This window comes from Canis aureus, chromosome 38, assembly GCF_053574225.1.
Source record: "Canis aureus isolate CA01 chromosome 38, VMU_Caureus_v.1.0, whole genome shotgun sequence".
In the NCBI taxonomy this organism is placed as follows: Eukaryota; Metazoa; Chordata; class Mammalia; order Carnivora; family Canidae; genus Canis; species Canis aureus.
The window spans coordinates 17,734,624-17,806,712 of NC_135648.1; the positions used below are offsets into that span (position 1 = coordinate 17,734,624).

At 38.7% G+C, this 72,089-nt stretch overlaps 1 protein-coding gene, 1 long non-coding RNA gene and 1 pseudogene across 3 annotated transcripts; 1 reads left to right on the forward strand and 2 right to left on the reverse strand.

Annotated features, from left to right (window-relative positions):
- Positions 1–39,160: 39,160 nt before the first annotated feature.
- On the reverse strand, positions 39,161–40,653 carry LOC144307394 (uncharacterized). The gene is made up of 2 exons (XR_013374276.1): positions 40,422–40,653; positions 39,161–39,855 (listed from the first exon to the last, which is right to left on the reverse strand). It is a non-coding gene; the product is annotated as an uncharacterized LOC144307394 (long non-coding RNA).
- Positions 40,654–40,825: 172 nt separating this feature from the next.
- On the forward strand, positions 40,826–44,168 carry RGS2 (regulator of G protein signaling 2). 2 transcript variants are annotated; one of them, XM_077887204.1, is made up of 5 exons: positions 40,826–40,984; positions 42,023–42,124; positions 42,228–42,289; positions 42,868–43,034; positions 43,309–44,168. In XM_077887204.1, the coding sequence occupies exons 1-5, from the start codon at positions 40,875–40,877 to the stop codon at positions 43,501–43,503; spliced, it is 636 nt and encodes a 211-aa protein (XP_077743330.1). In that variant the 5' UTR covers positions 40,826–40,874; the 3' UTR covers positions 43,504–44,168. The 2 variants fall into 2 exon arrangements, with proteins under 2 accessions (XP_077743330.1, XP_077743331.1); XM_077887205.1 differs by lacking the exon at positions 40,826–40,984 and adding an exon at positions 40,997–41,131.
- An 11,943-nt stretch (positions 44,169–56,111) lies between these two features.
- LOC144307311 (large ribosomal subunit protein eL43 pseudogene) lies at positions 56,112–56,369 on the reverse strand (annotated as a pseudogene).
- Between the last annotated feature and the right edge of the window lie 15,720 nt (positions 56,370–72,089).

Sequence of the window (72,089 nt, forward strand, 5' to 3'; positions counted from 1 at the left end):
CAAATATAGAAAATTTATTCATACCAAAGCTAAAATGTACCCACCATCACAGCCCTTTAACAGGCATAACTTCCTCTGAATTACCCTGGGATGGAATTTCATAGACAGGAGAATGCAAATTTCAACCGTGGTAAATATATTTAGCAAAAACACTTGGAATGATTGTCTAAAACAAAAATAACTACAGAAAATTATGGATTGGATTCTTATGTGGGTCAACTCAAGTCCAAAGAATTGAAAAATGTATCAATAATCTAAAAAGTCATTCTTCTACAAGAATTAAGAAACAGCTAATCATAAAAACATACAATTTCTATTCCCAGAGGGCATGTCCAGTGGAAAGAAAAGCAGAATTCATAAACATCTATGGATCTTCCTTTTTTAAAAAACAGCTTTGAATAGCTATCTAAGGGAATATTTTAAAATATCATTTTAAAAAGGAGACCATGAACATATATCAGATTTCATTTTATTTATGAATTCTGAATTTTTGCTTTATCATAATGTCTTCCAAAAGGGAAATCAGTGGCATTTGTCATCATAGAGTAAGGATTTCCTCTAGTGTCCTCAATGAGGAAGTGTCTAGTTAACCCAGCAGGATTAATGATTAAGATTTTCTATCTGGTGGTAAAATGGAGAGGGTAGAGATGAAGTTATGAGCTTAATCAACCTCATATAAATACAAATGGGTACTGAATATAAATATAAATGGGTACTTAGAGTGTACGATTTTCTCCACTACCACGGGTTTATCCATTTAACTCATAGTCAGATGATCTGCTACTTTTTGCTTATTTAATTATTTACAAAGATGCATATGACCTAGAAGTAATCCAACAAGAATCTCTGGCATTTTAGTAGAGTCCCATGTATGAATTAATGGTACATCCACAAATAATGGATTTTCAATACAAACTGAAAGCATTTTCAATACAAATTATTATGTGAGAGTCTTTAGAAGTCTTTAATGCTTTAACTCAAGAGCTGAAATTAAGAAATTAAGCATGTTTGTGTATGTATGAATAATCTTGTCACAGTAGTTTTTATAAATTGATTCTCTCCTTCCCCTCCCCATCCCCACACCCCACCTCCTAAGTAGGCTAATGTATTCATTTAATTTGGAACTGTATTTTGGCAAAAAGTTCTCCGCACGCACCCAATTCATAACCAAGTTTCAAGGTAAATCGGTTTAGAAATTAGACCTATGAGGGAAAATTATTTTATTTGCCAGGGCAATACTCTGTGCTATTGTTTATACCTTTTTGTTGATAGTTACCCTGGAACACAAGAGACCACACCAGCCTCTGGGGAAATAAGATAAATCATGCATGATGAGACGTTGACATGGAATTATAGAATATTTCGTTGATACTGTAGATAACATCCTTAACTTTCAGATAAATAGGGCAGCGGAGGTAGCTCAGCGGTTTAGCGCCGCCTTCAGCCCAGGGCCTGATCCTGGAGACCTGGGATAGAGGCCCACGTTGGGCTCCCTGCATGGGGCCTGCTTCTCCCTCTGCCTATGTCTCTGCCTCTCTCTGTGTGTGTCTCTCATGAAAAAATAAATAAAATCAAAAAAAGAAAGAAAGAAAGAAAGAAAGAAAGAAAGAAAGAAAGAAAGAAAGAAAGAAGAAAGAAAAAGAAAGAAAGAAAGAAAGAAAGAAGAAAGAAAAAGAAAGAAAGAAAGAAAGAAAGAAAGAAAGAAAGAAAGAAAGAGAAAGAAAGAAAGAAAGAAAGAAAGAAAGAAAGAAGAAAGGAAGGAAGGAAGGAAGGAAGGAAGGAAGGAAGGAAGGAAGGAAGAAAGAAAGAAAGAAAGAAAGAAAGAAAGAAAGAAAGAAAGAAAGGAAGAAAGAAAAAAAAACTCCATGGACATTTTTTTTCCTTCTTGGTCAGGTTTCCTAATTCTCCATGGAAATAGTTTAATTTTTTGTCAACAAACATTCATTGACCCACGATAATGTAAACATGCTTTGCCTTAGATAGAATTTTGCCTAAAATTTTTGTGTACATTCAAAGTCTATCCTTTGACTACATCAATAAAATCCTCCAGAGTTGAGAATATCTCAACGATTCTGAGGTAAAACATTCGATATCTCATATCACTGAGGTGGTTTAACAAACCATAGCATATTACAGAGAACTGTATAAGTTCCAAAAAAATGAGGAAACAAGATATAAATCTTAGTTAAAGTACTCCAGTATATGTTTTTCTTCGATGAGCAAATATTTATTGAGATTCAATCAAATGCAAAGCATTATACTAGAAACCACATGCGGATGAAGGGCGGTGTCAGAAAGATTGAAAATATATATTATAACACTCTAAAATTCCAAAAGAATTTACAATGGGGGATTAAAATGGATGGATGTTTTATCACTGTAAGGCAATATTATTTAGTGAATAATAATAATACACATTTGAATCCAGGCTTCACCAATTTTAGCTGGTGACTTTCATTTAAATTCTCCGGATGTTTCCTCATCTACAAAATAAGGATAGTAACTTTCTTATGAGGTTTGAGGTTTAAATAAGAAAATGCGCTGCACTTAGTAAGCACTCAGCAAATGTTGTCTCTTGTTATTAGGTGCTGAATGAGTGATAACAGACAGGATCCTAAGAACTTGGAAATGGAGCAGATAAAAGAAAACGTGAAGCACGAGGGAAGACTGCATCTGGGACTGGAAAGCCAGTTAGGATATGAATGGGCAGAGAAGACCAGGGGCGTATTACAGTCTGGTGGAATGGACTAAAGGATGAAGGATAGTCCATCGTGTTTGCTGGATGAGTTTAACTAGAGTAGAAGGTAGAGGCCAAGGTTTACTGGGATGTAATATCAGAAAAGAAAATAGAGATTGAAGTATGAGGCATTTGGAAAGAGGCAAAATAATCTGCACTTCATTGGTAATGGAGTAATTAGAGGTTGTTGAACACCTATTTATCAAAAGTATTCACATAAATTTGTGGAATTTGGCTTTTAATGACAAATTTTCAAGAATAAAACTCAAGATGGTAATTGTAGTAACTGATTCATTTGGAAGCATATTTCGATTTTCTAAAATATGCATCATACCTATGCCTCTGCCCTGTTACATTTCACTTTCAGATAGATGAACCAGGCTTTTTGACTTTCAGTGCAAAATGGACTATGGAGATGCTTAATGTGTTTGGCCTACTGAGGTCTCTAAGAGGATAATACAATGGCAAACAGAAATTGCTTAATGAGTCAACTGTGTGTCTGGTCTTGAAAAAAAATGTCTTCAGTATTACATCACTCTGACAAGCCAGCTATTCAACAGATCTCATTATTAGATAAGCATTCCATATTAAGTTTCATAATACTTAACTCAAAGTGATTTTTAGGGCATACCAGAGATTCTTATATATTTTATGTCTTCAAACATTAAAAATAAAAATAAATTAATGAAATTTTTAGCTTTAAAATTCAGGCACTCTTAAAAATTTCAAATCCAAAACCTAATACAGGCTTCGAAATATTTCATTTCAGATGTAAGCTATATTCTTTCTGTCCATTATTTACTAAAAAATATTAAAGCATGGCATATATGTTCTTCTATAGATATCACACTTAGATAAATAAGTAATATTTGGTCTTAGTAGAAATTCCTCTATTATCCTAGAATAAAAGTTTAGTAGGACACGTGGAGAATTCTCATGGGGTCTCCCTGACTTGCATTCATTATTTTCTCTTCCTTCAGTATAGATACGGCTCAGAACCATGTTGAAAAACTGATATAAAAATGTATCTAAATATAGATATGTGAAAGCACTTATCATCTTTTACCAATGAAAATAGCTCCCAAATTCAGTGACCAGTGTCTTACAGCTGGGAAAATTATAATACCAGATATTAGAAATGGCCAGAGAAAAACCATAGAGAAAACACTTGGGGTTGGGTTTTTTTGTTTGTTGTTTTTGTTTTAATACCTCAAATCTCATGTGTTAGCTTCCTGAAAGAACAAGGCTGCCTTTTATGGTATATTAGGTCTTTAATGCAGTGGCCTTTGCATTCAGAAAACATGTTTCTATGCCTCTCTTTCAATCAGTCCTAGTTACTCAAGTCTCTATAAATTAACTGAAGTCCACCTGATGAATTAAATAATGCCCATAAGATTCAAATTTATGATAACAACAAAAGTTACATCTCGGAAGGGCACAGATACTGAAGGATCTATATTTTAACAGGTATGTTTTCAGACAAACTGCTTTAATTATTAGAAGAATTTAACTGCTGATTCTAAAAACCAGAAGGATCTTTGGGCAAAGATACTTTCTAGCAGAATCTTTTCAAACTCAATCATTCATATGGCATATTTATTCTATCAGTAAGTAGAATAAAGGAACCCTATCCTTAGAAACCAATCAAGCTCTATGTAAAGGGTCAACATCACCAATTCTTCTATTCTGGGACCTCTAAACATAGTTTTGTAGTCTGAATAGGAACGACCTCTGTTCCTATTCTGTGATTCCACAACTATTTACTCAGCAGTCAAGAGCTGTAAATAAATCACTGTGTGAGCTAACGTGGGGCAGCAGTTCTCAGCCTGGCTGCCTAGTGACACAATGACCTGCTGCAGTGAACAGTGGGAAAGGGGCAGAGTTGCGATTAATGCAGAAAGAATTGTTCATCCCTGGAAATTTACTTTAGTTCTTTGTCTTGATGGCCCAAAACTCCGCAGATCCCTGGCATGTCTTATGTGTAAATAAGTGCTGCTGTGCCCACTGACTGCCAAGGTAAGTAGTCCATACTCTCCTGAGTGCACAGCAACCATTGTTCCCAAGTGTCTCTCCACCAGCCCACAAGCATGCTCTTGAACTTCAGTAGCACAAGAACTTGGGAAGAGGCTTCACAGAAAAGCTGTAAGCAGAGGTCATCCCAATAGCCCTAATTTTAAAACAACTGAAATCAATATAAAATAGTGCTAGATTAAAAACTTCCTGAGGGCAACAATTATGTTTTATAATCCATTGTAACATTCAGCACCACCTCTGATATCTAATGAGAAAATAAGTGAAAAAATTGAAGAGACTGGGAAAGGAGGACTCATTGCGAGCAGTTGGACTAACCAGATCATAAACTGTGGACTGGTCTAGCATCAGGAACACTGATGCAACTGAGATCTTCCAAGGCAGCCCAATGGATGAAACAGAGAAAAGGCAACTGATTGGAATTTGGAGAAAAGATGAGCCGGAAACTTTAGGCACTCCCACCCCCACCCCCACTCACTTCTACTGGTTGCCCTGAGGCATCCCCTGAACCCTATAGCATTTCTCAGAGCACAGGTGAAACAGCACACCAAACTCCAAATTCTGTAACTGCCAGGATAAAATTTACCTGGTCTATCATTGCAATTCTAGCACATGTCATCGATTCAAACACATAATAAGTGCTCGGTTTATACAATGAATAAACTAATGTAGAATTCTAACATTTAAATAAACTGCTCAAGGAAACAGGTTTAATTTTTAAAAGATTCAATACTGACCAACTTATTCATCCTAGGATTCATATAAAATTGCCTTTAAAAATTAAAAAAGTCTAAAAATTTTTTAAAGTCTAAACAAAAATTCTTCACATACATATTTGGAGAAATTTTATAGAAAATAGAACACAATATTCATTGTTTGTAGAACTTCAAGTACAAGAAATACACCCATACATATATAAAAATACATAAATTTAAAAAAACTACATTTCAGAAACAGCTATGCCATTGTGTTTGAGTAGAATAAGTATTTGGATTCATCTCCAAACTCATTTTTATTCATCATTACCTTGAGATTGAGCTGTGTATTAATTATATTTTCATTTGGAGAATTATCTTCCTCTGGTCACCAGCTACAGCTGTTGAAGTGAGGGATTCATTCCTGATCTAGCTTTGTTCCAATTTCATACTGCCTTTGTGCTACTCAAAATTAATCTTCAAGTAATAGGTTGTTTTTCCTAACCCAGAGTATTATACTCATGTATCACTTCCAAATATTGGTATATTTGTTAGAAGGTAGCTCAAATACAGAACCCTCCTGGAAGCTATTCAGTGGCATTTCTTAGAACAGCATACACTAAAGACAAGGAACTGTATAATGCTGCTTACTTATATTGTATTGAATCTATAAAGTAAAGGTAATCAAAGAAAACCCAGTTCCTCACTGAAGACAAGTATTTTCTACAGCAAGGTACATGATGAAAACGATTTGACATTTGGGATATTTTTACTTATTAGAAATATTGCAACAGTGATTCAATTTATCATTAGTCTTCTATGTCTAGGATTTTATTTTATTGAAAGTAAGTAGGGGCACCTGGGTGTCTCAGTGGTTGTCTCTGCCTTTCCCTCAGGTCGTGATCCCAGAGTCCTGGGATCAAGCCCCATGTCAAGATCCCCACAGGGAGTCTGCTTCTCCCTCTGCCTATTTCTCTCTCTCTCTCTCTCTTTTTCTCTGTGTCTCTCATGAATAAATAAATAAAATCTTTAAAAAGAAAAAAAATAAAAAGAAAGTAAATTAGGGGCATCTGGGTGATTCAGTCAGTTAAGCCTTGACTCTTGGTTTCCGCTCAGGTCATGATCCCAGAGTCCTGGGATTGAGCCCTGCATTGGGCTCCCTGCTCAGTGGGAAGTGTCTACTTCTCCTTCTGCCCCTTCATGCCTCAGTCATGCTTTCTCTCTCTCAAATAATAAATAAAATCTTTAAAAATAATAAAAAATTTTTTAAATTTGTGAGATACTTTCTAATAGAACCCACTTTTTTCTACCTCCCTAAACTGCCCCCAGGTTTCAAATATAGTTTAGTCTATTAATGTTTTTATTAAACTTGATCAGTATAAGCTGTGAACACTTTTGGTCTTACAACTGCGTGCTTGTATGCATAAGCTTAATTAAACTTTTAAAACCATTCTTGCAATATTTCTAATAAATAAGTATGAAAGCCATGTGGACTTATTTCTACCATTGGGTCTTATATTCCAAAAGCATAAAAGGATATTCTAAGACTGATATACTCATTTCAAAAATTTTAAATTCTAGGAATTCAAAGATTCACTTTCCCTCCTTTCTTGAAGGACAAGTACTCTGTAATTCAGACAAATTCTAAGGTTAGCTCAAGAAATATACCTGCAAACACTTGAAAATAATTGATACTTGAATCCCGTGACTCATGTCTAAAACTATGGCTTTGCTTCCACTGAAATGGTCTGAAATTCTCCAAAATCTATTGTTCATTGTTAGAACATTCCTGTGCTGGAAGAAAATGCAGCTTTCTAGTAGCATCTGGTCAATCCACAAGCCAATTTTTCCCTGAATACCTGCATTTCCTTGAACAAATCAGTACTATTAATTTTTCTCTATTGTTTTAATCACATGCTAGATTTTTGGTCATATCACACAAAGTTACAATTTAAGAACCACTCATATCCATCAAATTGGCTCTCTCAAAATATTTTGGCTGAAAAAATACTTGATTTGAATAAAGGTAGTTCAATAAATATCTTTCAATAACTTTCTATCCCCTGACCATCTAACACCACATTCTGCTTCAGCTTTTTCCAAATGTGCCATAAACTATGTAAGGGCTAAGGCGCTGAGAACAAAAAAGAATTTCAAATTCGATCACTTTCTCCATCTGTGCCATTAACCTGGCTTGCAAAGTTTATTGCACAAACTCTGTTACTGGAAGCTGTACACAAAAATAATTGTATTTAATATAAAATAAATTAACTTTTTTTCTTTTCATTGTATATGCGTTATCTGGCAAATGAACTCAGTTTTTAGTGCTTTTAAGGTGTTGGAAATTTTCTATGTCTTAATCTTGGTGATAGTTACAATGTTTAAAAGTTATATTTGTGAAAAGTTACAAGGCTTATAGACAAGATTTAAATTTTTACTGTATGTTACTGATACCTCCATTAGGATATGTTCAAATCCTAGAGTACCTAGATCTTTGCAAAATAACCTGGGTCTCAGTTTTCACATATATACAACAGTGAAAATAATGCTGCCTTCATCTCATGGTTGTATAATTTGTGCAACCATGGGAAGAGTTATTTTCTATACAATAGAAATTATGCTAACACCAGGTGCTATTGAACTTAAGAAACAAAGCCTAAGAGCGTTTGGATTATTTCCAATTGCTTGGAAATCTATGCATAGTTGTAATTTCCTACCTGCTTCCTATCTCCTGGCGTGATAATAGGTATTGCTCTAGCCCACTCCAATACCTATTCAGCCAAGAAGAGTGTGGCCTGGCACCTGTCATACCCTTGAGATTTGAGGCTGCTCTACTGCAGTGCCATTGCCAGACTCTGAATATTGTGCAGGGCACCAGGAACCTTTTTGTTTGCCTTTTCAGAAAGCAAGCATTGACTTCCAGAGCCTACTTTTAATTATAATATGGACCTGTAATCGAAAACCTCTATTATTCCAAAGTTTGTATCCTAAATGGTTCTCTGGATCTTTTTCTTGTGTTCTCATTCCTTTGTCCAAAAAAGAAAGGAAAGGAAACCTAAACTGGAAGGCTACCCTGGTGACAAAGCTTCTCCCCTTTATTTTGAAAATGGATATTACTGTGAAAGCAATTTTGTGCTGAATGCTAAAAGCTACTGTCTGTGTTTTAATATAGAAAGTTGCAGTCACATTCTGATGACTAATATTAATGACTTTTTTATTTTTTTAATGATTTATTTATTTGAGAGAGAGAGAGAGTGAGTGGAGGAAGGGGCAGAGGGAGAAAATGTTCAAGCAGACTCCCACTGAGTGGGGACCTAACAGGGGCTCGATTTCAGGAGCCATGAGATCAGGACCTGAACTGAATTCGACAGTCAGATGCTTACCTGACTGAGCCACCAAGGTGCCCCATGGCTTTTTTCCTTAAGAAAACAAGTTCTGTTTCCTTCAGCAAAACTTAAACAAAAATATATTATATAATGGAACAAAATATAAGGAGGATTATGCAGTAATTTCTTCATAGAGAGCAAACATTTAAAACCAAATCAGTTTATATAATAAGCTACTCTTCAGCATTTTCCTTTGAGCAAGATAAACATGTGTTCACACTGTAGCAAAAGTATAGAACGACTTCCACGCTGGATGTTTTAATAACATTTTCAGCATATTTTTCCTAATCATCAGTTTAAATTTATGAATTGACCATTTATGGCACACTGCCAGACACCATTACAATTTTCAATAAATTATATCGAATTACCCTTGAAGCTGAGGCCAGAGAGCCAATAATTTTTTTTGCATAAATATATTAGTCTCATTAAAGTGGAACTTTTAAGAGCACTTAAGTCAGCTTATTTCTTAACAGAAGGCATATTCAGAATATCTTTGAAAATTGTTTAAATCATTTTTATCTTTCTTCGGCTATGATTCTACAGATAGGAAATGATATGAGTTATACATTAATTTAAAAATAATATTAGGTAATAGTGAGCCCTTACTATACTAGACATTATGCTAAATTAACTCGTGCTATAGTAACCCTGGCACCTGAGTCAGATCCATGCAGTGCCTACAGCCAGCTCCTCATCTAAATTCTTCATCGAGAGTACTTCGGTGATGGGAGATGTTCTTATACTGTTAAACATCAAAATAAAAAGCAGTTGGAGTCTTAAACTCTGCAAATTTGACCTGACCTTTCTCCAGTGGACTTGGACTCCCACATTCTAAAGGATGTGGTGTTGAGGTGACTTTCATCAAGTTCTAAATTTATAGTTTATATTGCGGTATTAATTTAGACTTCCATTCATTCTACTTTCTAAATTACTTTTCTTTGGGTGTTCTCTTCATATTGCTACACTTCATTAAATGGAATCTCTGTTGTTATTTGACCACAGATTGGCCAAAACCTTCTTCCACTTTCTTCATGATCCTGAGATGTTTTACTTATCAATGACAGCCAATTCAAAACGTCAGGAGCAAAAGTATCCTGGTGTATAATGGACCAAAGTACAAAGATACACTCAAAAGAAGTTCTCAAGAATTATTTCAGAAATGTGACATAAAGAAAAATAGAAAAGAACTTGTGGGAGAGAGAAGCTGCCTTCTCTCTAATAGAATTGTCAAGTGTTTAAAAACACAAAACAAGGAAGATGAGGGGTAGCTAATAGGCTCTCTATGGCTTAGAGCTTCTAACCGGTTCACACAACAACGGCAGTAATGCTGGAGTGGTTCAGAAGAGGTTCTCTACCTGATTCCATGCTTCTGTATGAGCAGCAGGTGAAGGCAAGCCTAGGGGGAGGAATGAATGACAGAGATGCTTCCAGTAAGGACCTTGGTGAGGATGGAAGTAAGGACAATGGAAAAGTTATGAGACTTAAACCATGAAGCAACACTCCACAGTTTTGAATGTGCTCCTATGGAGGGATAAAGACAGTTGTCCAGGTGCTGTTTGGACAGTCACAGATTATTTAACAGTGCTGATTGCCTACATACCTAATGTTTGATAAATGTATTCTAAAATATTTGCACTCTTTCATCTTCTTAATCCAAGCTGTTGGTAGGATTTTAACCCATGCTTTAGATATTGTAAATAACCATGCCACTAGGTACTACTCAATATAACTATACTGATGGGAGAATTTAAGAAGAGAGTATACAAATAGAGCTTCTTCTGATTGATTGTCATTTATTAGTCGCTCTAAGGAATTGTTGGATTTGATTCCTTCCTCACATAGGAAAGTAAGGAATAGTAACCATCCACTGTTGCCTTAACAGAGAGAATATTTTTCCCAGAACAAGGAGTAAATTCAAAACATGGTAAGGAAGGAGCAGAGATGACAGTTTCTTTTAGTGGAAGAACAGAGAAATTGTTAGATTATTTAAAAAGCATAACATGAACGTTGCCAATCTTTGCAACACATCATATAAAAAGAATTCTGAGTCATGAAAGTGACTGTTCTTCAAATCTCCCAATATCCCACTGCCATCCCTAAAAGATATATATCACTATCTACCAATGGCTTAAAGGATCATGAAACTAAATTTTGGGATTTAAAACCAGAATGCTGCAAAAACTTTGCAGAGGCCATTAAATGATCTGGAAGTAGTCTCCATTAAAGGAACTGAACCATTATAATGCTTGTGAAGAATGTTTATGCTCAGCGAAGTAAGAGGCTTCTCCAAGCCCTTTTCTGAAAATGATAGGTCCTGACATCATGTAGACTATGTGTAACAAAAACATTGAGGGCAAAGAACCAAAACAATTTAGACAGATAACATCTTTGAGACAATCTGATAATGCTTGTGTTCAAGAATTCCAGAGGGAAGAAAGAATGGAATGGGGTCATTGGCGTCTTCTTGCGGTTTCATAAATCTGGTATGCCAAATTTGGAATACCACGTGAAAAAGCTGAGGTCGGAGTAAGGAAGATCATAGGATGTCATTTGCTGGTACTTCTGGTAAGAGCATTGGAAAATCTGCTCATCTGAATTCTAACAATGTGGTAATGAGAGTTTTGCACCTGGTGACTTTACCTAAAGACAGAGAAGAAAGAAGTCCCGGTAAATCTTTGATAAACTGTCCTTATGTCAGTGTGCTTAAAAACTTCAGAACGGATTTTTTTTACCAGCTGTGAAGTGTGATGTATTATGGACAATATAATGATTTAGAGTTAGAACTCAGTCACCTCAGAAAATCTTTGAAACGTTTACATACGAATCTATACATCTATATTACAGTGGTTTTATATATATAAATGTGTATATATATATATCTACAGATATATAAATGGGTGTATATATATATATATATAAGTATATAAATATATTCAAGCGGTTGGCTGGATGACTCATTTCCAAGCTAATATTCAAGCTAGACTGAAGATGAGTTATTCAATATTTGGCACAGGATTTAGTGCTGGAGAGAACTGAATTTTAGTCTCAGCAGTCACTTGCCAGCTGAGGAATCATGGGCAACTCACTTGGCTTCTCTAGGCCTCAGGTCCTCAGCCAACAGACGAAGATAACAATGGGATGGGTGTGGAATATAAGAGGGAAATAGGCTTCAATAATAATGCCATATTTTTGGCTTGAACAATTAGAAGGATAGAGTTGCCATCAATAGAGAGAAGGGTTTGCCTAAGAGGAGATAAGGGCTTGGAGGTGGTGCTTAGTGTTGGCTATATTAAATATAAGATGCCATTTAGACATCTCAATGAAGATGTTGGGTCAGAAGTTGGACATAAAATCTAGAGAGAGGTTTGGGAGGGAGATAAATATTGGGAGTGTTCAAAAGTATCACTAAGGGAGTGAGAATAAAGACACATTCTGAGGCTAAGAGGTTGGAAAGAAGAGGAGTGATACATAAACAAACCTGAGAAAGTAAGGCCATGAAGTATGAAGACATCAAGAAAGTTCATGTCTTAGAAGCCAGGGGAAATGAAATATTTCAAGGAGACTAGTCATTTGTATGCTGTAGTTAAGTGAAGTAACATGAAGACTGGAAATGACGAGATTCAACCACTGGATTATAGGTAATCTTGAGTAGGGCAGTTTTGGAGGAGTGGTGGGGATAAAAGATGAGTGGATTTAAGACAAAATGAAAGAGAAGAGAAGAAAAATTAGAGATGAAGACCACAGACAAGGTTTTTTTGGAGTTTGCTGTAAAAAGGAGCAAAGAAATAGGACTACCGCTGGCAGAAAAAGGAGGAGATCAAAGTACTTTCAATCTCAATAATCTCCCTCTTACTTCTTGTGATTGAAAAAGCTACCTCTTTCTACCAGATTAAAAATGCTTTTCTTTTTTAGGATGAAGTTTTCCGAATATGCTGATTAGTATTCTATGTTTTAGACACAGTGTCACAAATAGAGTGCCCCAGTGTAGGTGTACATAGCACTTCAAAAATATCAATTACCTAGATGCAAGACAACCAGAAATCACAAAGATATGAAGATTTCAGCAGATATGGGAACTCAGAAAAATTACAGGTCATAAAACAACAAGCACCTTTACCCAGTGGGCATTCACTGTACGCGTGACCACACATAGACCACACCATACTTTTTTTAAAAAAATCATATACTAAGAGAAAAGCAAAACCAACAGAATAAAACTAAGTTTTTGATTCCACAAATGTTTCATTACTTTATACTTTTATCTTAGCCATAATGATATAATGATGTGGCACAGACCTGTACTCCTCATCTAATCTCCAAGCACTTCTTCACAATTCCAATCCCAGTAGAGACAGGTGTGCTATGTTACTAGCTCTGACCAAAAACAATGAGAGCAGAAGTAATGTGTGTCACTTCGAGGCTGAGACAGTGAAGAAAACTGCATAGATTCTCATCCCCTGCTTCAATGAATGTGGACAACTACTATTGAGATTACAGAGTCAAGAGGGGACCTTGAATCACTGTCTCAGGTAAGCTGCCCTGGAGACCCACTAGGCGTACTGAAGGCTTTCATATATTAGCACATCGAGATTTCTGGGTTGGTCTGTTCCTGAGGCATAACCTAGCTTCCCTGACTAATACAGCACCTTCCAACTTTCTCTCTTCTTTGAATTCCACAGTAATTCAATCCACTTACTGCAAAGGTGCTTATCTCCATGTAAGCTTCGGGCATTGTTATTTAAACAGTCTTTGCTGAGTTAGACAAGTGTACTACTCTTAAGACCTCTCATTCATTGCATTATGGAGGCATGGTATAAATGATTTGGATCTGGGCACCTGGGTGGCCCAGTGGTTGAGCGTCTGCCTTTGGTCATGATCCTGGAATCCTGGGATCAAGTCTCGCATCAGGCTCCCGGAGAGGAGCCGACTTCTACCCTCTGCCTATGTCTCTGCCTCTCTCTGTGTGTCTCTTGTGAATAAATAAATAAAATCTTTTGAAAAAAAAAATAAATTATTTGGATCTTAAAAAATAACACATCACAAACTAGTATTTAAATTCATGAATGGGGATCCCCAGGTGACTCAGCGGTTTGGCGCCCGCCTTTGGGCCAGGGCATGATCCTGGAGTCCCGGGATCGATTCCCACATCCGGCTCCCTGGATGGAGCCTGCTTCTCCCTCCGCCTGTGTCCCTGCCTCTGTCTCTCTCTCTCTCTCTCTCTCTGTGTGTGTGTGTGTGTGTGCCTCTTGTGAATAAATAAATAAAATCATAAATAAATAAATAAATAAATAAATAAATAAATAAATAAAATTCATGAATGTAAAAAAGACACTAGCAATGTGCATTTATAGGAAACAAAACAAAACAGAGACAAGAGAATTGACTGATTGTATCTGCTTTTTTTCTATCAGACACATTGAAGAGGCCTAAACGCCGTTTACTCACTTAAGAACAATACATGCAAGAAGTACTAGAAATCAGTTCCTTACCATTAAAATGTGTATGTGTGTGTGTGATTCAAGTATCTCTGATTCGCATTTTAAAAGTAACAGAATTCAGTTTCAAGAAGAAATGTGGCTAACGCAGAATCTTATCAACTACAACCAATAGAACAAGAAAAAATGTTAGCATAAGTCCAGCTGGCATCTAAAACTACCGGGCTATCTGTAAATGCAAACATGTAGGTTAATTACTAATACGTCTCACTTAGCTGAATGAGTCACTATGTTCGGAATCCAAGTCATTCAGCTCTGCACTGCCTCAATGAAGCTGAAGTGGTTGCAATGGAAGCACACTTGGATCTCCCAGAACAACCACAAATATATGTTCTTGCCCATCATCTTCATGTATTCCTAAAGAAACATAAAGCCATTTAAAATAGTGCTAAGGCCCAGGGAAAACCTGTGGCACTTGCATTTAGATGTACATAAGACTACAACTTCCAGTTTGGCAGCTTCTCATGACATAAATTCCTTTTTTTTTTTTTTTTTTTTTGACATAAATTTCTAAGGATTTTAACTGCATACCTTTTTCAGCACAGGAAAATTGTGCTTAACTGTTTGCATTAGAACAGTGATTTTCAGGATGGAGAACAGAGTGGGATAGTAGAAGGTCAAAGAAGGCATATTAAAATCATCAAGAGAGGGAGCTCCTGAGTGGCTCAGTCGGTTAAGTGTGGGACTCTTGATTTCGGCCCAGGTCATGATCTCAGGGTTGTAAGATCAAGCCCTGCATCAGGCTCCACACTGTGCTCAGAGCATGCTTAAGATTCTCTTTCTCCCTCTCCCTCTGCCCTTCTGCATGCTGCCCCCATCTCTAAAAACAAACAAACAAACAAAAATCACCAAGGGAGAATCTTCAAACCAGCTCACATCCCCACCCACACCCCTCCAGAGCTGACGTGCCTTTAGGACCTTAGAGGGGTACAAGGAGGAGGGGTGCAGGGTGTAGGGTCCCTGGTGATCCTTCTCCATCCTCACACCATCCCCCATTTGGAACTCCTGAAATGAAGAGAAACACATTTCTTTCTGTAAGATTTTTTAAAGGTAGACTCCTGAGAGAACAAATACAAACAAAATAATCAGCAGAACAGTCTCAATGTTCCTGACGGATATTGAACCGAATGTTTCCTGATATTCTCCTTCACACTTGTGTTATCACAGAGCAGAACAACTTGTTCCGACTTTCTCACTTGACTCTCACATTCTGGGTAACAGAATGCCTCCAACACTGAAGAGCACTGGACAGATTATGCTGAAAATTTCTTGATGGGCTCCTTGAATTTTCATGCAAAGGTAGAATTTAATAGTAATGCCTAAGACAATGTTCTGTGTCTCCCCCCAGTTTTCTCCTCTTCACAAAATTTCATCCTTTCACTGAAGTGAATGGATACAGGTTTATCATATGCTTATAGTATCAATATTTGTCAGAAATATGTCATCAATTTTATTTGAGGCAGTTGTGTACTTCAACTCTTGGGCTTCAAACTCCAAGAGTTTGGAGTTTTTTATTCAATTCCAAAAACAGCTTAAATTACACTTTTCCTTGTCTCTACTCCTGGAGCAATAAATCTAGCTCATCACCTCTCATGAGAGCTTATTTTCAGACCACCTACCTATCCAGCTCTGCTCTCCAATCTAAATGTCATGGGGTCATACTGGATTCAAACCTGTTATTCTTTCTGCACAACCTTAAAGACAAAATCTAAACTTCCTCTGCTTTGCAAAAAAAAAAAAAAAAAAAAAACCTTTCACAAGCTTTAATCCAATTCATGCAGCTCCTCACTGTATATAGTGTTCTCTGGTCTCATCGAACCTATTAGTGTTTTGAAAATTATTCCTGAATACATAAGAACTTTTTTTGTGACTTCACATATGCTATCTATTATACTTAGAATGCCTTCCCCCAAATTCTTCATTAAAGAAATAAAAATAAATTTTCCTATTGGTTCTTCAAGAACCAACTCAAACTATGCGTCTTCTAAAAGTGTCTTGGGTATCTGTTACTGTGTAGTGAGTTGTTCTAAAACATAGCCACTTTTTTTTTTTTAGATTTTATTTTTATTTATTCATGAAAGACACAGAGAGAGTGGCAGAGACACAGGCAGAGGGAGAAGCAAGCTCTATGCAGGGATCCTGATGCAGGACTCGATCCCAGGACCCCAGGATCATGACCTAAGCCAAAGGCAGACGCTCAACCACTGAGCCACCCAGGTGCCCAAACATAGCCACTTTTAAAACAACTGATATTTATCATCTCACAGTTTCTGTGGTCAGGAATTTAGATGGAACTGAACTGGTGGTTCCAACAGAGAAGTCTCACACAGTCAAGATGTTGGCTGGGGCTGGAGTGATCTGAAGTCTTGACTGGGCTGCAGAATCCACTTCCAAGATGGCTCACTCACATGGCTCAAGTTCCTTGTTGACTGTTGGCAGGATGCCTCAGCTCCTCATAATGCAGACCTCTCTGTAGGGCGGCTACCTGAGTGTCCTAATGATATAGCAGCTGGCCTAGAGTGAGAAACTTGAGGGACAGAGAGAGCAAGGGGGAGACTACAGCGTCTTTTATGAGAAATACTATTCTGCTGCATTCTATTCATTGGAAGTATTTCATTAAGTTCTGATAGGACTCAAGACAAGTTTTGCATAGAGGACTATCAAAGTATCTATAGACATATTCTTAAACCGTCACAAAAGGTTTCCAGGATTTCCTTAGAAAGTCAATTATTCTTTCTTCTGTATTCCTATTATCATACCAATATTGCAAAGTTTAATATATTGTATAATGAATCAATTTAAAAAGACATCTTAGGTTTTAATATGTAAACAATAAATTTCTATTTTGTCATTTCCATATGTCTCAATCATAAGACCTCTAAAATGAGATTATCCAATAAATGAGATAGTCATTTGGCACAAGAAAGCTGTGACTATCTTGTTCCTTATATAAAAGTGAATTTCAAGTGGATTAAAGATTTAAATTTTTACATGAAGCTCTAAACATACCAGAGAAAAATATGACCAAATATTTCTATCATCTATGAATGAAAAGGCCTTTTGGAAAAGACATAAAAACCTAAAGTTGTAAGGAGGAAGAAACTAATAAATATGAGTATTTATATAGAGAAAAAAATGTAAACTATAAGAAATCATGCAAAAAAACCTGGTAATATTAGTAATGTGGTAAGCAAAAAACTAACTTTCTTAATATGTAAAGAGATCTTAAAATTAATAAGAAAAAGTATACCAGTGAGCAAAGAGTCTTCCATTTCAAGAAGGCAAAGCACATTCTACAATCTCCACATCCTGTAACCCAAAACATTATACATCTGAAATTATAGTATACTGTATGTGAACTATACTGGAAGTAAAATAAAATTTTAAAAGACATTATAAAATAATTTTTGAATGCTTATTTGCCCTTGAAACACAAAGGAAGCTCTCAATGTACTGTAAACTATGATAAGTCGTTATATACGAGTTACATTAGATACATTTATGAGTAACAGAGATCTAAAGTAACAACAGCTTAAGTGAGAGTTTAGATCTATATCTATATATATATAATATATATGAAAATTATATACACACATTTATATATATTTCTTCTTCACATAAAAGCTCACAGGTGGGGTCCAGGAACAGTGTCCTAGCTCTACCAAAGTCTTCATTAAATCAGACTTCCTTGAGTCTACCAGTGCCATCATTAGTGTGCGGCTATCATCATCCTTATGGTCCACGGTGTCAGGTAGATCTCCAGCCTCCATGTCTCCATTTCAGGAAATGCTCAAAAGGAGCCATTGATTGAAGAAAGTTCCTTAAAACCACCACATGCATTTCTGCTTACATCTGTTGACTAGAAATTAGAAATAAGGCCATATCTAGGCAAGAGAGGTTAGGGAATGTAGTCTTTATTTTGCATGTTCAGACATTCAGCTAAAAACCTATTTCTGTGAGAGAAGAAGAATATATATTTCAAAACATCAGCAGCTTCCATATTCACTTCAAATCAAAGCTAAGATAAAAACAGATTTAAGGAAAACCTTGGCCTAAAACATATCTGAAGTTTAGGACTGAAAGACACAAAGACTGAAGAGCATTGGCACCAAAGTCACACTAATAACCGCATTCTATAGAAAATATCCAGGGGTGCCTGGGTGGCTCAGTCGGTTAAGAGTCCAACTCCTGATTTCAGCTCAGGTCATGATCTCAGGGTTGTGGGATTGACCCCATGTGGGGCTCCATGCTCAGTATGGATTCTGCTTGTCCCTTACCCTCTCCCCGCCCCCCCCCCCAAGCACTGTCTCTCTCTCTCTCTCTCTCAAATAAATAGCTAAATAAAATCTTTTAAAAATTAAGTAAAATGTCCATTAGCTGTTCTTGTTAAGCCTTTGAGCTGCCCCAGTTCTTTACCTTTCCATAATCTAGTTGACCACTTACTCTAGGTTGTAAGTTATGCCTCAATATCAAACCAATGGATGATGATGATACTTTTCTCTTCCTTAAATTAGCCAGAGTCAGTTTCTGCTGTTTACAATAAAAATGATCTCAACCAATATATTTTAAGATATTTATTTCAAAATCTTCACATAGTCAAATACATGTGTGTGTATTAGCATTTATCTACCCCAACAGAAAAAGGCATACTTTTCTGCATCCTTCTGAATATCCATCTCTCTGAATATCACTTCAGGGGGTCAGTAGAGACTCTAAACTATCTAACAGTAATTCCTTTTCTAAAATATCTAAGGCTAACCCTTTTTGAATTTCATGTTTTATATTCAGGTATAATTATATAATTTCCCTACTTAAAACTCTGGGATGAATCTCCATCATTTTTCAGGACACAGTCGAAACTTCTTATCAGGCCATAGACATCTATCTTATGGCCTCTGCATCAATCTCTATCCTCATCTGTGTTGATCTGTGTCATCTCTTAATCAACATTATTTTTTACTGAGAGCCTACTGTGTTTCAGTCACTGCTCTAGAAGCTAGGTATGATATTTCTAGAAGTCAGAAATGATATTTAAAATATCTAGCAACTAGTATAACATTACATAGACTGATTGGAATGAACACTCGACCACCTAGAAAACAACTGATAAAGCTCTACCAGTTTGTATTATCAGAATATCAAACTGAATACAATAATATATATAACAGAGCCCCTATCCACAGGGTGTTACATTTTTCTTAATGAGAAGGGAGACAATCAACAAAATATTAGCGAATTATTAAGAAAATTTCAGGTACAAAGGTCTGAAGAAGATAAAATAGAGAAAATGTCATCTGAGGGCAGTTGATACCTGAATAAATAAAATGTGATAAGTTGAAGGGTGTCCCCTAAAAATGGCATGCGCAGGTCCCAATCATCAGAACCTGTCAGTACTGACTATTTGGAAAAAGAATTTTTTAAATAATAATATAATATATGATCCTTCCTACCTTCCTTTGTAAATATCTTACCTCTCTTGTAGTGGCCCTGAGAAGGGTTGGGATAAGAGTCATAAAACAGTAAGGGATGCACTGACTAGTGAGAATTTTAAAAAAATAATAAAGCTAACCAAAAAGTCAATCTGCTGTGTATTACCACCCTGTGTTGGCAATTCTAAAGAATGTCAATTCTAAGATACTCCTCCTCTGCTGTGGTCAACCACTCCCACTGCCCACCCCCTTGCAGTGTCACTGCCCTTTTACGCCTTCCTCCCTCCAGAGTACTTGGCAAAATTCTGACCCTCTTAGATATAGCAGTCAGCGGGCTCTGTGACGAACTCTGAAGCAGCTGTATGTGGCTAAAGAAAAACACAGAACCCAACTAACAATTCCATTTTTTGTATTCATGACCTCAAATCTCAAATGGGCGCCATACACTGGTATTTCACTAATACTTTCTTGGAATACTTATTTTCCCACTAACCCAAATTACTCTATCACACTTTTTTTTTTCCCCTTTAAATCTATGATACCCCTACCCACTCCACTCATTATCAGTGAGATAACCCGACTCCTGCTTCATGGAGCAAATAGGACTAAAATGGAAATTTCCTCATCTTTCTGCCACTTCCACCTGTAAAATCTAGCTTGGTGCCTCCTCTTTCAATAGATGAGGTGTTCCTATTCCTATATGCTTCTCCTCTTTTGCTTTGGATCACATCCCCTAACATCTTTCTGGAGGCATATAATAACCTCCTCTCAACTGATCATTATAAACAATAGATGGTGGATGGTGGGTCGATAGATGGATGGATGAGGAGAGGGAGGAAGAGAGACATGATTTCATTCCCATAATTACACTTGCTTGCAGCTTCAACCCTTCCTCCCCTTTCTTTGCTTCTTCTCCCAGTAATATTTCTCTAGATTGATGTTTAAAGTTATTCTCTTCATTTCTTTGCTTCCTAACTCCTCATCAATCTGATCCCCCATATGGGTTCTTCTACCATGTTCCCCTTATTAATAAGTGGTACTACAGCCTACCCAGTTCCTCAAGCCAGAAACCTAATAGTTGTTTTTTTCTTCTTTCCCCCTTCATACACCAAATTAAATCTATCAGAAATTTTGACTTTAAAAATACATCCTAGCCCTAACCATTTCTTTCCATTCTTTATCATAGTGGTCCAAGCCATCATCTTTCACTCATACTACTAAAATATTATCTTGCTTGCCCACCCATCATTCTTACACTAAAAATTCTACATTCTAAACAAAAACAAGAATGGGTTTTTAAAAATGCAAATCAGATCACGTTGCTTCCCTGAACGTGATAAATTCCTCCAATAAATTTCCATTACACCTAAAATAAAATTTAAAACTTCCAGCATGCCCTAGAGACCCTTGTACCATCTCATCTCTATCTATGTGATATCCCAACAACTCTCCCCCATTGCTCAATATATTTCAATAATACTGACCTTCTTTTTCTTTCCTAGTTGTGATCAAGACTTTTCTCAGAATAAGTTCACATCCCAGTTTGCCTGTCTGGTCCAGTTTTGTTTCTATTGTCCTGATGCTCTATTCACTTTAGTATTTGTCCCAGATTTATTTTTGCTTTAAAACCAAGGCTTACTAACAATTACATTAAAACACGCCAGATGGGGGGGCACCTGGGTGGCTCAGTGGTTCAGTGTCTGCCTTTGGCACAGCTCATGATCCCAGGGTCCTAGGATCGAGCTCTCTATCAGGCCTCCCACAGGGAGCCTGCTTCTCCCTCTGCCTATGTCTCTGCCTCTCTCTCGTCTCTCTCATGAATAAATAAATAAAATCTTAAAAAAAAAAAAAAAAAAGCCAGGATGGGCTTGGTAGAGCTTCACTTTGTACTTCTAGTTACTTCCTTGGTCTCATCGGATAGTATGTGAGACCCACATGCAGTGAAGTCAGCTCTTACCCTTACAAACTAGCTAAATTTGAAAGGCAACAGAGAGCATGTTTTCTTTTTTTCAGACCCTTTCCAAAGGAAAAATAACAAACAAGATGAGTTTTTCCTAGAACAAAGTGCACTGGGATGAAAAAAGCTAGAAAGTGCCAACTTTTCCAGGTCTTGGTTGATGGTAGGAGGTGTAGTAAATATCTCTGCCTCTAATGTAGGAACACCAGAGAAAGGCAAACAAAACTCACCCCAAAAGGCTATTTCTAGTGTCATAGCCAGTGGGGCAAGAACTTGAGTTCTTGAGTAGTCCTGTGGACTACTAAATTGGGTGCTGGAGTCTCACAACAGTGATTATTTAGGTAAGGTTGTCTTCCTTTTTTATGGGAAACTAATAAGAAAGTACAGATGCTGAGCACAGATTATGGCTGGTGACTTTTAGCCCTGATTCAGCCCCTGAAGAACAGCCGTGTGGGTTGGCATCCATGTAAGTGAAAGGGATCTGTTCCATCCGCCCAGACCATCAAGGTTTCAGAAGGGACACTCTGAGCAGCAACATCTGCAATAATGCTCAGAAAGATGTCATTCAGGATACTCCCGATTTTTAGGAGATAGAGACTTGGGACAACATCATCAGACGTATGTAACCCTGGGGTCCATGAGGATATCTGGAGATGAAAAAGAAAAAAAATGGGGAGCCACAGATTGCAAAACAGAGATTTGGAGTCATATTCATTTTATAGTAAATAATATGAGCATTTTTTGAACTCTACTCTGGGTCATTTCACTTATATGGTCTCCAAAACATGTAATAAATCTGAATGCACACTACTTACAAGAGAATTGCTACAAAACCCTTGATGCCTCGAGCATGCTGGGTAAACAGTAGGCAATATCGACTAATAATAATACCAGGAGTACACAGACCATATAAGGTACCTCCAAGCTTCCAAGAAGTTACAGGCTCTTGTTCACACCTTCAGATTGTACATGCTATTTGGGTTGTAACGAATACAAATAAATTTAAATGGCAGTAAAAGTCAAACTGAGAGTGCTCAAAAGTATTACAACAATAAATGCTGCAAGAGTTCAATTAAAAGGCATTATTTGGAGCTGGTTAACATCTCTTTATATAAAAATTATTGAGTTCAAAAAAATTATTGAGTTCATGATTACAGTGGTCTACACCAATCTCAATCAACAACAACAAAAAATAGCACTAACAACATCTCAATAAAGAGAGTTGTAAGCACCAAGAACGTTTAATGTTTTAATCAATTTTCTTTTCCCTTAAAAATAAATAATTTACTGTTATAAGTTCAATTAAAGTATGTATTGAGAAAGAGTAAGGACCTAGAAAAAATAAGATGGCCATCCATTCAGGGCCACAGTGTTACAGTAAATTGCTCTGACACTCACATAGGACCCAGAAACAAGCTCATCGATGTCCCAAAATGATAAAACTCAAGGATGCTAATTTATGTAAACCAGGCCTACAAGTGACTAATGTCAATGGACAACTTTACACAAGGAATGTAGTTGTCAGTTGGTCTAAACAATATACTTCCTTTGGATGCATGCTCCACAGAAACAAAATTTTCAGATGAGCCTCGTGAGGGGACACGGAAGTTAATTTTATGATTTGAATGTTTGATGACATTGGATCTAAGAGCCTTATGGGTCCATCTCCTTAATAAGAAAAGAATCACCAGATTGTTCCATAATTCATGTTGAACACCTAGAACATGATCTGGCTTGCTCTTGATACTTCATAATATTTGTTGAATGAATGAGCGCAAGTTCCTCTGAGCAGTGCGTGGATAATTATTGCCAAACTTTGTCTTTATATTTTTCTACAATTTTTTTCCTGAAATGTTCTAAATTGGGTTATTCTAATCAGCACATTTTTTTTTTAAATGATATATAAACACCTTCAATCCTTTTAGTCAAGATTCGCTACCTGGAAAGCCAGTTGTATTTAAAAACACAATTTCGCATCGTCAGCCCTGTTGAGACGTTTTAAACCAGACAGTTCTTTGTTGAAGCATTGTCCTGTACCCTGTAGGATGTTTAGCAGCATCACTGGCCTCTACCCACTACTGCCATAACACACACACACACACCCACACACCCTCCTGTGTTTCCTGCTAATATTTACCTTTGCAATGCATGACAAGATTTTGTTCCATGGTTTTGACATAGTTCACTGCAGTAAGACTTAAATGGGAAGAGGTTTGGTTGAGGGTAGGGCAGGGTAGGGTACTAGCAGGGCTTTGGGAAGGAAGAACAGCAAAGAACAGTTAAGAACAGTTAAGCCAATCAAAAATGTGCTCAGGCATTGCCAAATATCCCCTGGGCACAGAATCAACCTCAACTGAGAATCAGTTCTTTAAAGTGATACAGCTGTTCTTATCTCTTAAGTATGAATGAATTTTAGAATTTAACAATCAAAAAAAATGTCACTGTGAGTTTTTAGAGTCTTCCAGTGTCTCTCCTAAACTCTTCCTACCCCCCCCCGCCCCCCGGGTATTGCCAGCCCCACTAGACCATTACCTACATACAATATTACCATTAGTAATTTCAAGGAGAGGGAAAAGAAAATAATTTGGAAGGAAATCAAACCCCTTACGTCCTGTTTGGTGGAATGGAATTTTTTACTGCATGTGCTGTTCTCCACAAAATGGGAACGTAAGTCCCAAAGAAACTCTTCCCGTGCACTGATAAGGTCTTAGAAAGTCAGAGATATTTTTCTGTTTTAAAGCCAGAAATGGTATTTTGACATCTTTTTGCTATACCTTAGAATTAGATACAACTGCCTTCAGAGACATTTTCCCCCCTTCATCCTGAATCTTTTTTTTTATTTATCCAGTCAGGAAAATCAGAAAAATGTAATGTATTGGGAGTCACAAAAAATGCCATTCTGATAAGCACTCAGAGCAAGGACATGTGTCTAAAAAAAGCTTTAATTTATTTCAGGAACTTACTAAAAGAGGTTCATAAACTAAATTTTTCAGTCAATAAATTCAGTTTAAATGTGAACTGGGTAACAGGATAACATCAGTCCAAACTTTTCAGGACTTTTCCACACAAATAATTGCCGGCAACAGAACCAAATGTTACTTATAGTTATTACCAGTAACAAACCTGCAGAAACCACTCTTTTCTAAATACTTAAATGTAAATTCTAGTAACAGGCAACAGTCAGAAGTATAAAGACCCACAAAAATTGTATCCTTGTTCTTTCCCACACAAAAAAATCCTGGAGCCCAAAGTAGGACTACAAGTAAAATATATCACTGATTTTGAACATAAGAAGCAATGAGTACATGACCAGCTATTAATTCCCAAGATGAAGTCTCTCCTGGAAAGTGTTGTATTGTTTTGCTTTTAAGTTATTTTTTTAAATAAATGCTTAGAACTAAGTATTATTTTTCCCAAAGAGAAAAGTATAAAAACTAGACTGATCTATGTGATTTATCATAGTTAACTGATTTTTAAAAGAAAAAAATTACAATAAAAAGATTTCTGAAAATGATATGAAAATCGGGAAAAAAAAATTAAAAGCTTCCCTGGGTAAAGGGGGTAAATAGTCTGAGTAATTCTACTTTTGTTAATGATTCTAGTAATTGCCTGATTTTGGACACAGGACTATTCCATTTAATTTTCCAACTGATTTTCCCAGTGTGTCTACATTATTTGATTTTCTATAACTTCTTCATTCATAAAATAGAGATGGTATTGATCTTCCTCATACTGGGAATGATAAGATGAATTTAAAGAATCTATTCTGAGAATACATTATGCAAAATAATTGAAAATTGACTTTCTAACATAGATTAAGCCCATGGTTGGTATTTTGTGATTGTTAAGTATCGCTCTTCCTTCTTTTCTTCATCTGTTCCTTCGTCTCCCTTTTTGTTTTGAGGAGTTTCTACTGCACCAGGAGCCAGGAAAATTAGTCTAGTACTAAACTGTCAGTAACTACTTGACATCAGACTAATACCAGTATTCTCACCTTTAAAACAGAGTAATGCTATTTCCCTTTTCTACTTCACAAAGCTTTATAACCATGAAATGAGATAATGCGTGTGAAAAATACTCTCAAATTGAAAAAATCCTATTTAACACTAAAATGCTATTAGCAGGACTTTAAAGTGAAAACTAAAGAGATTATTGGGGCCTATTAAGAATTCATCACAGGGGTACCTGGGGGGTTCAGTCGGTTGAGTGTCCAACTCTTGATTTCGGCTCAGGTCATGATCTCAGGGTTCTGGGATCGAGCCCTGTATTGGGCTCCATGCTCAGCCAGGAATCTGCTTATGTTCCTCTCTCCCTCTCCCTCCGCCCCTCCCCCTGTTTGCTCATGCACACTTTCTCCCTCTCTCTCCCTCTCAATAAATAAATCTTTCAAAAAAAATTCATCACAGCCTCTATCATTTATAAATCATAGATGACTTTCAGTTTTTAAAGACTCCAAATAGCTATTTATATTTTCCTAACCTCATGAGTATATATCAGTCCAAAATCACTAGCATTATGTTCCAGGAGCCTAATTCTTATTTCCACAAAAGCCTGAGGGACTAGAAGAGGATAAAAATCTGGCCTGTGTTAATGCCCACACTCAATTACATAATAGCGCACATACCAAAGATTTTCAAGATGTATCTCGGAATAGCTGACAGCAAAGTTCTCAATAGCAAAGTTAACATAGACCTTGTCAATTTTCTCTCTCTGTTAACTGGCCATAGTCTCAGTCTCTCATTTCCCAAAGGCTTTCGTATTAACCGGAAATTAATAGGAAATCCTGCATCTTTTGCAAATTTTGCTGGTAAGCTTTGCATTATACTTGCACTATAGGTAGTGACAGCTAATTACCAGGACTGTTGGTAAGCAGGGAGGGGGTTGTGAGTAGAAAATGTGTTTGCTCTCAATCTATTAAATGGATGCTTCCCTATTTGGATGGCTTCTGCATCCCTGAGCACTCAGTGTGGAAACCAGGATAATGAAGGACCAGATAAAGGAGGCCACTCGAAAGGTTGCTGTGAGGATAAAAATGATATTCTTGGCACAGAGTAAGCTCCAATCAATGTTGCTTATTTGCATTTTTTAAAGGTAGAAGACAGTAAGCAGAAGCCATTAGGCAGAAACAAGAAGAGACAGAAGAATAAATCAATGATGGAGAAGGAAGAAATCTATAGACGGAGGCGAAATAAGAGGTGCTGAGTCATAAGCCTGACAAGCGAGTAGAATCACTCTTCACTCCTTCGCTGATTCTGAACACTGCAGCCTTGCCCTGTTTCCTGGCTCTGCTTTCAGACTTTATGAGGACATCCTGACAATACCCTGTCACCTGAGGGAACTGAAGGATGTCTCAACCCTGAAACAACAAAACAATCTATCCCTTAAATTATAATCAACTGGACTCGAGCTGAGAAGATACTGACAAAAGAAACACTCCCTTCACCTAATGAAAGAGCTTCTTTCTTTTCTGATTTAACTGAGTCTCTGAACTGTTCTGTTCCTTGAGATTGAATAGATCTCAAAGGATACTTTCTCCAACCTTCACGTAAAAAAAAAAAAAATCCTCAGTAACACGTGAAGTATGTTTAACATTCCATAATTGTGAAGCATTTTATGCCACATTCAGAAGAGGAGAGTATAACAAACTCTGGACATGAAATCTTGAAATTTGTATTTTTAATAAGATCCCTGGATGACTAGCCAGTTTCATATTTCACCTACTAAATGAGAACCAAATTCCAGTTTTACCTTCCCAGGAGTGTTTGTCTGTCAACTGAACTGAAGTTGTGGGTGTTTAAAAGCTCTTCAATCACACATAGTCTTTTGGTTTATCACATAAGTTACTAATACCGTCCATGGGCTTTCCATTCAGTAACTAATTCATTATTCAACAATTATATGGAGCATGCAATTAACATGTGTCAAGTAATGTATCGGAAGCTCAGAGGCTGGGTTTTCCTAGCTCACCTTTCAAGGTCAACCTTTTACAGACCGGAACTACATAGCCAGGATATCAATGATGAGACCTGTCCATGACAATCCAAACCGAACTTCCCATAGAAACATCAATTCTATATTGGAAAGATTTAGAATTCTAAGTGGAAAGAATTGGAATTCAAATCCCAGCTCTGCCAGTCTTGGTTGATATTGATTTGAAGCAATTTCTTCACAAACATCTATGAAATGGGAATACTAACTCCTATCTCATAGGAGTATAAGGATAAGAGATAATGCTAATATGTGTATAGTGCCTGGTCAGTGTTTGGCATGTATAACTGATACTCTGTAAATAAGACATATTGCTATTATCATTAAAGGAGGCAGGACCGGACATTTTTTTTTTTTTTTTAAGGAAGAGTCTTAGAAACCTCAATATTATCAAGATTCTCATTTTCCAAATGAAAATCAAGGCTACTCAAGCACTCACTACCTCAGAGAGGAGCACACAAGAATGCTAAATGCCCCAAAAGGGGGAAACACAGAGTTGTGGGAACACATTGAGTAAGCTCCTCCAGAATGCAAGCTAGAGTGGGCGTCAAGGAGGCTCCCCAAGGGGATGTCCTAGCTGAGTCATGAAGGAAGTAACCTGACAAAAGTGGTTAATCATTGGCAGTCTGGCCTTGAAACCAAATCCGTGTCCCCAAGACCAGTAACTTGTCACTTATACCACAGCTTCTTTGATTAGATACAATTAAACAGTATTTTTTTAGCACTTGCTTTATGGATAAGTCTGTACTAGATGGCAACAAAGGTGAGTGATTATAGTTCTTATCTCATGAAAGCAAGTAGAAATAAAGCCAGACATACAGATAACCAACTCAAAACAAAAGGCAGAAGAGTTTAATATTCAAAATCAAGCGCTGGATGTTCTACTTCAGCTTTCAGCTAGTTCTCAGACTTTCAACATGGAGGCTCCTGGTTCCTCACATTCTGTGTGCTAACAGGTCAGTAACACTGCCACAAATGTGAAATTCCACGATGTGAATAAATACCACCAAGGTAGAAAAAGCCAAGTGGCTATTATTCACCACTCTATCCTCAAATTGTCATACATTTTTTTTCTCATTTTTGGTTCTGTTGATGGACTGTGGAGAAGTAGGGAAGGTAAATGCATAGGCTCAAGACGTGATTGTAAAAGCAGAAACCCAGAAATCTTTCTTAAGTGCTTCAAGTGCTACCCACCTGACCATACTCTTAATAAGGCTTTCCTGTTTGTTTCCCTCTTCTGAAGCCTGAGGAAATTACCTACACTGATCATTATGTCTGTTATATGTTATATATTACAATGTTATATTAAATTTGAACATTATGATCCAAATAATGCAAGAGTGTCTGCGTGTGAACAGAAATTCAGAGCTTAAAAACAATGAAACTATGAAGAAAATGATTTTCTATTATTATGGGATTTAAAATCATTAAGCAATGTTTTGTCCATTTGCCTGATAGAAACAAAAAGAGGCAACCTATTACATAATGGTCCAAAATGGAAATTCCCAAAAAGTCTCAGAAACAAGCTACTTTTATATTAGATTTGATTTATTATTAAATTGTCTAATTAAGGCAATATATATTTAAATAAATAATAGATACATGGGAGAAGATATTTGCAAATTATATTTCCAATAAGCAGTTAATATCCAAAATATATGAAGAACATAAACAATTCAACAACAAAAAATGGAAACTAGACGTATTGCAATGATTAGTTTGCAATGTATACAAATGTCAAATCACTATGTTGTACCCATGAAGCAAATAGAATATTGTATGTCAATTATACTTCAATAAAAAATAATGATATGTAAGTGGCTTCATTCAAGTACATATTGGAATAGTTAGTAAAATGAGAACAAATGATAATATCATGTGTTTTTTTTTTAAATCCTGTGGAGGGTTCTTTAAATATCTTTATTAGAGGAAATGTGAGATCATCCAAATTCCATAATGTTTTAAATGAACACATCATATATCAGTGCCTTGTCAATTTTCCCCCAATTTAGATCTTTGGTAAGTCATTTTACAAAAAAAGGATTATATTTACAATAGGTAAAAGGCAGATTTTTTAAAACTACGATTATCTCATAAATAGCAAACAAGAAATTCCAACAGAAAGAAAATTAATTTATAAATACAGCAAAATGCAATGTTATATGGAAGCTATTTCATAAGGTTAACAATGAGAATCTAACTCTAGGTATCAAGAAATATGAATCACTGACAGAAGCCATGCTGATAACAGATGGTAGAATCCCTGGAAAAGTAATCATTCATTCCTGTATTCATTCATGCTTCCATCCATCCATTTCCTCGACAAATATTGATTACCCTCTATATTCCAAGATACAGTAATTTAAAGAAGAAGAAGAAGGCTGAGAAGGACAAGAATAAGAACAGTAACAGGAATCGGAACCAGAACCAGAACAAAAACAAGAAAGAGAAGACGCATCTCATGGGAAATACTGATAAGAATTATTATTATATTTCACTGGAGTAAGTAAATTAATAGATGCTGGGGGAGCACTTAGGAGGAGCACCTCACCCGGATCTGTTAATGGGGGGGAAGGAAAAGTGTGTAGGTGGTATCCCAGAAAGGAAGTTCATTTAAGCAATACCTGAGGAAGTATGAATAATACGAAAAATAGTCAGATGAAGAGTGGGAAGAATGAAAAAAGATCCAAGTAGAGGGAACAGCATGAGCAAAGGGACAAAGGAAAGAGGAAGCATGGTCTGTAGGAGGAACTTCAAAAAAAAAAAAAAAAGCAGTAGAATAACAGCCTAAAAAACAAGGCAATGGTAATATAAGGCTGGAAAGGCATTCAGGAGCCAAGAAAAAGGATCTTCGAGGTCAATTTGAATCTGGAACATATCTTAAAGGTGACAGAAAGCCATTAATGGTTTTAATCAGGAAGGCAATAATGATCAGACAAGGGTTTTAGTAAAATCATCTTAACTGAAAAGCAGATAAATTATTGAAAAGGATGGATTGCAGAGGAGAAATCCATTAGAGGCTTTGCTTGGATCCATAAGACAGAGAGGTAATAAGGAAAGTGGAAGTGGGAGTGAAGAGAAGTTTATAGTTCAGTTCCAAGATACATTTCAGTTGTAAAATTAATAGGCAGGATGGATTCAATACAGGACTGAGAGAGGGTGGAATTCAAAGGTGACCACTCCCTTCAACCCCATGTTTTGTCATAAGCAACTGAGTGGATGGTGGTGCCATCCCCTGGGATAGAAAACGAAGGCGAAGAAACAGGTTTAGGTTCAAAGATGGGAAACGTTATTTTTAACAAGTTTGTCTGAGTCATCTAAGTGAATCAAGCTAGTGAACAATTAGCTCTAAGGGTCTGAGATGAGGAGAGAGAACAGCACTGAGATTAATCAGCACGTGGATCACATTTGATTACACGGGAATGGGTGCCTACGGTGAGCGTGCAGAGCAAAGGGAAGCTAAGGAATTTCAAGACTCAAGGGACAAATGAACAGATGCTTCAAAGGAGCAAGAAAAACAACCTCTTCCCAAAGAGAAAGTAAATCTGCTATCTCCATAAAGATTCCTGGCTTAGATCCGGGAGACCTATGGGTAACGTTCTCTGGACCACCCTAAACTCATGTCCTCGAGAAGTTTTCTCACTTCTCATAGCTATCATCACCTACCTCCCTTCTGCCTCCCCCAACACACACAGATTCCCAACACACTTTCTCCTTTCCTGAAGTTCTTAAAAACTTCTCTGTCAAATCAAAAAAACAGTCGGTTAAGGAGACCTCTTTATATGACAAAAGTACTTTATATTTAAAGGAAAAGGGGATACTCAAGCCTGGTAACAATTTCACAAAACAGGGACAACTTCCTCCAGCTGCTCCCTAGATTTTATTACAGTCACTCATGAGCCCAACAAACCATGGTGTTCCCCAACAGACAGGAAAGCCAGGGTCTCCAGGAGCTGGAAAAGAGAAGATTAAAAAAAAAAAAAAAAAATGTCATGTTGACTGAAATTCTGGAGCTCTTAATTTCTGCTTTTATTTCAGGACAAGAATTAAAGGCTCATCTCCTTTCAGGAAGCTAATAGGAGGAATGACTCACTGTAGCATTCCTTGTACCTTGACATTGATGTTGATTTATTCTTTTAAGGAAACTCTACGATTGATTAAAAAAAAAAAGTTCTCTCAGAAAAATATTATCTCTATCCCGCAAAAGATAAAGTTTTTATGCTAGCTTGAGCCCCATCAGGTTCAGGATACGAATTGTATTCACGTATTTCCTGCTCTTCAGAGCAGGAAATGAAAGCCTATAAATACAGACTTTCCCAGAATATTGCAGTAACACAGCATTTGGTTCTGCTGAATCAGCATCTTGGACGTTCAAGCTGTTGTTATTCCATTGGACAGCATGTGCTGTGAAGAGTTCCTCCTCCCCTGGTCAGTAATTTGAGAACATTCTAGCCATCTCTGAGGTGACGTTCACTGCAGGAGGAGGTCATCTCTGTCAACTCACGTGCACCAGGTAGACAGTGGCTGACGAACCAAGCCATAGAAACAGAAGAAAGGGGTAAACTAGATTGATGCCCACTCTCCATCCCAATTCCAGAAGATCTACGGTCTCCCTCAGGATCATGACTTCATGAAGAGAAAAGACCACTAAATGAGATGTCGATATTTCATAGTCAAAGTGAACTTTTAAACCTGCATTTCAATGGCTGTCTTGTGCTCTACCATTACCATGGAAGGAAAAGACTGGGCTTTCCCACAGTCAAACATAGAGTTCCACCAGCCTCTATCAGCTGACACCCGGCTGACCTCAGGACACATGAGGGAGCCCAGCCAAGGCCTACAGAGCCATGCAGCCGGGCCTAGCCCAGATTGGCCAATCCCCAGCCTACTCCACGATGCATGACTAAGCTTAGCCAAGTCAGCGGAGACGTCTACCCAGACAAAACCACTGGACGCCCAGCCAATCTGCAGACTTGTCAATAAGATTGAGCTGTTAACTGAGCCAGTCAAGGTCTGGATACCTGATAGCCTATGGATATGCCTCTAGGAGTAGCTGCATCCAGTTTCTAATACCTCCAGATATGATCATCCTGAACAGAAGCACACCAAAGGGTCTCTGTGTCATGAGATGTTTTACCACAGGCAAGAAGAATCTGAAAAAAATCATGTTTTCCTCACTCAGAGTTGGACTGCACATTCTTGAGAGGTGAAAACATCTTAAATTCCACTTATTCCTTCCTTGTTCTTTATTTTATTTTTATTTTTTTTCTTCCTTGTTTTTTAAAGGCGAAGTTTGTGAAGTAAGTTGAATCCTTGGCAGTGGCCTCCATGATCTCTGCCCCACTTCTTCCCAGATACATTCACAGTCAGCCAGACACAGAGGGGCTTTAAGAGTAGGAAGCTTTCTGTAACCTGTATGAGTAAAGAAGGCCTCTGGGGCCCCAGCGTGAAAAGTTTAGTCAAGAGTTTGCCAACCTGAAGTGGCTCAGAATACCCTAGATCTGGGTAAGTCTGCGCATGGCCATGATGCTCTGTCTGTACTGGCTCTCGAGACACTGTGCAGCCAGTGGCAGCCCTGCCAGAGAACCTTAAACCAAACCCCAATCCCCACCAACTACCACGAGAGATGGTGTTATTTGCAATCATAGTCAGAGTTTTGACAATTAAAAGCCTACCCTATGCAATAAAGACAGAGAACTCGCCACCAAAGTTTCTGCCCTTCTGGAGGAAAGGTGAGAAAATTTTGACAAGTTTAACCTAATTCGAGAAGAATTTTAAGACCTTGAATCCACTTTCATGGAAGCTGGACTCAAGAGCAAACTATCAGAAATAGAAAAGCTGGAGGTCATTACTACTAGACAGGCCTGGGCACAGACTGGAGGCCATAAATAAAGAGCTGGAAATCTCCATCTCTCTGCTTGGGTTTAAAATACAGAGTTTTAGGGCAGCCCAGGCAGCTCAGCAGTTCAGCGCTGCCTTCAGCCCAGGGTGTGATCCTGGAGACCCGGGATCGAGTCTCACGTCAGGCTCCCTACATGGAGCCTGCTTCTCCCTCTGCCTGTGTCTCTGCCTCTCTCTCTCTCTCTCTCTCTGTCTCTCATGAATAAATGAATAAAATCTTTTTAAAAATGTGATTAAAATACAGAGTTTTAATAAAGGACTTAGCAAAGAAAAATCCAAACATTTAGAACAAGTTGACATTATAAGAAATATTCAGTATTTAGAAGATGCAGCAAAACATAGCCAATTTCTTGGGACGCCTGGATGGCTCAGAGGTTTAGTGTCTGTCTTTGGCCTGGGCCATGATCCTGGGGTCCCGGGATCAAGTCCCACATCGGGTTCCCTGCATGAAGTCTGCTTCTCCCTCTGCCTGTGTCTCTGCCTCTCTGTGTCTTTCATGAATACATAAATAAAATCTTTTTAAAAAATCCAATTTCAAGCTACAAGCAAAATACCCTTCAAAGTACATCAGAAAAGAGAAGAACAACTTCAGACGGCACCAAAAAAGATGCTTTAGATGAAAATTCCCATTTTTGTGTAGGAACAAAACTGTTTTCACAAGAAGCTAAAGGATAGAAAGAGTGAGCAAACTTATTAGTCAGGGGAAAAGGTTTAAAAACAACATTCTACTACACACAGGACAAATTTTAAATGATTAAGAAAGCCAGATCACTGCTAAAGAGAGATCCTGCTGGTCATAAGGAAGACAACATAGATGACGGAACTTTGAAACTGGATATAATAAACCCATTGGGAAATGGAAACTTCCAAGAAGATGAATCAGTTTTGAAGAAAATGATGATGCTGGGGTAGATAGGGCTGATCAAGTTTGGGCCAGGCCAGTTGATTTTGCTGGCCTTAACTGGGCTTAAACTTGCTTAAAAAGTCTCAAAGAACGTGACATCGAATGTACACTAAATTAACCAAAGGTGATAAAATAATCAATACCTGGAAGACTGTAAGTCTCTGGATGAGACAGTTTCACTACAATCAGAAAGAGGGAGAAATGCAGTTAGAAAGGAACAGACAAGGGGCACCTGGGTGGCTCAGTTGGTTAAACATCTGCCTTCAGTTCAGATCATGATGCCAGGGTCCTGGGATCAAGCTCTAAGTCAAGCGGGGATCCTGCTTCTCCCTCCCCCTCCCCCTTCCCCTACTTATGCCTGAGCTCGCTCTCTCTCTGGCTCTCTCCTTTTCTCTCTGTCAAATAAAACATTTCTTTAAAAAAAAAAAAAAAAAAGGAACAGACAAAAACATCAGAGGCAACTTTTCTCCCTCCTAAACTTCATTGAGGAAAAAAAAAGAAAAGAATTTTCATCAAATGTCCGACATATAGTTCATAGGTTTATTCACCCTATAAAGATAGTGAAGACTTCTTCCAAAATAGATTAAACGATTAGCCTGTGAAGGGCTGGACATTTCTGAAACATTTTTGAGGAGGAACTTAAAACATTTGAAACAGTAACCTTACATCCCCGTTGTTCCCAAGAGGGCATTAGAAGAGCCCAAGGGGACCACCAGGGAACCCAATGGATGAATAAACCCCCAAGAAAGGAGTACCAGGCAATGATAGTATAGGATCCAGGATGCAATTCTTCCAGGGTGAAGACCACAGGGGTAAGATTCCCCCATTAAGCCACCCTGATCCTTAACACAGTGCTGCCTCCACAGAAGCAGGATGGAACTTGTCCTGGTGCTCCTTGAATTAGGAGATACTCAGGGCTTTCTCTGGATTCAACCCTTCCGCTTTAGTGGGAGACATACTACCCTAGGAGCAGCATCAAACAGTGGGTGCTAACAAAGCAGCAACAAGATAGGAAAAAGTCCCCTAGAAAAGAAGTAGTCCTGCTACAACGTGTTATACTGAAGGCCAGCCTTTTGCACTACATCACTTAGGGCATTCCCCACCCTGTTTTAACTTCCTTGCAAAGGGAGGTTGCCATAATCACTTCCACCCTAAAGATAGGAAGCCTAGGCACAAGAAGACTAAGCAACTTGCCTGAGGTCATAACTAAAATCATACCAGGAACTGGCAACTAAACACAAGGATCCCAGGCTTGGAAAAAACCTCCAACCACACTGCTCTCCTAAGGGATAATTTATGAAAAGAAAAGCAAAATTATTTTGTCTTTTGAAGCTAAGAATGTTGAGGTCTAGTGCCATTAGCTCAGCATTTAAGACTTCAATATTTATGACAGATGTATCAAGGCCTACTGGTATCTCTTTGAAAACATTGTTCTTCCAATTGATTTTATTAAGATTTGAGAATTTTTGTTCCAAAAATGTGTTTTGTAGAGAAACTTCACAAGTTTTTAGCTTCTTATGAAGTAGTCCATGGATCAAAAATCTTTGAAAACCAAAGTCTAAAGTGGATTAATACTTTCTACATAGGGATAGTCCGTAACCTGGAAATACCAATGCAGTCTTAGATGAAGAGCAATCCTTCTCTCTCTCTCTGACTCTCGGTGATTGGTATCATATACAGACCTTTGAAATCTTATATATTATGAACCCAATATCCTAAATGTCAAAAAGTAGTCAGTAGGTCACTTGACACTCTAGTGATTTGACAAAATTCTGTGCACAGAAATTAAAATCCCAGGCAAAAGAAATGCCAGGAAATAAACTCTTAGCTCTCCCCACTTTATAAACAATATACTAGCTATGTAACTTATTCTATAAAGAAGGGATTTAAAAAAAAAAAAAAAGAAGGGATTTAAATCATAACTGTCCCTTGAGATTCTGTGGAGTGTATGGTCACAGAAGAGAGCGGTGGCTATGGGCACACACTAGCAATAATGCCCTAATATTAGCAATTATGCCCTAATATATTAGGAATAATGTCTAATAACTATAGAAACCTATTGGAGATATTTCAATACATGTTAGAATTTTTTATCTGGAGGTGGTGCGGGACTAGTACATCATGATGCTGGTTTTCAAAGAGCATCTAGTTGCTTTAGTGAGGAAAGTGTTCTCAAATTGATTAGGCCCTGCCTGCACTGAAGTAGGACATACCCCACATCATGGATGAATTTAAGGCAGAACCATAGACGTGCTCTAACTGGAATTACCAATGCAAAGATTGGTAAAATTACTCCTCGGTAGTACATGTCAAGTATTATGTTGGAATTCTGATTCACTCCCAACAGAAACACTAACTTTCTCTCTTATCACCTCTGGGTATGCAAACGGCATTCTAAGAAAGACATTAAAAACTCAGATCATATTAAGAAGAAAAGCATAGGATCTTTTGGGGTCGTGTGTTCATTCTGTTAAAAAAAAAATTCCACCAATTAAAGTTAAATGAGACTCCTCTCCCTCAAAAGAAAAAGAAAGAAAGAAAAGAAAGAAAAGAAAAAAAAAGAAAAAAGAAAGAAAAGAAAAGAAAAGAAAAGAAAAGAAAAGAAAAGAAAAGAAAAGAAAAGAAAAGAAAAGAAAAGAAAGAAAAGAAAGAAGGAAAGGGGGAGGCGGTTGGAGGGAGGGAGAGTAAAGGACAGGTAGGTGTCTTACTTCCTTAAATACTCTCAACAATCACAGTATTAAAACTTTCCTTTTTTTCCAATTACTCATCACACCCTTTGCCACAGAGCACTTAACTTCTTAGGGTTTTTTATCCCCCCTTTCTTTTAAGCCTACCACCAATTTATGATTTTGTGAGGTAAGCAACAGGTTTATAGCTTTTACAAACTTAAGAACTAAGATATTTTATTGACTGAAAAAAAACAAAGCATGGAGTAATACACAGAATGATTCTTGTGTGTTCTTTAAGCATTTCCCTTGGTTCTTAAATTCTAAAGCCTAAGTATGAAACTTATTATGTATAAACAAGTTTAGCTAATAAGAATAATTCTTAGTAATAACAGCTTACAGTGGCAAGAGCATACAGAGGGGAGAATTGTGGCAGGGAGACTTTTCCTTTCCATATTCTACTTTTGGTATTGTTAGAGACTTGTATTTTTTTGTTTGCCTTCTTCCGTAATTTAATTTTTTTTTTAAATACAAAAAGTTCAAGAACCACTTGGAGAACCACCTCCACCACTAATGGCTTCTGAGAACCTCTCCAGTAGAGGGCACGGTAGATTCAACATTGAGAATGTATATTCTCCAGCAAACCAAACTGTGGTTTTGCTGTGCAATATTTACAACCTATTGCATTGTTTCTCCCTCCACCACAGAATGGAAAATATGTGTCATCTTAATGTTGAGCCATCCCATTTACCTAAAAGCCACTTGCAACAAAAAAAAAGGGGGGGGGGGGAGTCATCAAACATTGTAGTTTTTGCTTTAAATCTATGTCTGCAGCCCTTATAAATGACATTAGCATGGCAATTTTTTGACTAAAAGTTTTATCAGTCTGAAACAGGTCTTGCCCTAACTCTTCAAATCACTTTACACACAGAAATGATCAACCATTACACAGTGACTTATCAACTGACCTCATAATCTTCAGGAAAAAATTAAATTTGCTGCCATCAGTTGTCCATCAGAAACGGTTTATGAAAAAAAGCAAATAATTACATTAAACACAGAAACATCTAAAATAGTCTACATTTAAACAGTTGTTTACACAGATACATATATATTCACTTTTGTGAATATATTGAGATGATCTAACTTCCCTGGCTTAGAGATCTCTGAAAAAGTTTAAATGGCAAACTGTTTTCCTTATTTGCTTATTATCCAGAAAGCTTTTGTTAAGTATCTTATTATGAGCTTAAGCCTTTACAAATCTGACACATCATTTTGATATTTTAATCATATTTGCACATTTATAACCTAATTAACTGAGTTAAACCTTTAATGATTTTCTCCCTTGAATAGCTATATTTCCTTTTTCACATATGTGCGAATTTACAATACCAAACCTCTGTACTTTAGAATTTACAAAGGCCCCTCACATGAGTCACATAATGTCTAATAAGATTGGCAAAAAAGATACACTAGTCTTAGCACAAATGAGAAACTGGGGCTCCAGGGGGTGTGATGAGACCGTCCCAACAGTTACTTAGCATTTATTGGTTAAGCCAAGACTCTAATTAGGTCTCCAGACGCAGGTCCAGCTCTCTCTCCTTGCTGCTTCTTAATGAGAACTCTTGGACCTTCCACTATGGATGCATACTACCATCCAAGGTTCTAAGTGAATGATGTATTAAGGTTTATACTGGCAAAAAAACAAAAAAAGGGAGGGGCTATTATCACACGCATTTATTTTATTTTTTTTTTCAATTTTTATTTATTTATGATAGTCACAGAGAGAGAGAGAGAGGCAGAGACACAGGCCGAGGGAGAAGCAGGCTCCATGCACCAGGAGCCCGACGTGGGATTCGATCCCGGGTCTCCAGGATCGCGCCCTGGGCCAAAGGCAGGCACCAAACCGCTGCGCCACCCAGGGATCACACGCATTTAGTAAGTATTGAATAATCAGAACGTGAAAACTGATGGAAATACTATGCAAGGTTCTTGTAGAGACAGAGTATATGCATGAGAAAAACAGCATTCTTACATTTCACAAACACATCTTGAAGTATTTATTACTGAAATCCAAATGTTTTTTTTTTTTTCCTTTCCATAATGAACTACATGGCTGTTCTCTTTAGTAGTAATTGCAGATTTTACCCTACATGTCAACTACTGGCTGCTCACTGCACGAAGTTAAACTAGCTCCAATTTCCTTTTGGCAGTTCTAATGCAAAGCTCGGAGAGTATCTGTAGCCTAATCAATACCTTGCTGTGAGTCTTACTTTGTACTTAAATGCTTGATGGGGAAACCATCTGAATATTCCACTGTACGGCTCTGATACCTGAAATCAAGGAGTGAATTGTGTTGAGGTCATCGACTGTGGACCTTCTCCGTTTGTCCTTCCCACTCAAAAACACTTAAAGCCGGCCTTCGCACAGATGATTTTTGAACAATCACCAAATTATGCAAGTAAACCCTTCACGTCTTCTTCTCCTCCCTCCCCCACTTTGCAAGTTATTAAGTGTTCTGGTAAATTCTCAGCCAAGAATGACTCATGAGGAAACCCTGCATCCTTGCACTCCCAGGACGAGGATGGCTCTGGCGCATCACAGTTTCCACGTCTTGGTGTTTCCCTCCGTCTCCTCGTGAGGAGAGCTGGGACTTCTCTGTCCTGGAAGGAGAAGCAACCAAGGATTCCGGAGAAAGAGCTTGCAACCCCACGGGAAGACCCAATCACGCAGGTTGCGGGGAGCAAGGCTGCACACCCTCTTAAAACACGGCCGTCGGATAAAGTCCCTTTCTCCGGTTCCTTCCCTGCTTACCGTTCAGTCCCCGCAGGGTTCCGGGATGCCCCCCCCCACCCCACCCCCCGGCCGCGCGGGGGTCGCTGCCCCCGCCCCTGCCCCACCCCCACCCCCGTCCCTGCGCCCCCGCCCCGGCCCCCCCGCCCCTGCTCCTTCCCCCACCTGACCCTGACCCTGCCCCACTCCCCTGCCACCCCGCCCCTGCCCCCCGCCCCCTCCCCCTGCCCCCCTCCGCCCCTACCCCCCTCGCCCCCGCCCCCGCCCCCGCCCCCGCCCCGCTCCTCCCTTTCATCTTTTCCTCCCCTCCCAACTCAACCGAGTCGCACAGCGGAAGAGGGGAGGGTCTCCCCGCGGCCTGTTTGCAAGAAATGAGGCGTGGGAAGAGGGCGCGCTCTCCAAAAAACAAGGGCGGGGGGTTGGAAAACATCTTAACTCAAAATAAAGCACTTGCACCCCGGTCCGCTCCCAGCAGCCTCTCCCCGCCGGGGCCTGCACCCCTCCAGGGCCGGGAGCGCCCCCTCCCGTCGTCCCGTCGTCCCGTCGTCCCGTCGTCCCGTCGCGGGGGCGCGGCTGGCGGCGAGGCGTCCCGGTCCGATCCCACACGCAACCCCGCGAGCCGCCGCGAGGGCCCGAGCGCGCACCGAGCCGGAGCCGGAGCCGGAGCCCGAGCCCCGGACGTCAGCCCACCTCGCTTCGAGAGCCTTCGGCGGCGCCCGTGACCGCCGCGGGCCGCGCCGCCCGCCCCCGCGCCCGGGTGCAGCCGACCAATCGGTGCCCTCGGGGGGCGGGCCCGGCGGCGGAGGCCCCGCCCCCTCCCCGCCGCCGCCCATAAAGGCGGCGCCCGCGCCCCGCCGCGCAGAGCTGCGGCCCCGGCAGGCGGTGGACGATGCAAAGTGCCATGTTCCTGGCCGTCCAGCACGACTGCGGATCCATGGACAAGAGCTCGAGCAGCAGCCCCAAGCACGAGGAGAAGCGGGAAAAGATGAAGCGGACCCTGTGAGTACGGCCCTCGGGCGCCCGCCCCGCGCTGCGCACCTGGCGCTCCGGGTTTGCTGCGAACGTGATGACGTTAGGAAACCCTGCGACCCGCAACCCGCGCCTCTGCAGGGAAAAGCAAAAATGTGGAAGAGGGCAGTTAGCTAAGTAAGGTTCAATCTGCGTGCGTGAGCCAAGGACCCTCGGGTAGTTTAGGACTGAGAGCATGTTAGATAGGGAGGCGGTGGTGGTGAGGAGGATGAGGAGGCTAAGACCTCGCAGGTTGGCTTTGTGGCCCCTGCGTCTAAGGTAGCAGCCGAGGATCCTGGGGCCGAAGCACATCCCCAGCACTGGTGCCTTGCATTATAAGTTCTGATCAGCTTGCACAGCTTCCGGATTGGAATATTTTGGCTGGTTGTGAACATACTCGTTTTAAAATCGCTTTTTTTTTTTTTGACTGAATTGCTTAATTCACCCACTAAAGATTGTGCAGCAAATCATCGTTATGCATCATCTGCTTAAAATGAGTGTTGTAGTTGGGCTGGGGCAGGGGAACTCAGTCTCTCTCTCTCTCTCTCTCTCTCTCTCTCTCTCTCTCGGACACACATACACCCCCTGCCTCATGGCTTCTGGAGTGGTCCAGAGCCTCTTGCTCTAAGGGTAGGAGGGAAATGAACACCCACTGGCTCCAAGCAGTTCCAGTGTTAGGTTTCTTCAAGTGTGAAATGTCTCAGAATTGTAATCAAGGCTGCAGAAAAACTGCGGTCTTTTGTGGGTCAGAAATTGCATCTGTCTTTTTGAAATATGCCATCTAAATTCATTTAAATGTCCTAGGTAGACTTACCCTTGGTTATGAGAGTAGTACTTCTGCTCAGATGAAGGGATGAAACTAATTGCGTTAAGCACGTAGGTGCTAGGTTTAAATGTAAAATGAGTAAGACTGACTTGAAGATTCTTGTTGCTACTGGGTGGCTTTATTTGGTAAAAATGCCTTCAGCTGCCACAGCAATTTCAAACGTTGTCACTTAGTGAATATCTTTTTTTTCTTTTCTTTTTAAGATTAAAAGATTGGAAGACCCGTTTGAGCTACTTCTTACAAAATTCGTCGTCTCCTGGGAAGCCCAAAAATGGCAAGAAAAGCAAACAGCAAACCTTCATCAAGTAAGTTGAAAAATCTTGTATTTGCGAACATGAATAGCTAGCTGCTGAGCTGAAAAGAGGAATTCTGATGTGCACGAGCTAATGAGCAGACCTTCTTTTGCAGGCCTTCTCCTGAGGAAGCACAGCTGTGGTCAGAAGCGTTTGATGAGCTGCTAGCCAGTAAATGTAAGTTAACCTTTTGAATTTGATCCATTTCACAAGATATCACAAATATCACAAGAGTCCACAAAGGTGTTCACAACAGAAAAGCAGATTGCTCAAGGGGAATTCAAATTTGCAATCACTAAAGATCTAATGCCTATTTTTCTCCTTTATTTCCTGTTTAACCATAGAAATACATGGTTTCTTCACTGTAGATAGGGAAGGAAAAGTAGCCCAAATTGTAGGGGCAGTTGCTCTTCCTTAAGGTTGAATTGAATCAGCTTTTTCCATTGCATACAAGGTTTCCAGGAGGTTTGGAGCCCAGAGAATTTAGGTTCCCCTCTAAATATTTGCATTAAAAGCAAAGTTAAGTATATTTTGTAGCAGTGTGCCAGCTTATGCATTTTGCCTATTAGCATCTTAGTCTTTAAAAGGCTAAATTCTGAGGGTTACAAGTTTGAGTGAAATATAGAAAATTGCCATCATTTAGAAATAATAAAATATAGGGATGGGAGAATGGTAGTTCTGGAAAAATTTTAAGGCATTAATTGGTCACCCAATTTACATTCTGCATGTTTTTCCCCCCCTTTCTTCCTCCCCAGATGGTCTTGCTGCATTCAGGGCTTTTTTAAAATCTGAGTTTTGTGAAGAAAATATTGAGTTCTGGCTGGCCTGCGAAGACTTCAAAAAAACCAAGTCACCCCAAAAGCTGTCCTCCAAAGCAAGGAAAATATATACTGATTTCATAGAAAAAGAAGCACCTAAAGAGGTAAGGGGGGCAAAAAAAGAACTTCAATTCAGCATATTTTGAATATTCTTAGCACCAAAATGAAACAAAAAGACATTAAATTAAAGGGGGGAGGGACAAGATTGTTTCAAGAAACTAATTCTAGTTTTTAATTCGCTTAATTTCATTTCTTCAATGACTTGGCTAATGAAGCTCATCACACATTATAGTTTTTGCTGCTTGTTTTCAACGATTAAATAGGTATCAGTCCCTAGCTTTGAATATGGAATAAACCCCTTTTTTTTTATAATTTCAGATAAACATAGACTTTCAAACCAAAACTCTGATTGCCCAAAACATACAAGAAGCTACAAGTGGCTGCTTTACAACCGCCCAGAAAAGGGTCTACAGCTTGATGGAGAACAACTCTTATCCCCGTTTCTTGGAGTCAGAATTCTATCAGGACTTGTGTAAAAAGCCACAGATCGCCACAGAGCCCCATGCTACATGAGACGAAAAGGGGAGCCCAAGAGTGGAGGACATTTCATTTTGTTCCTAAGGGGAAAGGCTGCGACCTTCCAAAAAGACTGACCTTGAATTTAGCCTGGGTGTTCAGGAAACATCACTCAGAACTATTGATTCAGAGTTAGTGAATCAGGAAGCTGGTGACTGTGTAGGAGAAGCTTGTGTTGGGACGGCTCCCATAGCTCTGTCTAGAACCCAGGGAGAAGGTGGTCCAAATGTGGTGTGTCTCACTCACACTGGAAAGGCAGGAATGGGAGACCCAAAGGTCTGATGTGACACTGTTGGTCCAAACACATTTAAAATCAATAGGTCTGGGATTATGTGGCCTTAGCTAGCTGGCTGTATATCTTTCCCTAATTCAGTCCATTACCACATAGTGGTTTTAGTTTTAGTTATTTAGAATAAGTAATATTAAAATGTTTACTGTGTGCAAGGGTGTTGAAGTTCATACGACTACAGATCATCAGTACTGTTGTCTCCTGTAACACTAAAACTGAAATGGTCTGTTTGAATTGTTAAGTGTTAGAACAGAACGAGTGCTGTTGTGTAGGAAACTACATTGTTCATGATGAGTGCCAAAAACTGTCCTGAAGGCAGCTAAACTTCGACGTGGTCTTTGAATACTTTTAATAAATTTATTTTGATAAATAATGTCATTGACTATTCGGTTCAGACATGGGGGAGGGGGTTGTGGGTTGTGAGGGAGGGGAGGAGTGCTGTTAATATGGCAGCTACAAGAGAAACCTTTTTCCAGTAAAGGAGAGGTACACCAGGTGATGTGCCTGTCGAGTAAGCATTGACAGTGCTCAGAAATGAGAAGTGATAGGAGTTTGTCTTCCCTGCAGTTAACGTCTCTTTTAAACCTAATAAACATTAGGTAGACCAAGAAAAGTCAGACCGCCTCCTTAGAACCACCCTGGGATCAGACTTTCTAATATAAGCTTGTTGTTAATGAAAACAAAAACCACTGACCTTAAAGCCCTTCGTGGGTATCTACTAAAGACTAGCTGAGAAGTAAAATAACGTAATGGAGGCAAAGCACCAGAATAGTTCACATAACTCAGCTTCTCAAATGAAAAAAGAAACCAAATAAGGTGAATGTAGGCCTGCCTTTTTTATTTCCCCTGGTTCCAGGCTCCCCTACAGGGTACTGGCATGAACTTCCAAGATGCATACCTGAAATTGTTCACCTCCGTGATCAATACAAAAATCAGAATTTTCCTGATTCTCCTGCTTCCTCTGGCCAATAAAGAAACTGACTATGTTATGTCAGCTTATGATGAAGGCAAAAGAAGCACACTTTGTTCTTAAACTTCATCGAGGAATGTGCTCTTTTCCTAGTCAAGGGTGAAAGGACTAGAATCTGTTATTTTTTCAAACCGGTTATTTAGAAAAGGAATACTCTTCTTCAGTAGGCTTCTTTTCCAACTTCCTTGATTATAGTCTTAGTTTTAGAAAGGAGAGAGAGAGCCTTCATCTCAGATTTGCAAGACCTGAACCTAAGCAATAATTTCTCATAGCTTTATGACCTTGGGAGTCCTCATCTTCCCCAGTTCCTCAATGTACATCTTCCTGTCTATCCCACTGCCTGGGAGGTAGTAAGGGGCTTTAAAGCACTTAAAAAAAAAAAAAAAAAAAAAAGCATTCTGATTTGCCAAAAGAAAAATTGACAACACCATCACCTCCCCTCCACCACTACCCCCCCCCACGCACATACCCCATAGTTTAAATACTGTTTTCATTGTGCTGGCACTAATTTCCATTTTACCCAAAGTGTCTGGTGTCAACAGGCAAAAGCTCCATGAAAGACTGCCTCTTCCACTCCTGCAACACCACCAGCCAGGATAATACATAATAGGTGCTCTATAAACAGTGTTTGAATAAATGAATTCTGAAGGGTTATTGAAAGAGACATTTCTTAAGAGAATGAGTATGTCAGGTCTGCATATGCCTTAATTTGGGAAGGTTTTGGCCAACAGAGAAACCCAGGAGTCATGCCATATATTCAATTAGCTACCCAGTCCTATTTATATTAGCTCAAATATATTTCTAGCCTACTTTCTGTAGCCACCCCGATCAAAGATGCCAACATCTGATGCCTGCGTGACGGAAATGGTCTCTACTCCCCTTATTCTTACCCCTACTTCTATGTGTCCCTTGCTTTTTAACTCTGGGAATCCTTTCAAAACAAGCGTGATTTTGTCTCTTATTGCTTATAAACCATTGACAGATTTTCCAAACAATTAGAATAAAGGCAGTCCCCTATATAGCCTAACACCTGCATGGCTTGACTCCTCCTTCCACTCCAACCTTGTTTTCCCAGCTCTGCTGGCCACACTGGCCTACTTTCGTTCCCGTTGTGGGAAGTATGCCCCTGGTCCACAGAACCTTTGCACGTAATAGTCCCTCTGCGTGGAATGCAATTTTAGCTTTTACTCATCATTCATAGATCCAAGCAATTGTCACTTCCCCAGGGGAAGCTTTCCCTGACCTCCTTACCTAGGTCACATCCCTTTTTAGACATTCTCATAGCACCAGGTTCTCTAATTTAGAGCGCTAATAAAATTCTCAGTAATTTGTATGATTATTTGATAATTCTGACTTCTCCCCCAGATCGTGGATAGCACAATTTGAAGGCTGTGTCTTTTGCTGCTCATTCCTGAATCCCAACACCTAGCACCTTGCCTGGCACACAGTGGAAGCTATATAAATCATTGCTGAATAAAAGAAGGCGTATTAAAAAGTCTTGTAAACAAATTTTGGTGAAATAAGAAGTATCTACACATGCACAAGGAAATAAGTACAAGGTTTTAAAAGGCCCATAGGCTCAAATGTCTGAAAATATCTGTAGAGTTTTCCTTTTGGCAAAAAATAAATACCTCTTATTCAGCATGTTCCCTGTAACTTTTGGCCTTTGATCGAAGGAGAAGCCAGATTATAGTAACCAAAAAACAAGAGTTTTGACTTTTTCAGGGCTGCTAAAAGCACAGGCTTTAATCAGGTGGTATTTTTCAATGTTCTCTAGTGTGGAACAAACAGAAACAGATTTAAGATTAGAAGCCACATACCTCCACAAATAAATATTACTTAATGTTCTAGTTTCTCAGAGTTCATATATTTAGGATCCGCAGTCTAATCATTTTTTTAAAAAAATTTTATATATTTATACATGAAAGACACACAGAGAGAGAGGCAGAGATATAAGCAGAGAGAAGCAGGCTCCCTGCAAGGTAGCCCGATGTGGGACTTGATCCCAGGACCATGGATCACTCCCTGGGCAGGCTCTAAACCACTGAGCCACCCAGGCATCCCCAGTCTAATTATTTTAATAGTATTTCATTTTTTTCATATATTTTAAGCTCAGGAGCATTTCAAAATATAGCAATCTCATACACTGAAAAAAATAGAATTGTGTATTATTTTCATGTGAGCATAGGGAGGCAACATATGAGTTTCAATGACATGGCTTAAAGTGATCACTCAAAATTTCATAGGAAATGGGTCTTTGGTAGACTCGTTTGATTTACCACAATGATCAGTGCTGGCACTGATTGTCTTACAGATGGGGGTGCACTGTGCATTTGGACTTTAGGACAGCCCTGCCTGTGCCAAGCACTACCCTATTTCTCACTTTGTTTTCCGTGTTAGCCCAATCACAGATAAAAAAAAGAAGTTAGTCTGACTTACAGAGAACTTTGCTACTATTAAACAGTGAGCTTTGACCTGCACGGAGATTTCCCTGTACTGACTTCGATGCCTTTTGACAACCTTGGAAAACAAGTTTTTATGTTGTTGTTAATGGCAAGGAGATGAGGGTTTTTTTCAGCATTGTAGCTGAGGAGTAGCTTGGAGTTGCTTGAAGTGACAATAAGAGCCCAAAAGAGCTTCTCCTGTGGCCTGAAGGGTTAAAAAAAGAGAGAGAGAGAGAGAGAGAATCATCTACAACATAAGAGGTATATTCTAGCCTAAGGTGATCGAATTAAACAGAGGCCTGATATTAGGCCCCTGGGGCCATGATCTAGCACGACCAGACCATACTCTGTGTGGAGGATGGGGCCCAGTATGGCTATAGAAGTGTAACCCAGCACCAGGTGATAGAGGCTTTGAATATTAAAGATTGGGATTTTATTCTGAGGTAATAGATACCAATCTCAACTAAAATGTATAAAAATAGCTTGGATGGCAATTTGGAGGATGCCCTGGAGGCAGGAAGACGAGCTAGGAGACTGCACTAATAGCCCAGACAAGAAACACCATTCCCCTAAACCAGGACAGTGCCACCCAGGAAATAATTCTGTGTGACAATAGCAGATTATACATCCCCTACTCTATGCAGAACGCTAGTCTATGCCATAGAGGGAATAAATATAAAGACATGTAAGACATACAGCTTGTCCTCCAAGAGGCACCCATTAAATATCTCACAAAATAAAGGGCACGTAGGTGGCTCAGTCAGATTAAGCATTTGACTCTTGATGTCAGCTCAGGAATCTATCTCAGGTGTTGGGCTCTGTGCTGGGCATGGAGCCTTCTTTAAAAGAAAAGAAAAGAAAAAAACTCAAATAAACAGACAAAATAACTTCCAAAAGTTAAAACATAAGGTGGGCTATGACTGGTGACTAGTTACCAAAAGAGAAATGCAAATATCGTTAGCTGAAGTCAGTCAAGGAACAAAGTGAAGTGGCATTTTTTATGAGATTTGAAGAATGAGTAGATTTCATAAGGATGAAGGGGAGAGTACTCAGGGTGGAGAAACAGTTCAAATAAAGTTGGTACAAGACTCGATCCTGCATTGTACCATGACATTTTTGTAGGCAGATCTTTCTTGTAGGGGTGTATATTTGAAAGCTATTTCGTTGATTCATTATTTTGGCAAACATTTATGAAGGGTTTGTCTGGGCAAGGGAGATGTGAAAGTGTAGAAGAAATGGTCATCCCCTGAGAAGGACAGAAACTGGAAGACTGGAAGCTCAAGCTCAAAACTAAAAGCCACACTTCATTTTTCTTAAAAATGGATTCCAGTAAGATTATCAACCATCCTAGTCATCAGGATCTATGAAATCTTCCTTCAGAATAGCCCAGGCATCTTTCCCTTCTCCTGTTACAGCCAAGTTTACACACCATGGTCGTCATTCTCTCAACTGGATCAGAGTAGACCTCAGGTTCTCTGTCCTGCTTCTAAAATTCATTCACTAGACTGCCTTTTGGATGCTGAGTTCCTCAATTTCTCTTATGACCAGAAAAAATATGAACTCTCTGGTATCTCCCGAATCAAGGTAAACTCTAATACCGAAGGCTAAAAATCCTCTACTATTTGTTCCTTCTTCCTATCCAGTCTTATTTCTCACCACTGACCAGAAGCAATCAAAGCTGGATTTCTTATTGTTCCTCAGATATACTATTTTTCTCCCATTATTAGATCAAATCGTTCCCCTTGCTTAGAACTGCTCTCTCTTCCCTTAAATTTGAGTCATTTCTCAAGGCTCAGAAATCAAGTTTCACCTCTATGAAAGGTTGCCAACGGTGTGTCAGTCTTTTTTTTTTTTTTTTCTTTTTTCCGGTGTGTGAGTCTTATCTTCCAACTAAGTGGTTGAAAATTGTACCATTTTGGTTTATTTTTACTTAATTTTCAGAGTAACTAGTAGGGTTCCAAGCATGAAAGATACTTAGTATCCATTGACCATTGATTAACTGATTAGCTCATTGATTCACAAACTCTTCCATAAAAATGCATGCAGTGAAAAAAAATGCAGGCAGTGATATAAATGATTTCATTTAAGTTTGCTAAACTCATTTGCAAAAAAGATTTTTTTCAGAAGTCTGCAAAGATTGTATTTTGGCCCTACATTTTTGCCTTGCAAATTTAGAGAGCGAAAAAAGTAAACTATGCAGATCTTGGATAAGATCCTAACATTAGATTTTCTGGAATCCCAAGTTAATCTGATATTTATATGGTTTAAAAAGTGCACTGACCTATATGGAAACTTCCCTTAGGAGTGAGGCTTGTGTGTTTATTTAGCTGGTGTATATCTCAGACATGTACAGACGTCATATCAAAATCAAAATAATGAAAAAGAGAAAAGAGCCAAATAGGAAAATGAGAAGAAACTATTTGCTGCCGTCTTCTGTGGGGTGAGGAGGGACTTGGTTTTCTTGGTTGGTAGGTTTTTTTTTTTTTTTTTTTTTGGTTTTTAATGCATTTTCAACCTCCAATCTCACAGAGGCCCATTCCACTCCCATCCCAAATGATTCTCTCAGTCTTGAGCTTTGGAATGCCACCACAAATTTTCTACAATGAGTGCATTTTGAAAGTGCAATATTGAAAAAAACTAAGAAAAATACGTGGTTTAGTCTGAGAAAAACCAGATATAAAGCTGTACTTTAACAAGCAGGTGGTGTTTAGTTGACCTTTGCCCTGCTCGCAGGGAAGTTTATGACGTTAAATCTCCATTTGGCACAAACCAGTACATTCCCATACAGCGTGATTTTACAGAAGTGACCACTGAGCATGGTGACCTCAATGTCAGGACTTAAAGTTCTACCCCTTTCTTATTTCTCCTACTTCTGTGTTCAGATTCCAGAACTTCGAAAACCCTGTAACATTCCACAAAATTGCGAGTAAGATGATTAACATTGTAGGACGGCTAATCACAACAATTTCAAAGATAATTTTGGTCATCATACAACTATTTGGGGGGAAAAAGTCAATAATCTATCTACTATTGAAAATGTTAATATGGATGAAGTATTTCTGAACTTTGAGTCATTTTTTTTTAATCCAAGGAGTGTAGAAAAAAACAGAAACAACACTGACTACACTATCAGCAAAGTAGTACTATCCAGCCAAAAAAAAAAAAAACCATGTAATATGCAACATATATCATTTTTAATTTTAAAACCACATTAAGAAATGTAAAAAGAAGCAAACAAGTTAATTTTAACAATATATTTTATTTAACCCAGTATACTCAGAATAATATTATCATTGCAACATGTACTCCCTATAATAAATTATTAAAGAGACAGGTCATAATTTTTTCTTATTAAGTCTTCAGAATTAAGCCTTTAAGTCTTATTAAGTCTAATGTGTCTTTACACTTACAGTATATTCAAATCCACACTAGTTATGCTTCAAGTGTTCAGTAGCCACATGTGGCTAGTGGCTACCAATTAGAGAACATAGCGGTAATGGCTGAGTCTGAGGTGATGGATCATAAACCAAAATAAATTTATGCATTCTCTTATTTTTTTCCTAATGCCCAAAATACATTTCATAGCTGGTGCTTCTCAAAAATTTTTTTACCACTATGTTGCCTTTAATTAGGAAAAGTGTCTTCCAATTTCCCTATGAAGGCAATCAATCTAGATTGCCTGAGTTCAAATCCCATCTCCATCTCTTACTTGTGTGGCCAAACATGGACATATTATGAAACCTTTTTTATTTTTAAGTTTTATTCATTTAAATAATCTCTAGACCCAACATGGGGTCTGAACTCACAACCCTGTGGTCAAGCATCACATGTTCTTCCAGCTGAGCCAGCTAGACACTAACTTCACTCTCTCATCTATAAAAGAGAGGAGTTATAGATTACCTTACAGGGATTTTTATTCTTTTAGGTTTTTGTCAAAGTAAATGGATTGATACATGTAAAGTTCTTATGGCAGTGCAAGCAAATGAGGTTTAAAAATAATATTACTTTTTTAAGAGTTACCTGTTAATACTACTTTGTATCATTTTCTAGACATGATGGAAATCAGTAAATACTGTTGACTGGGAGGCCACTAACTCAGTTAATATGAAAATCTTGATGTGAATGAACTAGTTTCTCAAAAGAACTGACTCCTTCGCTGATTAGAATTATTTTTTTTTAATTCTATGGATGTATGTCTGTATGTATGTAGAAGAGCACAAGCAGGGGGAGGAGTAGAGGGAGAGGGAGCGAATCTCAAGCAGACTCCACACTGATCTCCTAGCTCAACGTAGGACTCGATCCCACGACCCTGAGATCATGAGCCAAAATCAAGAGTCAGATGATCAACAGACTGAGCCACCCAGGTGGCTAGAATTATTAGAATTAGAATTAGAATGTTGCTTTCATGCTTTCAACAAATTCAACCGAGTACCCAAATGAGCAATAGACAAGATCTGTGGTCTGTGCCATCAGGGGAACTTCTGCTTTGGTGGATTGCCCCTGTATTTTTCTTTGCTTACATCTATCACTTGGATGTTTTTTGTCATTTATCAAGCTGTCATGAAAAATACAAAAATTCAAAGAATAGGGTAGATACCACTCATTGTGCAATCAGAGCTCCTGCTGTTACTCTGCACTCAGTCCTCCTTTACATTTGTTTTGTTGACAGAGCAGCTTCCATCACGGTCACAGATTGGTTCTCATTAGTAAGGGCAGCAATGGACACCAAAAGATGTTCCTCCAACTATAGGGAAAAAAGTTTATTTCTTAAGTCTAATTAAATAACCTGGGGCAGTCCAGAGGAGAAATCATTGGCTGATTGGCTTAACACTGATTGGCTTAACCCTGGGTTTATGAATGATCATTGGTAAAATGAATAGAACCACCAGGATCCAATACTACTCCTTAGTCTAGGAGTGGGATGATGCCTAGGGAAGGGATGGGTGGCTGAAAAAATGTAGAATTTTGTTAGAAAGGAGGAGCTGAAATTGTCTGGTGAATCGGCAGTGTCTATTACACAATGCTGAGAGGAACTTACATGGGTATGTTGTTCTGAAGTCACTGAAGACACAGTCTATGACTCGGTGAGCACTTGGGGATGTCACAGAATGGCTCACCGCAAAATGAAACCCTGAGCGCACATGATTTTTATCTTGACTGCATGAATTGTTTTTACAGTTCAAACGTGGCTGGAAAGTATTAAAGGAGAAAATCAGCATAACACAAGGAATAGCTTTAGAAATTTGATTTACAGCTCCAATTGCTAAAGTTTTGTGTGTGGAAAAGTCACTTCTATGAGCCACAGTTTTCTCATTCAGTTCCTCTCCTAGCCTCACATTCTGGTGAGCGTCAAAGGATATAATTTGTGTGAAGGAAATTCGTAAGTTTATTTTTTATTTATTTAAATTCAATTTGCCGTCATATAGTATAACACCCAGTGCTCATCCCATTAAGTGCCCTCCTTAGTGCTCGTCACCTGGTTACCCACCTCCCCTTCTGCAACCCTTTGTTTCCCAGAGTTAGTAGTCTCTCGTGGTTTGTCTCCCTCTCTAATTTTTCCCACTCAGTTCCCCTCCTTTCCCTTATAATCTCTTTGACTATTTCTTACATTCCCCATATGAGTGAAACCGTATGATGTATGATGATTGTCCTTCTACGATTGACTTACTTCACTCAGCATAATACCCTCCAGGTCCATCCACAGTGAAGCAAATGGTGGGTATTTGTCACTTCTAATGGCTGAGGAATATTCCATTGTATACATAGACCACATCTTTATCCACTCATCTGTCGATGGACACCGAGGCTCCTTCCACAGTTGGACTATTGTGGACATTGCTGCTATAAACATTGGGGTGCAAGTGTCCCAACATTTCACTACATCTGTATCTTTGGAGTAAATACCCAGTAGTGCAATTGCTGGGTCGTAGGGTAGTTCTATTTTTAACTCTTTGAGGAACCTCCAAACTGTTTTCCAGAGAGGCTGTACGAGTCTGCATTCCCACCAGAAATTTGTAAGCTTTAAATGCAAAATAGAAATCACGTTATTATCATTAACAGGAAAATTCAAAGCTTTCAAGTTTGGGGGAAGGCAGTTCCCAATGCTGTATGTTTGATCTCATGAGTCTTCAGTTATTGTTGATATGATATAATAGAGGCCTTATGTTAATGTACGACTTTTGTATCCCAACTACTTAGACAATAGCATGCATTTCTTTTGAATTGGTACAAAGTATTACAAAAATAAACACTTCCTCACTCACAATGCATTTTGCAAAGGTTAAAAGCAAAACATGTAAATACTCTAGGTAGGACTAAATAAAAATATTCTTTATAAAAAAAGAAGATTGTACTTTAAGTAACTTCTACACTCAGCATGGGGCTTGGACTTACAATCACAAGATCAAGAGTTGCATGCTCTACTGACTGAGCCTGGTGCCCCTGAATGAAAATATTCTATGGGTAAGAGTTAAATATTTATTACAAACAGCCCATTTTAGAAGTAGCACAATTTAATCTAGTTCTGCCTGTTTGTCCTTCAGTGATTATCTGCTCTTCTGACTTCTACTCCTCTACCATCATTATCTAGGCCTTCTTTGTGTTGGCCCAATACAAAGAATTTTCTCTTTCCAATTCACCCTACATATGGAAGCAGATTATTCCTCATAAATGCCAATTTAATTATATATTGTACTCCATTCAAAAAGTTTCATTGTCTCCCTATTTCCTAAGTAGCATAGAAAGAGCCCTAGATTGGAAGTCAACAGAATGAGATTCTGGTTATAATAGCATTAACTCTTTGGTTAACCTGGGGATTGTCACCTCTCAACTACTTCATGCGTAAATTTGATCTCTAAAATCTTTTCTAGCTCTAAAATCCTGCTTGGCTTTGAATAGTCCCCAAAATCTATCCCTCTCCTAACAATTTTAACTTTTTCCCCAAACAATCTAACATAAAATCACTGCTTTAGTCCATCTGCTCTCCTTCCTATCCCCAGAAGCAAAGCCACCATCATTTCACTCATACCGACCTGTCTGGACAGGTCCCCTACTCCGTTTATCCTACCTATATCCTATATATTCTTCAAGACCCAACTCACATTCTCCAGGCACACCAGTTTATTAATCTTTGCTTCCAATCCTTCATTCAACAAAACTTGCTGAGTACCTATTGTGTGCAAAGCACTGCGGGAACATCACACTGAATAAAAAACAAAAAACAAAAACAAAAAAAAACAGACTTTTCCAGCCCCTGTGGATCTGACATTCCACTGGAGTCAATAAATAATGAACAAGCGAATAAACAAGATAATTCTAGATGATGACAAATGCCTATGAAAGAAATAAGCTAAGCAGTTAGATAGGGAAGAGACGGGGTGGTCTGGGAAGGCATGTTAGCCGTGTAGTGTTGTTGGATGCTCCCTGAACTTGTGTTGACCGACCGATTAACCCAAAGACCAGTTCTGCTTTGCAACAACCAACCCTCTTTAAATAAAAGCCTTAAAACTTGTTTTAGCTAAGCCATCACTTTTTATTAATTCCACAATAATTTTTATCTAGAAAAGGGATACTTTTTTAACCTATGTATTACATTCAGTATTTTTTTTTTAAGTTCTAAAAAACCAAAATCTCTTGAGGTATGTCTCAAATCACTAAGGATACTAGGTTTACCCAAATTTTTTGCTAATGTTGTTTTGATACTCCAGGCTAATATTTTCTGGATGGCTTTTGGCCTTCTGATTATTTGTTAATGGTTTATTTCCTCCGGTAGCATCCTGCCTCTCTTGCTAGTGCCCTATCATGTTGCTGACATTATCACCACCCACTCCATCCCCTGGGCTAAAAACCTGCCTCTATATGCTTTTTGTGAAAGTTAGAAACCTCACCCACTCACATTACTGAGTCACTAAACCTCAGAGATTCGCCTTAGAGCTCTACTCCTTAAGTTTCTACAAAGAAAACCAACAATAGCATTTAAGTAATTCCAAGGTGATACCATTTTTCTTAAAACAGACAATGCACGAAGACAGCCTGCCTTTGGCCAGGCTTTCACCACCTCGCAACTGGATTCCTGACTACAACTTTCTCCTGAAAGTTCTCCCACCTGCAGACTGTCGCTCCAGTTCACCCTACCGGAGGAAAGGGGTGGAAAGAACGTGGAGCTGAAAACTGGATCAAATTCTAGTTGTCATCTTGATTGTGCCATTTTAAATAGTCATTCAGCTTTTGGGACAATACAGACGCTCTCTCACTCAGATTGTTTTCTTACTGGTAAATCATATCGACGTTAGAAACGGTTTTAAGAAATCTAAGAAGCATTGCATGCATTGCACTTACCACTGTGCTGGCACATAGAGGCATCCAAATTGACCTCCCCTTCCCTTCCTTAAATCAAATCAGATCTCCATCATTATTTCTCCACCTAGGAAAGCCTGCTCAACAAGCCTGTATCATTTATACAATCAGCTCCAGATCTATTAGCAGGCTCTTCTCATGGTGGTTCAATTCCTTTTTCAGCTCTCTTTGATAGCTTCTTAAATTACTCTCTTCACCCTCCACTAAGGCACCCTGGCCTGCCATTAAAGCAGACAACTCAACACTTCGTGACAGCATGAGCTTCTCAGGTGGCTCTACCCCCCAGGCCTTGGCACGTATTGTTTTCTTGCCTAAAATGCCCTTCTTTCCTCTGATTGAGATTTCCTTATCCCTTCTTCAAATTCTTGATAAAATTTTGATTTCTTTAAAACCTCACTGACAAACGCAAAGCAGAGCGAATACTTCTTCTGATCTCCTAAGTTATTTTGTTCACATCTCCATAATAGCTTTTTTTGTTGTCGTTGTTGTCATTACATAAATTAACCCATTTATTTATAAACTAGCACTGTTTCAAATGCTGGAGCTTCTACTGGTCTTTCAATCTCTTCAGTCTTCTGGTGGTAGTAGGCATTACTGTGGGGACAGAGATGATGCTGTAAGTCCAGGTACTACCAGCTTCTGTTTTCATGGAGGAACCACAGTGCCGGATGCCCACATCTCCTCTTTTCATCTTGGTTTTGCCACAGAAGGAGCAACTGTAGTTGGCATGCTAGCTTATTTCAATTTTCTTCACCATTTTCCTGAAGGAGGCACCATAATGAGTCCCATATTTAGCAATGATTCTGACCTTGTTGGTGCATTTTAGCCATATCCCCATAAACTATGCCCAAGCTCAGAGAATATAGCATTTTTATTGAGATATCTATTCTGAAACATTAATCTTTTTTCTTCTGTACTTGCTTATAAAGACATTTCCCCTGTCAATCAGAAGCATTCTCATTGCTTGGTCAAGATATAGGATTGTTCCAATGGAGGAAAGAGAACTCGATCTCTTGATCAGTGTCTTACTTGTTTGTTTATTAGACAGACCCTTTTGAGGGGTCTATGCCCTTGAATAGGAAAGAATTACATCTTTATTTTCACTAACTTCCAAATGAATTTAGCATTTCCTTCCATTGTGAATCTAAGCAACAAACCACAATAGTAGTAGCAAAACATATGACTGTCACAGATAGAAAGCACAGATATTTTTATGTCACATTGTTAAAGATATTTTGAAATATTGTTTACATTCATCATGACTTCCAAATTTCAATAGTAATTAGATCTGACACTAGATCTTTTTTAAAGTGCTAACAAAGAAGTGCATATATTACTCTATTACAGTTTTTTAAGTAAATTTTTGAGAAATTGTTGACTCACATACAATTGTAAGAAACAATACAGAGATCCAATTCATGGATGTCATCCAATGATGACATCTTGCAAAGCTATAGTAAAATATCACAACTGGGATGTTGATGTTGATACATTCAAGAAAAATAACAGTTTCATCTCCACAAGGATCCTTTGTATTACCATTCTAGTAACACATTTTCACCAGCAATATATGTATGAGTGATTCCGTTTTTTCCCAACCCTCACAAGCATTTGGTGTTAAAACAATTTTTTACTTTAGCCATCCTGGTAGGTATGTAGTGATATTTCATTGTAGTTTTAATTTGCATTTCTCTAAGGGCTAATGATGTTGAATATTTTTTCATGAGCTTATTTGCCATCTGTATATCCTCTCTGGTGAAATATCTGCCCATGCCTTTTGTTCATGTCATTTTATTCACTTTCTAATTGGATTATTTATTTTACTATGAAAGCTGAAATAGAATGCCCAACACCTGATTTTAATATTAAATTCTCTTTTACTACTTACTGTTTTGAATTGGTTATTGGTATGTCTGCCTTCGCCTTGCTCTCATGAGATAACTGTAAATAGTCCTAATAGTGACAGATGGTCTTAGTTTTCATTCATCAGAGAATGTCTTGATTTCTCCTTCATTCCTAAAGGACATTTGCACTGGATATAGAATTTGGAGTTAACAATTCTTCCAGCACTTGAAGATGACATGCCACTTTCTTCAGCCTCCACGATTTCTGATAAATTTACTGTCATTCAAATTGCTTTCTCCCTATGAATAATAAGATTTTGCTCTTTTGCTTTTAGTTTTAGAAGTTTGAGTATGATACATTTTGATGTGAATTTCTAGGGATTCATCCTTTTTGTGACCCAATAGCCTTCTTGATTATGTAGGTTTATTGGTCTTGTTGAATTGGGAAGTTTTTCAGCCATCATTTTTTCAGCCTTACTCTCATCCTTTCTCCTAAAGACACAAATGTTTGATTTTGTTGTTGTTGTTGTTGTTGTTGTTGCTGTTGTTATAATCCCACAGGTAAGTGAGGCACTGCTCATTTTTTGCCTCCATTTTTTCTACTTTTTCAAACTAGATAATTTCTTCAATTTTTATCTTCAGGGTCATTGATTGTTTCCTCTGTCTCATCCATTCTGCTGTTGGGCCCATCCATTGAACATTTTTATTTAGGTTCTTGTATTTTTCATTTCTAATTTTTCCATTTGGTTCTTCTTGCTATCTTCTATCTCTTTGCTGAAACTTTCTATTTTTCTCAGATTTTAACAATGTTCGTAATTGCTTACTGAAGTGTTTTTATAAAGGTTGCTTTAATATCTTTGCCAGATAATTTTAACATCTCCATCATCTCCTTATTGGTATCTACTGATTGTCTTTTTCTTTTTCATTCGAGCTGTTTCTTGGTATGACAACCGATTTTGTATAAAAATCTGGACATTCTGAATATATTTTTTTATAAGATTCTGGGTTCTGTTGAAACTTTCTGTTTTATCTGGCTTCATCTGACACTACTCCTGCAGGAAAAGGGACATGCTGCCTTATTATTTCAGGTTGACTAGATATCCAAATTTCCCACTTGACCTCTGTTGCTACTTGAGGGGAAGAGATGCTTATCATTACTGCTGGGCAGGGGTAGGAGTCACAGCTCCCCACTGGACCTCCACTACCCTTCCCATTCAGCCTTTGCCAGCATAGGTGTGGGTGGGGCCACAGATTTTTTTCTATGGTGTTTGGCTGACGTGGATGCTTATTGTTTAGTTTTTTGTCTTGCTAGGTTTTCCCTTTCCTGGTCCTTTGGCTATAAAGAAAGAAGGCTTTTTTGTTGGGACGTTTTTGTTTGCATGCCTTGACATTTCTGAGTTGCCAGCTTTTTAGCTTTAGGTCCACAATATATGAGGCAAAAAGATCTAAAGAAATCATAACTGTATCACCCCTTGGTCTCTGAAGTCTCTATCTGGTCTTTCTAGTTCTTTCCGCCTTTCAGAGTGTTTTTTTGTTTGTTTCATATATAATGTCCAGGGCTTTTAGTTATACTTAGGAGGAGAAATAAGGAAAAGAAAATGTATTCCATCTTCCAGGAAGTAGAAGTCTCCTCTAACATTGTTTTTTTTTTTTCTAATATTTTGATGACTGTATTTCAATATAATTGGTTTCTTTTGCAATTGGTTTTCTTTTCCTGTATGTTTTATTTATGCATTTATGCATTTGTCTGATAAACATCAGAAAGCCATACAAGTACCACAAGCACAGAACCACCACAATAAAGAAAAATTTTAAAAGGAGACCCAAGGGAAGTAGCACAGACTTGTATTCCAAGATGTCACAATTAGCCCAACTCCCTTCCTTAGAGCATGCATTGGCTTTCTAACTTGGTGTATCTTCTCCAACCCCATCCAGAGTTAGGATAATTACATGGAGAGGACTAGGGAGCCATCCTTTACTATTGCTTGCAAGGTGACCCAAGTCTTCAGACCTTCCTCAAAACTCCAGAGAGCATCAGCTCTCATCCTAGCTGAGTAGTTAGCTATTCTTCTGTCAGTCACTTTGGGTGTGGGTTTTCTACTCTCCAGAATGGTCATTTCTTAATTGTGCTACATTGAAAATTACCTTTTCAGTGGCCCAGAATACTCATATGCATGCCTTGTACCCAGGAAGGAATGAAAGTCTTTGTCAACCCGATGGCAGATGATAGTAGGAAAAGACCACACACCAGGACTGAAGGAAGGCTGCTCAACCACTACCATATTACATTTAAATGTGTATATATCCTTTCACTAGACTGAATTCCTCACAGGAAATAAACTGTTTTACATTCCCTCTTATTCTCAGTGTTTAATACAGGTTGAGATATCTGAAAGATGCCTAATAAGTATTATTAAATAAATAAATAGGCGAATATATCCCAAAGAGAAATAGTATGCTAGAATTTACCAAAAGACTTCATGCTTGTATATTCCTAATTTAGTTTAAAAAACATTCTTAGGTCATTTAAGACAATATTAGTCATTCCTTGGGCTTTCATCCCTAATTCCTTTTTTTAAAAAAAGATTTTATTTATTTATTTATTTTTATTTCTTTTTATTTATTTATTTTATAAATTTATTTTTTATTGGTGTTCAATTTGCCAACATACAGAATAACACCCAGTGCTCATCCCATCAAGTGTCCACCTCAGTGCCCGCCACCCAGTCACCCCCACCCCCCGCCCACCTCCCCTTCCACCATCCCTAGTTCATTTCCCAGAGTTAGGAGTCTTTATGTTCTGTCTCCCTTTCTGATATTTCCCACTTATTTTTTCTCCTTTCCCCTTTATTCCCTTTCACTATTTTTTATATTCCCCAAATGAATGAGACCATATAATGTTTGTCCTCCGATTGACTTATTTCACTCAGCATAATCCCCTCCAGTTCCATCCACATCGAAGCAAATGGTGGGTATTTGCTGTTTCTAATGGCTGAGGAATATTCCATTGTATGCATAAACCACATCTTCTTGATCCAAGATACAGATGCAATGAAACGCCGGGACACCTGCACCCCGATGTTTCTAGCAGCAATGTCCACAATAGCCAAACTGTGGAAGGAGCCTCGGTGTCCATCGAAAGATGAATTGATATTTATTTATTTTTAGAGAGAGAGAACATGCAAGTAGGGGGAGGTGCAGAGAGAGAAGGTGAGAGAATCTTCTTTTAAATCTTATTTAAATTCAATTAATTAACGTATAATGTATTTTTGGTTTCAGATGTAGAGTTCAGTGATTCATCAGTCTTATATAATACCCAGTGCTCATTACATCATGTGCCCTCCTTAATGTTCATCACCCAGTTATCCTATCCACCCACCTCCACCCCTCCAGGGACCCTCGGTTTGTTTCTCTTATGGTTTGTCAGGGAGAGAGAATCTTGAACACACTCCCCAACCAGCACAGAGCTTGATGCAGGGCTCGATCTCATGACCCCGAGATCATGACATGAGCAGAAATCAAGAGTCAGACGCTTAACTAACTGGGCCACCCAAGCACTCCTCATTCCTAATTTCTTCTTATCCACCCACTACTATTCACTTAAATTTGGACAGTAAAATGTATGTATACTTTTTCCATTTCACAGACCATCTGGCACAGATTTCATTCATGCTGCTACCTCATAAATAAGTTAACGATGGCACAAAGTTTCCAGGTCCAATCACAATAATACCATTCCCCTCCTCCGCTTCCCCACCCTGACACCAAGTGTCAAGGTGAACACATCCTAGGACAACGGTCTGGGGAGTATCACCTTAAACAAGATTTATTTAGATAAGTCCCAGTGATCTGTCAACGACTAATAGTAATATCTCTAGTTAGCTAGAGTCTGGAAACACAAAAGATAATGATCTTGAGTGTAGTCTCATAAATCTTTAACCCATGTAGCCCTCCTCAACAGCAAACTCTGCTTAAAAGCAAATGAAAATGTAAAGAAACCATTTGCACATCTCAGTGTCAGCTACAACAAAGTCTGTGAAATGCAAGGAACATTAGCCAGGAGTTGAAAGGAAATGACTAAGTTAGGAGTTGGGAAATGGTTCACAGCATCAGGAATGACAACGTGTAAAGAAGGGTGGCATTCCACGCCTCCTTGCTGGGCAGGGCATCCAAGATAGCTTATGAGCTGTCATGAAAGATAAACCAAGGTTTGTCTTACTAAGACCAATATCAAAGGAAGCCTGGAAGTGAATCTGACAGCTAATACTGTGAGTGAGGTTACTGACGACAATAATTAATGAATAACCCGCCTGGAACTCTTCATCAGTGATGTAGGAATCATTGAGGAATTCAGACTCAGATCTCAGAGGGAACACCTTTTGAATAGCCTAGATAGATAAGGAAATCAAGGGAAAAGAGTGCATTTTTTAAGGCAGATAATTTCATTCCTATGATTAAATAGAAAAGACTTGTGGTCTGAATTAAAAACAAAAAAAAAGCCCAAGGTAAATAAAAAGTTTTGATGAAATGCAAAACAGATTTTAGGTATACTGTAAGCATAGTACACAAAACATGGATATTTATTTTGTAAGGATGTTTTAAAATTGTCTTGCTTTATTGTTGTAAAACTAGCATTATAGATAATGTAAGTGCCAAGTTGCTTAAAGTCATGGTAGCTGTAGTGTCAAATAAATTGCCTAGAGTGGTTAAACTTCCAAATGGACTTATTCCATTTCCAAATAGGTTTAGCATGAGTGCGAGTGTGTGTGCACACAGATGTGCACCGGTGTTCAACCCGGATCAGATTAGAAGTTGGGGGGAAGAAAGGTAGTTAATCAAATCTCTTCTACAGAGGTTGTCTGCATGGCTCAGTGATTGAGCAACTGTCTTTGGCTCAAGGAGTGATCCCGGGGTCCTAGGAACAAGTCTCACATCAGGCTTCCCGCAGGAGCCTGCTCCTTCCTCTGCCTATGTCTCTGCCTCTCTCTATCTCTCTCATGAATAAATAAATAAAATCTTAAAAAAAAATCTCTTCTACAACCATTACCTAAAAAAAAAAAAGACAAAAACTTTCGTTGACCACTCAACAATGAAACAGAAAATATGAATAGGAAGTCACATAACATAAATCCAGAAAAGTTAGATCTCTTTTCCCCTATAAAACTTTTGAGAATTCTGCATCCTATAGTAATTGATCTCTTTACTATAAGGTTTCTACATGATATAGCTCCTTTTAGTTCTTTCTAGACTTTTTTTTTCTTTCTAGACTTTTATACTTTCCTATTTCATGTGTTCCTTCTTGTGCTCAATTTGTAGTAATCTCTCCAATCACTTATTTAAAACAAAAAAGCTCACTGACACCTATTAAAAGTCAACGTACTAGAAGTAAGAGAACAATAAAAAAAATGCTATCTATATTCTCAGAAGGTATAGTATATACTACAATATGCAGTATTGGGAGTACACAATTAAGCTGTCAACACTAAATTATTATAAACAATAAATACTAGTGATTATAATGATGGTGAATAGCAATTCAGTGATCCTATTTTTTTTTTATTTTTTTAAGATTTTATTTATTTATTCATGAGAGAAACAGAGAGAGAGAGAGAGGCAGAGACACAGGCAGAGGGAGAAGCAGGCTCCATCCAGGAAGCCCAATGTGGGACTCGATCCCGGGTCTCCAGGATCACACCCTGGGCTGAAGGTGATGCTAAACCACTGAGCCACCCGGGCTGCCCTGATTCTATTTTTTAACGTAAAAATTGCTCATGAACTCCAATGATTCCATCTTATAGACCTTAATAGAACCCAGTAGCTTATCAGTTCTTTATGAGTTAGCCCATCATCTTCAATGACAACTTGATTTTTTATACTTCTTTTATTTATTTATTTATTTATTTATTTATTTATTTACTTTAGAAGGAGAGGGAGAGTTGGGGGTAGGGGCAGAGGAAGAGAGAGAGAGAGAGAAATGCAAGCAGACTCCATGCTGAGTGTGGAGCCCAACAGGGGGCTCAACCTCACAACCCTGAGATCAAACCTGAGTCAGACACTTAACTGAATGTGCCACCCAAGTGCCCCGAATGTGCCATCTGGGCACCCCAATTGTTTATACTCTTAATGATACCTAAGGACTGCATAATACCTAACAGTTCACAAGGCATTTTCACAATCATATGTACCTTACAATAAGATGGTGGTACATAGAATAGGCCTCTTAAATAATGAATCCCAATCTTGTTATTTCATAAGCAAGAACGAACTACAGAGGTAAAATGATTCACCAATGTCACTTTGCTCATTTGAGACAGAACCAAGACAAGATTTCAGACCCAGGCCATTTCCCACCACACCAGCTGCCTCACCTTAGTCCATATTTTAAAGACTTCAAACTGAAGACCCATGAATTTAAGTGACGTTTTTAAGGTTATATGGCAAATAAGTGCCAAAATCAAAAGGAAAGCCTGCTTGCCACAGTTCTTCTTTCTCCATCCATTATGGAAATTTGATTTACAATTATAGGTTATTTGCATATCATTTACATACCTAAAATGGATTTTCCTCTCAAATTCAGTAATAAAACTACTTTCAGCCATTGAAAGTCATTTTAATGGAGAACATAAACATATGATTTTTTTCACTAGACATTTGAAAGCACGCATTTGGAACAAGGTAGGTAAGTCAGGTCCAAAGACTGACTCTGGAGTCCTCACTGTGTACAAGGAAGTTAGTGCTGGAAAGAAGTGAGCTTCTGCAGGAGGAGCCTGCAGTGTGGAGACATAACAGAAGAGCTCAAGCATCTCTCAGAATATATCAGTATTTGAGAGACACATTGAGGTCCAGCAAAAGAGACTGGAAGCAGTTAACAGAGATAGCAGTGGAGTCAAGAGAAAATGCTGTTCTAGAAGAGAAGGGAAAAGAAACTTTTGGAAAAATAAGGTCAGGTCATACAATTCAAAATGCTAGGGAAATATTAAATAAGAGTTTGGAGGCCGTAGGACCCGGGATATCCAAAAACATGTTGCTAGGGGCACCTGGATGGCTCAATGGTTGAGTGTCTACCTTTGGTTCAGGGCGTGACCCTGGGGTCCTGGGATCAAGTCCCACATCAGGCTCCTGTGGGGAGCCTGCTTCTCCCTCTGCCTATGTCTCTGCCTATCTCTCTGTGTTTCTCATGAATAAATAAATAAAATCCTTAAAAACAAAAACACGCTGCTAGAGATTTTACACTTTATTGTTAAAGAAATACAGGGAATTTTTAAAACCATTTTTGCACAAAAGAGTTAGCAAGATGAGAATTGTTCCACAAAAGTCTGATCTAGCCGCCTCACATAGTATAAGTCAAGATGAGAAGAAATTACAAGAAGGATAGATTACAATTGCACAGATAAGAAAAAATAAAAACTGAAACTAGAGTGATATCAGTGGAGAAGAAATGTGAAAGGAGATCAATCAATATTTTGGAAGAAGTAAAAGCAAATATATATATGTATACATATATTTAAAACATGTATTAAATATACATGTTATATACATATATACAGATGTTTATATGTCATAGACATTTATATATGTATAATACATATATGTGTGTTATATCTTGCATATTTTACAATTCTAGCCTTTGAGGAATTTCGTTGAAGGGAAGATAAATTCTTACACATTGAAACTATGAGTTGATGACATGAGGCCATATTTACCTGCTAATAGGAAATTCTGGTACAATAAGCGTGGATATCAGTGAAGCTTTGATAAAGAAGTATGGGTATAGACAAGTCACCCAAGACACTTTTTAATTTATATTGAAGCCAGGCAGCAATTTTTTAGTGTGGAAGAGAAAGTGTTGCTTTAAAAAGTATGTATTAACTCTAAACAGAGAGATCAGTAATTAACCTGAGGTGGCATTAGTCATTTAAACAGGCATCTGGTCAAACCAGCAATGGTGACTTCTTTTCATTTCTAAGCAGAAAAACTATTTAAAATGGCCTTACAGATGCAGTTATCTAAATACTGTGGCTAAGACCAGCTTTAAAGTACCTTCAGCCACATTCTCAGAAGCAATGTCTCCCAATGTCCCACAAGCTGCCTGTGAAGACAGAGGAAAAATGCATGACACCAAAACCTATGATTGACAGGCAATCTTCTATCAGAGTCTAAGAGGAAATTCAGCGATCCCAGCGTACCATGAAGCTAATTTAGGCATCACAACCTTTTGATGACACATGGTTTGCAGCCTGAGAGAGAAACAAAACTGCCTCAGAGAAATGAAAGAGACTTAACTCTTTCCCCAGTACCTACCTTTAGGCACAAAACCAGGGAGCTGTTTGTTGGGGCTACCAGGGCACTATTCCCCAGGGCACCCATCAGCTACCTCCCTTTATATTCACAGGTGGACTGCAACCTCCTCTAGTCCACCACCCCCTCCCCCTTTTGCAAAAGAAAGGAAGGCAAGAAAGAATTTGAGGGGTCTGGAAGAGGAGCATTGCATCCTGGGAGGGGTTAAGCACAGTGGAGGAGGCAGACAAAATGCTGGTAGCAGTACATAGGGAAGGTTACAGCTAGCACTCCAGGCACTTCACAGAGGACCAGGTAATAGGGATAGACAATCCCCCTCCACATAACAAAGTCATATTTAGTGAATACCTTCAAGATGCCAGACACTGGGCCATGAGTTGAAATATATCTGTATACCCTCCATGTGAGAGAAAGGAGATTATCATACACACACAGGGCAGGGACGAGCCACACATCATTAGTAAACCCCAAGACTGAAGCATCTGATTCTCTTGGCCACTGTCCTGGCTCTGTGGTCTCACCTCCTTGATCTCTATTTCTCACTTACAGGCTCTTCTTCCAAACCTCTTTGCCTGATAGGGATATATCTGAGAAGTGGTTCATATGAAAAAGACCTAGAATTTCAGGTGGATATAAGTTGACAGTTTATTGTGGCATACAGTATTAGGCCTGTGTTAACAGAGGTAGAGTCTTTAGGATGAAGGAGATAATGGGCCCATTCTGCTGTGGATCTGTCATAGCAGGGGTATTGCTACAGTTCTAGACTCAGGGCGATGGGAAAAAAGAAATCTTCCTCATAGTTTTGACTAAGGCTACCACTTCCCTGGACCATTTTATCTCTGTTGCTACATCTGATTATGAGGGGAGTGTCCTGTACAAAGGTACCTGGTCAAGGAAGAGAGGAATTTAGTTATAGCTAAAGTCCTAATGCAGAAGCAGTGTCGGCCTTTGGGGAGGAAGGCATACAGTGCAGATTTCTAAGAGGGAAGGTATTAAAATCCCAGCTTTACCATCCAGTAGCTAGGTGACCATGAGAAAGTTATTAAGGTGCTCTAGGCCTCAATTTCTTCACCTACAAATGGAAATAATCATAGTATCTATCTCAGATAGTTATTGTCAGGATCAAATATGTGAATTAGTTGGGATTTATTTCAGCTATTCGCAGTATTCATTGTAAATGTATTCATTGTAAAAATAACTGTGGATTAAGCAAAGTAAGTTTCCTTCACTCTCACATCCAAGTATCCAAAGAGATTCATTCCAGAACATAGGTGGTCCTTTGTAATATTAGAAAGTCAGGCTATTTCCACCTTGTCGCCTTATCCCCAAGCTTCCCTCGTGGTACATGATGGTTCCTGGAGTGCCAGTCATTCAGGCCCCATCCCATGCAGGAGGACAGAAGCAGAAAAGAAGAGCATGCTCCTTCTTTTAAGGACATTTTCTGGGAGTTGCACATACCACTTCTGCAGATGTGCCCACCTAAAAGCCAAGGAATTTGTTGTGGATGAAGGGGAGAAGGCATCCAACCTTTCCCACAACCTGTGAAGCAAGAGCACCAGCATCAGTGGAAGGCAGTTATCCTTATTAAAAATCTCTACTTTTTGAAATCCTGCCACATGCAACTTGGGTGAAGCTGGAAGATACTATGATAAGTTAAATAAGCCAGTGTCACAAAGACAAATACTAAATGACTCCACTTGTGTGAGATACCTAAAGTAGTCAAACTTATAAAAGCAGAGTGTAGAATGTTAGATGCCAGTGGCTGGGGGGATGGGGAAATGGAAAGTTGCTATTCATTGGGTATAAAGTGTCAGTCCTGCAAGATGAATAAGTTCTAGAGATCTCTGTACATCATATTGCCTTTGGTTAACCACACTGTATTGTACACTTAAAATGCTGTGAAGAGGGTGGACCTCATGTTAAATGTTCTCACCACAATTAAAAAAAGAAAAAAGAAAAAAAAAGACCCTCTACTTCACTTCATTATAAGACCTGGTCCTCTCCCTAGCACTTCCTTGGCCTTCCTTCCATCAAAATGCAGCCTCTAATCTAGCCCCATCAGGGAGGGGGGGGTCTACCTAAACCAACAGTTTTGAAGGTATCACATTGTATAGGCACAAGACATGCAGAAGTAAGTAAATAAGTAAAGTATGAGAAGTTACTGTCAAGTTACTGCATGTGAGGCCTTGCCTGGCTCATAGAAGTATTCAGTGAATCAAAAATTATTATTCTTACGGTGAAGGGCCTAGATATTAGGGTCCGCCGCTTACTATCTGTGTAACTTTAGAAAAGCCACTAAACCCCTCTGTTTTGATGTCTTTGAGAAATGCCCTAAGAATTTCATATGTTATAGGAAAGAACATTGCATCTTTTTTTTAAAGATTTTATTTATTTATTTGAGAGACATAGACTCAGAGAGAGCATGAGTGGGAGGCATGATGGGAGAGACAGAGGGAGAAGAAGAAGCAGACTCCCCCTTGAGCAGGAAGCCTGACACAGGCCTCAGGACCCCTAAATCATGACCTAAGTAGAAGGCAGATACTTAACCAACTGAGCCACCCAGGTGCCCCAAAAACACTGCATCTTTAGATTCCTTTCAAAACTTGAAATTTCAGTCACTAGTCTTGTAGATCACACCTCTAAGAAGTTTCTGTCTAGAGTATGACTTATAAATGTCACTATATAAGAAAGGAAATTGATTTCTTTCATACACTGATGGTGTCTGAAAAAAGACACTGTTTCTTAAATCTACTCTTTTATCTGGTAATACTAACATATCTTGTCAGGCATTTGAGTTTCCAGTATACCAGAAGGATCCTACGACAATGGAACAAGTGTCAAAAGAGAACACAAAACATCTTTGTCCAAATTTACTCATCTTCCAGGGAAAGATGAGATAGCTAACACTTGTGATCATGTAGCTTAGAAATCTAAAAATAGCTTTTACATACAAGGCCAGGTCTCCAAAACTTGAAATGGAGAAGTTGGTAAACAGATCACTTAGGCTTACTGTTTTATCCACAGTTATTTGATGATTCAGGTTAAGCATAAACAAAGATTTGATTGGATAGGTTTGTAGTCGATTTACCGGTTTTATTGTGGGAAATTTAAATTTAGTTTCTCCAGGAAAACTATTCTTTGGATTTGTTGAGAAAGGACAGAAGAGAAGAAGGAGTAGGAAGAAGGGAAGCAAATTTTAACTTGTCTACATTTACAGGAAACAAGAATTTTGAGAACCCGCAGCGGAATGGAGGTCCAATGCTGGTGCTAACAAGAGAATACATGATTTACCTGCAACAATCCTGAGAGGCAACCTCACTGGATAGGAAGACTAGTTCAATCATAGAATATCTGATTATTTTCTAAAGGGACAGTTTGGTTTAAAGTTACCCAAAATGGGAGCGCCTGGGTGGCTCAGTTGGTTGAGCCATCCAGTTGGTCCAACTCTTGATTTCAGCTCAGGTCATGATCTCACGACTGTGGGACTAAGCCCCAGGTCGGGCCCTGTGCTCAAAAAAGGATTCTGCTGGAGATTCTCTGCCTTTTCCTCTCCCTCCTGCTCTGCTCCTCCTCTCTCACTCTCAAATAAGTAAATAAAATCTTTTTTAAAAAATAAAGTCATCAAAAATGTTTATCACTCCCTTTCTATGACAAATGGCTGTCTAAGCTAAAGACATAATTTAACATTTTGTGGAGCAGGTTATCCTGCTTCAGGACATGCATTTTTTTTTTAATATTTTATTTATTTATTCATGAGAGACAGAGAGAGAGAGAGAGGTAGAGACACAGACAGAGGGAGCAGCAGGCTCCCCATGGGGAGCCCAATGCAGGACTTGATCTCAGGATCCCAGGATCACTCCCTGAGCAGAAAGCACTCAACCACTGAGCCACCCAGGCATCCCAAGATGTGCAACTTTATCTACAACATGCCTTGCCAGAAAGCTTTCCAGTCCTTAAGCCCAAAAACCTAAAACTATTAGCTGAAAATATTCACACAAAAAAAGGGGGGGTTCTGGAAACTGAAGCTTCTGAGGTTATTCAAATTCTAAGTACTATTATAATACTATTACAAAATATTATATTAAGATGTCCCTGATCAAAAGCGTACATCTCATTCTCTTGTCTCATCTCTAACATTCTGTTCCTCATTTGTTACTGTTGACTCTCCAAATGTAGTCTCATTGTAACATGTAAATAAGAGCAATACTATCAGATCAACATTTCCAAAGGACAAGAGAAGTGACTGAATTTATAAACCCACGGACTATATAAATCAGAAGGTTTTTCCGGCCATAATGTTAGAAAAAAACAAAATCAAGGGCCTGGGGGAAAATCTGAAAGCTTTGCTGTTGGTTATGATGCTTTTGTTTATAAGTAACAAGTCTGACTCAAATAACTCAAACCAAAAAAAATAAAACAAAGAGGAAAAAAATAAATGTACAGACTCAGTGTTGACTTAACTTATGATTTGATCCAAGAAGCCACCACATATCTGTTTCTCTGTGTTCTCAGCTCTGCATTTTCCTTGGGGTCAACTTTGTCCTCTGTCTGCCTTCCTCCATAATAGGAAGATCTGCATAGCACTTTCAGACTTCACATTCTCCTGCCACACTGTTTGGGAGAAGTGGGAACATCTCCAGTCAAAATGACAGTGGGAGTATTTCTCTTAGAATGTCTTCATTTAGCATCTCTTCACGCCATCCAGGTAAATGTGAGGTCACAGACCTATTCTGGAACCAATCACTGTCAGCAAGAGTATGGACTTTGCAGTGGGTCCTTCCTTGCGCCTGAGGGTGAAGTCAGTCCCACTCACTGCACTCACCACAATGGCTAAAAATGTTTTTAAAAGAGGTTTCCCCCCAGGGCACCCCGGGTGGCTCAGCGATTTAGTGCTGCCTTCAGCCCAGAGCATGATCCTAGAGACTCTGGATCGAGTCCCACATCAGGCTCCCTGCATGGAGCCTGCTTCTCCCTCTGCCTGTGTCTCTGCCTCTCTCTCTCTCTCTCTCTCTCATATAAATAAATAAAATCTTTAAATAATAATAATAATACTATTTTACAAAAAGGTTCCCCCAAAGTAGTATCTAGATGGTAGTAGAAAAGGAGAAGGCAGGTAGATAGGGGTCAAGGAAGAATTCTGAGGAAGTAAACAATAGAGGCCTACTACAATTATTTAGGATTTTTTTTTTAATTACAGAAACTCATTCTAACTAGCCTAGGCAGAAAATGGAACTTTATTATAAGGATCCAAAAAAAAAAAAAAAAAGAAAGAAAGAAATCCCTTGGGCTTAAAGGCAGGAATGCTGCCAGACTTCTGGAAGGGTCTGGAACTAAAAGTACAAAGCCATTTGAATTTTCTCTTTTATTTCTCCTCCAAGTCTATAAAGTTTCTTCCGCGTCTAGACTGGTTTTCTCTGTTCTTAAATACACATGAGAAGTAAGACTTCCGATGGCTCTGGACTAGGCATAAGATCCAGTTCACAGAGAAAATTAATCTCATCCTCTGCATCTCATGACTAGAATTCTAGGAAAGAGACTCCAATAGTTTGGATCAAGTGACTCTCCTAAATCATAAAGTAGAGTTACATTTTACGACAGGACTGCCAAAGGTCCACTCTTGTGACTCTGTGGATGGTGGGACCATGGAGCTGTTGCCAAAGAAGTGATGGCTAAGGAGAGCACTCTGCATCTGGTGTGTACCCAGTACAATACATTTTGCATGGTATTGGCCACATGAAACATTTAGAATATAAATTTTTTCTCATGTTGCAAATGTATATACAAAGAGGCAAACTTTCAAACCTGGGACTTAAAAGAGACAAGGGCAGATCAGGTGGCTCAGCGGTTTAGCGCCGCCTTCAGCCCAGGGTGTGATCCTGGAGACCTGGGACCAAGTTCCACATCGGGTTCCCTGCACGGAGCCTGCTTCTCCCTCTGCCCGTATCTCTGCCTGTGTGTGTGTGTGTGTGTGTGTGTGTGTCTCATGAATAAATAAAAAAATAAAAATAAAATATTTTATTTAAAAAAATAAAATAAAATAAAAAAGAAGAGGCAAGAGAAAGCTCCTGTTCTTCCCCACTGGGTGGCTGAAATCCTTCTGAGCACCCCTGTGCTCCAGAAACACTTTGTACAAGTGCCTATTAGCACACCTGACTGCATTTTCAAAATTATTTCCACAGGTGTTCCTTTAGAAGACCACATTCTTTTAGAGTTGGAGAGGTGCTTTTTTTTTTTCAAGATAGATTGATTGATTAGAGAGAGAGAGCATGAGCAGGTGAAGGGGGAGAGGGAGGATCCCCAAGCAGACTTCCCACCCAAAATCGACAGCCAGCCACTCAACGACTGAGCCACCCAGGTGCCCCAGAGATGTCCTTTTTAATTCA

Coding starts and splice junctions, on each gene's coding strand:
- RGS2 (XM_077887204.1), top strand. CDS start 40,875: ATGCAAAGTGCCATGTTCCTGGCCGTCCAGCACGACTGCGGATCCATG. Junction 40,985..42,022: donor GAAAAGATGAAGCGGACCCT/GTGAGTACGGCC, acceptor TTTCTTTTTAAG/ATTAAAAGATTGGAAGACCC. Junction 42,290..42,867: donor TGAGCTGCTAGCCAGTAAAT/GTAAGTTAACCT, acceptor CTTCCTCCCCAG/ATGGTCTTGCTGCATTCAGG.